The sequence below is a fragment of the Vipera berus genome (assembly GCF_964194415.1).
Source record: "Vipera berus genome assembly, chromosome: 2".
Taxonomy (NCBI): domain Eukaryota; kingdom Metazoa; phylum Chordata; class Lepidosauria; order Squamata; family Viperidae; genus Vipera; species Vipera berus.
In genome coordinates, this window is record NC_138203.1 from 161,167,554 (window position 1) to 161,219,839 (window position 52,286).

At 41.1% G+C, this 52,286-nt stretch overlaps 4 protein-coding genes across 9 annotated transcripts in view; 2 read left to right on the forward strand and 2 right to left on the reverse strand.

Moving 5' to 3' along the window:
- Positions 1 to 832: 832 nt before the first annotated feature.
- CCDC137 (coiled-coil domain containing 137) lies at positions 833 to 11,870 on the reverse strand. Its single transcript, XM_081320931.1, has 6 exons — positions 11,663 to 11,870; positions 9,253 to 9,383; positions 7,970 to 8,165; positions 7,220 to 7,302; positions 2,778 to 2,857; positions 833 to 2,087 (listed from the first exon to the last, which is right to left on the reverse strand). Exons 1-6 carry the CDS (start codon positions 11,731 to 11,733, stop codon positions 1,860 to 1,862), a joined length of 789 nt encoding a protein of 262 aa, XP_081177057.1. The 5' UTR covers positions 11,734 to 11,870; the 3' UTR covers positions 833 to 1,859.
- Positions 11,871 to 11,933: 63 nt separating this feature from the next.
- Positions 11,934 to 26,333, forward strand: PDE6G (phosphodiesterase 6G). Of its 6 annotated transcripts, none has more exons than XM_081320935.1 (4): positions 11,966 to 12,041; positions 22,975 to 23,179; positions 24,399 to 24,439; positions 26,100 to 26,333. In XM_081320935.1, the coding sequence occupies exons 2-4, from the start codon at positions 23,034 to 23,036 to the stop codon at positions 26,174 to 26,176; spliced, it is 264 nt and encodes an 87-aa protein (XP_081177061.1). In that variant the 5' UTR covers positions 11,966 to 12,041; positions 22,975 to 23,033; the 3' UTR covers positions 26,177 to 26,333. The 6 variants fall into 6 exon arrangements, 4 of the variants coding, with proteins under 4 accessions (XP_081177060.1, XP_081177061.1, XP_081177062.1 ...); XM_081320936.1 differs by having other exon boundaries at positions 11,972 to 12,061; XM_081320937.1 differs by lacking the exon at positions 11,966 to 12,041 and adding an exon at positions 19,287 to 19,348.
- A 2,451-nt stretch (positions 26,334 to 28,784) lies between these two features.
- Positions 28,785 to 38,213, reverse strand: TSPAN10 (tetraspanin 10; the record flags this gene model as incomplete). Its single annotated transcript, XM_081318993.1, has 4 exons — positions 28,785 to 29,115; positions 32,274 to 32,869; positions 37,410 to 37,584; positions 38,146 to 38,213. The coding sequence occupies 4 exons, from the start codon at positions 38,211 to 38,213 to the stop codon at positions 28,785 to 28,787; spliced, it is 1,170 nt and encodes a 389-aa protein (XP_081175119.1).
- An 8,994-nt stretch (positions 38,214 to 47,207) lies between these two features.
- NPLOC4 (NPL4 homolog, ubiquitin recognition factor) overlaps positions 47,208 to 52,286 on the forward strand; it is a 63,121-nt gene continuing 58,042 nt past the window's right edge. The window contains exons 1-2 of the mRNA XM_081320923.1: positions 47,208 to 47,318; positions 50,488 to 50,568. Coding sequence (XP_081177049.1) covers positions 47,304 to 47,318; positions 50,488 to 50,568 — 96 coding nt within the window. The 5' untranslated portion in view covers positions 47,208 to 47,303. The remainder of the gene's footprint in view (positions 47,319 to 50,487; positions 50,569 to 52,286) is intronic.

A 52,286-nucleotide genomic window follows, 5' to 3' on the forward strand; every position in this document is an offset into this window, starting at 1 on the left:
TATGGGGGGTGGGGGAGCGGGTGACATGCCAATAGAATCAGGTTAGGCATTTTCTGAATTTTTACATGCCAAGCCCAAAAGCTTTGCCATCACTGACCTATACAATACACCCAGAGACACCAGAAAAGTACAGGCTATGTTTCATTAAAAAAAGGGTTTAGCAAAACATCATCCTGGAAAATCAGAAATTGTGTTAAAACTACAGATAACTGCAGGGGGAATCTGCAGGAAGCATCCACAGTATGTTCTCTGTACCACATTCTTACATTATAAAGACAAAAGGTTGTTCCAGAGAAAGGGATTGTTTAAGGATGGAATTCCTCATTGCGTACAGATCCTGCCATCTACTGACAAATCTGTGCTGCACCATCCAAAGCCCCCACACACCAGCAGTACCTTCGTTAGGACCAACCACCCCTCAAGATTGTGCCCAATACAATATTGATCTTAATGTACTTCTCAACTAAGGTTTTTCAATCCTTTCCCCTCCTCCAATCAACCAACTATTTCTGCTTTTTATGTACTGTTCAAAATTTTGCTACTTCACTTTGCCAGTCACCTTTGCTTTGAGGGCCTCACCCTACAAATACACACTTGATTTCTGTTCTTTTTTAAAAAGTCAGCTTTCACACTGTTTTTTAAAATAATAATAATAATAATAATAATAATAATAATAATAACAACAACAACAACAACAAAAACAACAACAACAACAACAACAACAACAACAACAATAATAATAATAATAATAATTATTATTATTATTATTATTATTATTATTATTATTATTATTATTATTATTATTATTATTATTTTATTTATATACCGCCTTGGCCTGCAGGATTAAGAATACATGGTGACTGTTGCTGGGCATAGGAATGCCGCTTTATTTCCCTATTTAAGTTCTTTCATAGGTTTTTGCCAATACATGTTCTTGTTATTGTACAACAGCACCAGGATTTCAAAGGGAAATAGGGAAGATGGCACAATTCTTTCCATCTGGTTGCTTTCATAAAGTTGGAAAAAGCTCTCTGCAAAATAAGCATGTTGCTTCCTCTCCTTCACCTTAAACCTCTGCCAAAGAAGTGTACCTCCTGCTTTATGATATCTTAAGGACTTCCATCCAATCAAAGTTTTTGCTGGTATTCAATGGCGGATGTCCACACAGTAGCTGCCCCTGGAGTAGCAGTCCCATTTCTCTTCTGCAAGGAAATAATTTCCAACAGGAGAGCCAGCAAAACTTCCAAGAAGATACACTTGTATAGGAACATATTTTAATCCAAATTCATCTGCCTCTGATAACATCTTCTTGGAGCAGATGGTCCTCAGCACATCTCTGACTTTGATTCAGAAACTGGAAACTAAACTCTAAAAGAGGCACTCAGCTTGGATTGTTTTGGTTCTTCAAACTTTTTTGTTTGTAATCCTGGCATGGGGAAAACACACAAAGACTAAAAAAAATCCCAAGAAGACTACAATGTCCAACTGGAGAATAGTTTTCTTCACTATCAGAAGGCGGCTTATGAGAATCATCAAAAGAGATGGGTGCCTGAAAACTAGCTCTGATTCTTGTAGCCAATCCGAATTATCAATCCTTTTGGAAGTAACAAACGGGCGTGCATTTTTCATGTTACAGATTCAATAAACTGGGATACAAGAATCACCTTTTAAAGAATTTGGTCTGCTCACAGAAGTGAAGTGTGTAAACGTGTATTGCTCAACTGTTAATCTGCCTGTCGGTGTGGCTGGTTACTCTCATTCAAAGTGGAAAGGAAAAAAGACAGTAGACCTGGCTGTCGTTCTACCACTGGTTTGTAATGACACTGTGTTTTTCGGAATGATAGAATTGTTCTGTTAACTCAGGCTGGTTTCTTTAGTTTGTCTACAACAAGAAAGCTTTTGTTCAACTGCTGCTGTTGCTGCTGCTGTTTCCTTTTCTTTATATCCCGATAAGCTTGCACAACCCTTTCTCTTTCCTCTTGAACGATCCTTTGGCGAGCGAGAGAGGCATGGGCTGATTTTTTAACAGTGGCTTTTCTGCCAGAGCCCAAAAGAGAGGTTAGCAGAAGTTGCTGCCTCTGGTCAGCCTGGAAGAAAAGAAAAATTAGCTGGAGAATCTTGAAGAGGAAAAGTGGATATGGACTGAATCTGAGAGCAATCATGAAGAGAACCAGCTTGAAGAAGAGGATGTCTACAACATAAAACCCTATGAACATAAATACATAGCTTAACATAACCTTATGTACGTAATACATAAAAGGTAAAGGTAAAGGTTCCCCCGCACATGCGTGCTAGTCGTTTCCGACTCTAGGGGCCGGTGCTCATCTCCGTTTCAAAGCCAAAGAGCCAGCGCTTGTCCGAGGACGTCTCCGTGGTCATGTGGCCGGCATGACTAGACGCCAAAGGCGCACGGAACGCTGTTACCTTCCCACCGTAGTGGTCCCTATTTTTCTACTTGCATTTTTACGTGCTTTCGAACTGCCAGGTTGGCAGAAGCTGGGACGAGTAACAGGCGCTCACTCTGTTACGCGGCACTCGGGATTCAACCCGCCAAACTGCCGACCATCTGATCGACAAGCTCAGCATCCTAACCCACTGAGCCATCGCGTCCCTACGTAATACATAGCTTAACATAATACAGTTAAATGCCTGTCAGTGAACATTGCTGCTGATCAGTAACCTATTCTAAGCACTGCTGCTTCCCCAGCAAAAGTAGAGGCTGGCAATGTCACTGGCACCATTAGGAAAGAGAAGTAGAACTCAATAAAATGACGTACTTTGTCTTTGATAACACTCTTCCTGGGTTTCGCTGTTAGTGTGGGGGGCTGTAGAGCAACTTCTCCAAATTTTACTGAGTCTAAAAGGGAACAGAAAGAAGGCAGTTCCAAATCTGATAATTGCAAAGACAACTCCAAAATAATTCAACATGCATCTTTCATTGTTTCTCACAAACAAGCAAATTTAAGCCTGAAATCTATTCTAGCCATATCCACCTGACAAAAGGATTGTATTTATTTCAAACTCTTCTATGGCCACCCATGTTCTACAATAACCACAGGCAGCTAATAACTTCTTTGAGTGAGGGTAGTTTTCCCGCCGCCCTGAAAGAGGCGGTGGTGAGACCTCTCCTCAAGAAGCCTGCCTTGGATCCGGCTGTTTTGAATAACTTTCGTCCGGTCTCCAACCTTCGCTTCCTTGCGAAGGTTGTTGAGAGTGTGGTGGCGCACCAGCTCCCTCTGGTCCTGGATGAAGCGGATTATCTAGACCCGTACCAATCGGGCTTCAGGCCTGGGTACAGCACGGAGACGGCATTGGTCGCGCTGGTGAATGATCTCTGGAGGGCTCGGGACAGAGGATACTCCTCTGTTCTAGTCCTATTAGACCTCTCAGCGGCTTTCGATACCATCGACCATGGTATCTTGCTGCGGCGTCTCAGGGGATTGGGAGTGGGAGGCACGGTTCTTCAGTGGTTCTCCTCCTATCTCCTGGGACGCTCGCAGTCGGTGTTGACAGGGGGGCAGAGGTCGACCGCGAGGCCTCTCGCTTGTGGAGTCCCTCAGGGGTCGGTCCTCTCGCCCCTTCTGTTCAACATCTATATGAAACCGCTGGGCGAGATCATTCGTGGTTTTGGAGTTGGGTACCATCAGTATGCTGATGATACCCAACTTTTCATTTCGACCCCAAACCACCCCAGTGATGCCCTCGACGTGATGTCCCGGTGCCTGGAGGCGGTCCGGGTCTGGATGGGGAGGAACAGGCTTCGTCTCAACCCTGACAAGACGGAGTAGCTGTGCGTACCGGCATCTCGGGATATTCAGGATATCCCACCCCTCATTATGGGGGGTGAGTCATTATCTCCTGTAGATAGGGCTCGCAACTTGGGAGTCCTCCTAGATTCACAGCTCTCTTTAGAAGACCATATTGTAGCTGTAACTAGGGGGGCGTTCGCCCAGGTTCGCCTGGTGCGCCAGTTGCGGCCCTATCTAGACCGGGATGCCTTGCGCACGGTCACTCATGCGCTCGTGACCTCTCGTCTTGATTACTGCAACGCTCTCTACATGGGGCTACCCTTGAAGACCACTCGGAGGCTCCAACTGGTACAGAATGCAGCCGCGAGAGTTGTATCGGGGGTCTCCCGATACTCCCGTGTTACACCTTTGCTCCGCGAGCTGCATTGGTTGCCAGTTGTCTTCCGGGTGAGGTTCAAGGTGTTGGTAATGACCTACAAAGCCCTCCATGGCATGGGTCCAGAATACCTTGGGGAGCACCTGCAGCCGGCGTCATCTTCCCTCCGCCCAGTACGCTCCCACAGAGAGGGCCTCCTCAGGGTGCCGCCAGTCAAAGAATGCCGACTGGTGACCCCCAGGGGGAGAGCGTTCTCTGTGGGTGCACCGGATTTATGGAACCATCTTCTGGTAGAGCTCCGGATGGCGCCCGATCTCGCTCCTTCCGGCGCGACCTTAAAACCCATCTCTTTAACGAAGCGGGCCTGGCCTGATGGGACGGGGTGGGATTGTTACTATGATTTTAATTTTAAATTTGTATTATTATGGGCACTGTTTAATCATGTTTTAATAATTTTAATTTTTTTGTACCTGTTTTTATGTATTGCCCTGTTAACCGCCCTGAGTCTCTTGAGAGAAGGGCGGTATATAAATTAAATAAATAAATAAATAAATAAATAAATAATTTAAACAAAAAAAAGCTAAAGCTAAAGCAATACTGCCACGTTACTGATTGATTGAACAAATTTATATAGCCACCCAACTCACAAACGGTGATTCTGGGCAGTGTACAACATTAAATATCCAGTTTAATAAAATCCACATTATAGCCCCTCCCCCACATCTGAAAATCAGACTTCATGAAATGTGTGTTATGACATCACACTGCCTGCCCTTTTGCACTTGGGCCACACATTGTTTTGTTATGTGCTTTGTTCTCAGAGATTCTACCCATGATTCCCAGTGACCAACATGTGACTCTATTATCCACTGTAAGATCTGTCTTTCATATTGTGCTTTGGAACAAAAGTTGAGCCGGTCTGCAGACTGATCACTCTTTGAAACAAAGAGAAACGAGAAGGAATCAAGCAGTCCCATGCCTCCCATATCACTACTCTATTCAGCAATAAGCCAGGTCTACCAAGCTCCAATACCGATGCAACCATCTCTTATCTCAGAAATCAGCTAAACATAAATCTCTCTCCTAGAAGGAACTTGGTTTCTTCGTAACAAAGTGTCAAAATCCATAGCACTAATTTTGAAAGTGATGCGGAAGCAAGCATGTTCCATAAGAGTGGTACTCTGGCAAGATTAGGCTGCTAAAACTACCTGAAGCACACTTTTTGTTGTTAGTTGCGAAGTCATGTCCAACCCATCGCGACCCTATGGACAACGTTCCTCCAGGCTTTCCTGTCCTCTACCATCTTCTGGAGTCCATTTAAGCTCACGTCTACTGCTTCAGTGACTCCATCCACCTCATTCTGTCGTCCCCTTCTTCTCTTGCCCTCGATCTTTCCCAGCATTAGGCTTTTCTCCAGTGAGTCCTTCCTTCTCATTAGGTGGCCAAAGTATTTGAGTTTTAGCTTCAAGATCTGGCCTTCTAAAGAGCAGTCAAGGTTGATCTCCTCTACACTAGTGGTTTATTAAAAGGTTTATTCCCCTTTCAGACAGATTGCAAGAAGGGGTTTGCTACATAGGCTGCTTCTGCTCTTCCAGCCGTACGCAGTGCCTATGATGTGCAGCGATAGTAGCTCCCTTGAGAAAAGTTTCTGCAAAAACTTTTGTTGGAACAGACTTTGATTCAGCTGTCCCATTTTTTGAGGGAGACAAAAGCAAAAGGGTGCAGACTCTTAGAAAAGAATCAAATTAATCTTATTGTCTAATGCTATGGACTTGTACTAAGCACAATGGCCCTGGTTTTTTTCTGGCTTGCTTTATTGTGTAACACTAGACACCGTAATTTATAAATCATGGCTTTTAGTTTAGCATGCTGGGCAGACTCAATCAATGGCTGTTTATTCAACATGCCATTCAAACTAACCAAAGCTTACTGCAATTTGCAAAGCTAGTATTTTATTTTATTTGTTTATTTACTGCCTTTATTTTTATAAATAACTCAAAAGCAGGAAACACACACAATATTCCTTCCTTCTCCTACTTTCTCCACAACAATAACCCTGTGGGGTGAATTGGGCTGAGAGAAAGTGACTGGCCCAAAGTCACCCAGTCAGGCTTCTTGCCTAAGTGGGGAACCACGATCTTCTATTTTCTAGCCTGGTGCCTTAACCATTAATCCAAACTGACTTCAGAATATACCAAAATTCTGACAGACTTTGCCATATGCAGCCATGTAACATACAGCATTTCCTCAGAAACAACCCCAGCTCCACATCTGCTTGTCACGATTAAAGTTACCACATTGAAGGCTTTAAATGCTTTGTGACCCAAGCTCTTGAAGTAACATCATGACCATGCATTTCAACTTTATTTTCTTTTTGATCAAATGCTCCATGTTTCTGTTTCTTGGTTGGCTGAATCATTATGGAGCTTCTTTACTTTGTTATTAATCTTTCTTTAAATCTTTGTATGCGGTTGCCACACTAGGGTTGCTTATGGATGTGGAATAGTAAACAGATATTTAATAAATTATATTACTACATCATATTGATAAAATAAATATAACCCCATCTTTTGCTATCAGCCTTCCCCTCTATATGGAAGTCAGATAATCTATGTCATTGGGTTGTTGTTAAACAAGTTCAGGGGCTTATCTAATTCTATATGAAGTGCTACCCAAAACGTACAGAAAATCTTGGTAGCCAGATGGGGAATTTGTTGAACGGGCTTGGTATGGATGTCTAAATTCTAAGGGGTTTTTTTCTTGTTGTTTTGGTTTTGCCTCTCTTTTCTTGCGAACCTAGCTCCTTACCCAAACTTTTGGAAGGGTAGCTGATGCCCTTTTGAGTTGTATATGTGTGTTTTCATTGTTGCCTGGCTTGTTTTGTTCCTTTGTTCTTATTGTTATAGGGTTTAACTGTACTTTTTTACTTCAAGGACTGCCCAAAATTGCTGGCGTTTGGGCTTTGTAATAAATTAGCAAACACATTGAAAGAGAGGTGTTTTTTTTAAAAAAAAATCCATGCAACAGCATTCACAAATATGCAAAAATATTACAAGGTGGTGGTAATTATTTTCTGGGCAAATTATTACCTTACCTTTGAGAAGGTCCTTCTCGAGCATTGTTATTTTTTTCTCTGCTTTTTGCTTACGGATTTTTTCCAGCCTCTTCTTCTGAAATCTAGAGAAACAGGCTTTGTTAGGAAAAAGGATACAGAAATTTCATGTCCATGAGCATGTCAAGAAAGAACCAGAGTCAGACTTGGAAATAAAGATGCCACAAAACTCTCTATACAGGGACAAGAACCAATGTATCATCTAACCAGTAAAGGATGTTGTGCTAGCATGTAAACTTGGAGCCACTTTTATGCTCCATTGCAATTTATAGGGAGTGGTACTGTCTTAACTGACACAGAATCAAGTTGAAAAATAAGATTCCAGGAAGAAACTAATTGCTACTATTAACCAAAAGAACAGGACTGAGTTAAGGCACAGAAGAGGAAAAAGGTATATTATTATTAATAACTAATTCATTTCCTCCTGTCCTAAATGGAACATCCTTCAAGAGTTCCTGAAGGATGGAATACTTATACATTAGTTCTGTGGTTAATTCTACATTTGGTGAGCAGAGGCTGGTAATAACTTTTGAAGCCTAATGGCTAAAGAGATTGATAGTGGCTTGGGAAAATCCTCTATTTAGTCAACACATGCTAGCCAAAAAGTTAACTTTATGGAATTGTTGTGAGGGTGAAATAAGAAAACTGGGTTTTCAATGAAATTCGTCTCAAGAATTAGGCTTTCAGACTATAGCACCACCCTAATTCAAGGGCTGCAAATTCAAACTTAACTCTTTTTTCCTCTGCGACTTTTCTTGGACCTGCATCTTTTTCTCAGGCTCACGCTGTGTCTGGTTTTCAGTGAGAAAGCGCACATGCTCAATTTCCCGGTCCATACGTCTATTGTATGAGGTTTCTGTCTCCCCTCGCCGTCTCTTGAACTTTGGTACTGGTATATCACCCTCTGATTGAGGCCTCTGCCTATTTGCTGGGGCAAAAACACAGACATTATAATCTGCCCAATAACTTTCAAGGAGCTTATAGGAAACAGATAGAGCCCAAACCTATTCACTCTGCAAAATACTGATCCCTAGCTGAGCAAATAAGAATTATCTTACAATGAACTAACCTGACATACTGCTTAAAATCAATTTTCTAGGATCTGTAGGAAAAAGGTATTCTGCTATTAATAAGCCACCTTGGATTTCTCTAGCCGTAGAGCATCATGATTTTATGGCCAATGTGCAGTATTAGAGACCAACCAAATATAATATTGAACTTTTTAGATATGGTGCCTACTTGCATTGTACTATTGGTTACTAGAGAGCCACATACAGCAAACACTTGGGAGATCCCCAGCCATAAGTGCATATCTGAAATGTTGGCCACAAAAGAAAATGTATTTACAAAAGTATTGTTTGCATTTACTCTGTGACCTTTATCCCTCCAGGTAAGCTTAAAAGAGTTACAGCTCTGTACAAATATAGCAGCTTTGTATGCATGTAATACTACTATAAAACAGGGGTGGGTTTATTTATCTAATTTATTAGGTTTAGGTTTTGATGATAAGCAGCCTCTTTATTATTTATTCAGAGGGCTGATGGCTGCAAGGGAAGCTCTGAGGCAAACTGGATAGGCTAAACCAGACGTGTGGTTTGAGTCAATATTTTTGCTTAAATTACTCAGTGTTCTTTCTCTGCAGGAAATTTGTTTATTTAAAACATTTATATAAACGTCCATCTTCCAACCAATCCAAAATGGGGATTTTGTTTTAAACCTGCTTTCAGTTACGTTAGAGCATACCCAAGAGGTTTCCTATATTTTCTTTTCCAAAGCATTGAGAAATTAAGTGCCATAACAGAAAGCTTAGGGGGAAGAAGCAAAAAAAGATCATGAGGATCCTGTGCAGATCTGAAGTCCCAGAGTCTTCCATCCTTCTGATAAAAGAGCCCCATATCAGCAGACTGCCTCAAACTAGTACCATCCAGGAGAGTGGTCAAGATGACACTTTGCAAGAATTTCTGACTAGTTGCTGAAACATATACTGAATATCGAATCATAACGCTGCTTTTTACCAGCTTTCTTCTTCTTCCTGCGGGTGGGGTTTTTCAGTTCATCTCGGCTCCTCATGATTTCCCGCAACCGATATGGAATTTCTTGCTCATTCAAGCAATCTGGTTTTGAATTTGTCTTTTTCTTCATATGGCTAAAATTAAAACAAGAGAGAAATGTTGGTAAGGCTAACGTCATCATCATCATCATCATCATTAGCAACTATAAATTTATACAACCTAAGCTAGGGGAGTTGAAAGAACCTCTTTATGACAGAAGCAAGCATTTGTCTCACATTTTTGTATCTTGCTCTGTAATGGAATTTCAACATCATTCAGTAGAATGAATGAGAACTTGCTGGAAGCACCTATATTAGTCTGAATTAGCCAGCCCTATATTTAAAGTGGCCTTTCAGTGTTCATCATTCTTCATGCATCTCCCTCCCCATCTTTAAAAAAATGTTGATTTTTTTTCCAGAGAAGAAGGAATATGTCATAAATATAGTATCTTGTTCTTGTTGCTTATAATCTAATTTGGTACTCTCCATTTTCACCATGGGTCTATCGCAGGAACTCAAAGGCATGTGGTGGCACACCTCTTTGATTTCTGGGTTGGACTAGATGACCTCCAAGGTCCCTTCCAACTTATTATTATTATTATTATTATTATTATTATTATTATTATTATTATTATTATTATTATTATTATTATTATTATTATTATTATTATTATTATTATATAGTAACATAATGTACCATACTCCAAATTAAATCCCCCCAGCATAAAACTGGGGCAGTGAAATCTATAAGCATTTCCATTGTTATAACACATAACATATAGCAATCTTAATACTGCTAGCCAATAAGTAGAATAAATTATAGCAATCTTTCACAGATTATGATGGAGTAGACTTCAGTTCCCAGAATTCTCAGGCATTATGGCCATTGGAAAGATGAAAAATACTAGTAAGGAAGAGGTTTTATTATTATGGTTGGCTGCATAGTCAGCCAGATGTTTAGATGGGATTTGGCAGTTTTATCCATCTATCGAGTCCTTCCAAAGGATGTGGGATAGGCAGATATCATTGCTTGATAGTGTTAAAGAAATCATTCCAGGATATAGGCTGTTCCAAGTAAAGCTGCCTTTTGAAATTGACTGATGGGGATTTTGTCAACGCCAATGGTATTCCAGGGGTGCTCCATATGTTTTGGGATTGCATCTAAGGCACCTATTACTATTTGTACTATCTTTTCTTTCTTTTGCCACAGTCATTCCACTTCTATTTGCAGGTCTTGTTTTGTGATTTTTCTCCAGTTGCTTCCTTTCTGCTGTCTCTACTGCAACACGTACTACCCAGACCTTTTTGTCTTTCTTATTGACAATTATTGAGTCTGGGTTGTTATGTTGCAAGTTTTTATCTATGCACATTTTGAACTTCCAGAGCACTTTAGTTTCTTCATTTTCTTTTACTTTGCCTGTTTTGGGTTCTCTCCAGTTCTTCCATACAGGCAAAGGGTATTTTTTGCAGATATCATTATTACATTTTCATCCAACTTTTATTTTTATTTTATTTATTTATTTATTTTATTGGATTTATATACCGCCCTTTCCCGAAGGACTCAGGGCGGTTTACGGGGTATTTAAAACAAAAAACAATACAAAAGTTAAAAACAATTAAAAAAAGATTAAATCAATCCCTGACAAAAAATTAAAAACCCCAATTAAAATTAAAATTCTCAGCCTGGGCCAGAGAGCTCGAAGAGCCAGGTCTTCAGGTCCCGGAGAAATGAACGGAGGTCAGGGGCAGTCCTAAGCTCCACAGGCAGCTGGTTCCAGAGGGCAGGCGCACCCACTGAGAAGGCCCTACCCCTGGGTGTTATCCGCCGGCAGGGCAGCACCCTGAGAAGACCCTCCCTGCGGGAGCGCACTAGACGAAGGGAACTTGATGCTGGCAGCAGGTGTTCCCTCAAATATCCCGGACATCACTTATCTAATATTCCTGCCTCCAATTTTCCTAACAACAACTCTGTGAGGTGGATTGGGCCAAGAGAGAGTGGAGCCGCAGCAAAGAATACATGTGCGGAATCAAGCAGTAGCCAGTCAAAATCCCAATTAGTTCTACATCAGGGGTCTTCAAACTCGGCCCTTTTATGACTCATAGACTTCAACTCCCAGAATTCCTCAGCCAGCATGCCTGGCTGAGAAATTCTGGGAGTTGAAGTCCATGAGTCATAAAAGGGCCGAGTTTGAAGACCTCTGTTCTACATTCACTAGGCAGCCTTAAACAAGCTGCTGTTACGATTGAGTGATAACTGAGTGAAGATGGTAATAAAACTGGTCAACCCTACAGGATTGTTTTATCTGTCACTGACACAGAGTAAGCAAAGCGCTTTAAACTGCACACAAAAAACCCCTCACTGGATAGATACAGACCTACCACGGAGGAGAAGCCCTTTCCGCGGAGCAGCAGAAGCCACAGCAACTTTCTTCTCTCTTTTGCCCATCGCTTCTTCCTGACAAATACACCCACGTGCTGCAGTAGCTTCCCAGTTCAGTCTTCCATTGCGTACGCACTCTATTCCCCGCCTACTTCCAGTGGGGTGCCCGGCTAATTTCCCTGTCCATCAGCGCTCTCCGATTGGTGGAGCTCGCAACTCCTATCGGAAGTTAGGGCAGAATCGTGATTGCTATTGGGCAAGGGAGACGTCACTCCCGGCAGGCGGAGAAAGAGACGTAGTTGCCTAAAGGCGTCCGGAGAAGATGTTGCATTCGGGTGTTTTTTGCTGCCGTCGCGGGTTAGCGGGTACTTTTGGTACGTCAGAAGTGGGTCAGGTGAGAACTTTAGCCGGGAGATTTAGGGGGTAAAATCACAGTTTAGCAACGTTCACACAAAACGCTAAGCGCGGGTTGCTTGTTTACCAAATAAGCCCCCAATGGTACATTTTCAATTAAACAAGCTCATTAGTTTTCTTCTGTTTCGACCACTATTATGATTTAAATGTCTGATCTTGACTATGTTTATTTGGAAAGGAGTCGAGTTGTCTTCAGCTTACCAGCCCGAGGATCAAAAAGTGCTGTAAAGCAGCCCTAATGTTGAAGGATTATCCCGCCTCAAACTCTCCTTTAAATTCTTGTTTAAAAATCATTTCTAAGGTCCTTTGAAGTTAGCATCTTCATTAGAATTCAGTAGAGTACTAAAATAATGATCACGTTTCCAAGTTCTTCCAAGATTCTTTATCAGTGCTGGATGTTCAGCAAAGAGGAATTATCTTGGTATCATAACCACAAAGAGTGCCAAAAACAAGCTACTTCCTGGCTCCCTTCTGGAATAGGATTAGGCAACCAGATGCCTTCCTAATGTATTGGATGTTAATTCTTGTCAGTCTCAGCCAACTCAGGCAGTAGTAAGGGATTTGTACTCTAATCACTTGAGCTATCTGGACACATCAGATTGGAAGCTACATGCTATCATAGTTACAGGATTGAGAAAGAAATGTTCAGTATTCAGTAAGCGATTTTATGAAACTGCAAAGCTGGCAATTATTTCATAGGTGCCTTCTTAGACAACAGAAATAAGGAGAAATGGGACTTTAATATAAACTAAGATTAATTTTAGGGTATATATTAATTTAAATGCTGGTGATGACCTATAAAGCCCTGAATGGCTTGGGTCCGGGATATCTGAGGGAACACCTGCTGCCAGCATCAAGCTCCCTTCGTCCAGTGCGCTCCCACAGGGAGGGTCTTCTCAGGGTGCCGCCGATAAAAGACTGTCGGCGGATAACACCCAGGGGAAGGGCCTTCTCTGTGGGTGCGCCGGCCCTCTGGAACCAGCTACCCGTGGAGCTTAGGACTGCCCCCGACCTTCGCACATTTCACCGGGACCTGAAGACCTGGCTCTTTGAGCTCTCCGGCCCAGGCTGAGAATTTTTAACTGGGGTTTTTAATTTTAGGGATGATTTAATCTTTTTTAATTTGTTTTTAACTTTTGTACTGGTTGTTTTAAATACCCTGTAAACCGCCCTGAGTCCTTCGGGAAAGGGCGGTATATAAATCTAATAAAATAAATAAATAAATAAATAACAATTGCATTGGTGCATAAGAAAAAAATCCCAAATCCACACACAGAGAGACAATATTACGACAAACCAAAACATTAGGCAAATTATTTTGGCATCCTTGACTTATTTTCTTTTGGGTTTTGATTTTTCAGTGCTTAAGACTTTGGTAGTAATAACAACTATATGAATTGGTTCCATTCCCTATCTCTCTTTAGATATGCCCTTAATTTAATTATTTGTTATATATACTTACATGAAATTTTCTGCCACAGGATGTGGTGAACTGCCAGTTTAATTCACATCTGAAGAGGGTTGGGCAAGTTTGTGGAAGATACAGATATCACTGGGTGTTACTAGTTAGAATGACTGTTTACTATCTCTAGGATCAGAATGGGAAGCTGTTAAGTACCATATACCAGGAGCCAGGAGAGGGACAACAGTTTTGCCTTCCAGATAAAATAAAATAAAATAAAATAAATTTGGCCTTTGTAGAGAAAAAAATACTGGATTAAGGTACCAATAGTATTGTCTCAGCTGCATCCACCAGCCCAATTTATTTGTTTTATTTATATCCCACATTTATTATGTTTATAAATAACTCAAGGTGGCCATCATATCCAACACATCTCCTTCTTCCTGTTTTCCCCACAACAACAACCCTGTGAGGTGGGTTGGGCTGGGAGAAAGTGATTGGCACATAAAATGAGGCCATAAGAGCTTTTTCTGAACTAGACTTTAATATGCATTAAAATCCATATTGAAGAAAATACTACTCAGAATATATTCTGGAATAAATACTAGCATTCTCGATACTATACATTGCTTATCGTATCCATTTAACAATTCATTCCAAAGTCAACTTTATCATACCAGGTCAAAATGTTTTCAAATCTGAATCTACTTAAATGCATAGTTTTCAGCCTTCTGTGTAAAAAGTCACCCATCAGAAAGAAGAGTCTGGATCTCACCAGAACCTGGTTGATTTTTGTTTTCAGAGCATCGTCAAGAGAGTGAAATGCTGAAGCTTACGTACTGAATCACAACTCACAGGTGGAACGTAATCCAGTTCTTGTAGGCATGACATATTGTCTGGATAAATAAGTGAAATCCTGTAGGTCGCAGCTTTGGTTTGATTTTCGAAGATGGGTTGGATGTCCTGGAAATAAGAGGGAAAAGGGATATAGACGTATGGGGGTTTAATTTTGTTTTTGTTCTTACCAGAAATGTATAAATCTGTTTTGGGGCCCTGAGGCTAGTGATACAACAACGCTGGTCCTGCTGAAAAGATACTGCCATGGGAGGTTAGTAAATATAGGGTGGCGCTCTGCAGCACTACTAAGCAGTGGACAGCGTCGCTTCTGTGCAGATGCAGAGAGCAGCAGTGGCACCCAAAAGGCTGCTTCCCTGGAAGATAAGTCTTGCTCCAAGAAGGAAACTGCTTCTTCGGGGAACTGTTTTACCACTCCGCTAACACTTCTCCCTCCCACAACGTGTTGTATGAGTGGATGCCACAATTGTGTCTGGATTGCTTATGCAGAAGAACTTCTGAAATACTACAAGGATAGTGGCGAGCAGGCCTTGGCTGCTGTGGAGAAACATATAGAGGATGAAAATATTAAAATGTTCCTGAAGATGGAAATTAAGTTCCGTATGAAGAAAGATTGATATCTTTGACCTGATGCACATTCATTATATGGTTTCAGACTATACAAGACTTTGAAGAGCAAAAAGCTAATTATTTATGGTTCCTTCTGCAAGAGATGATGTGTTTTATTTTATATAAAGAGTTCTAATGATCGCACGTCTATTATTGTATTACTGACTTCTTTTAACATTTAATCTCCTTGAACCAGAGGGATATTATTTGGTATGACCTGCTATTTTCATAAACTGGGTTTGTGCTTCACATGTTTTCAGAATGTCATACTGATCTCATGGTTGGCATTGCAGCAAAGGAGTTCTGATTTAAATGGACAGCTAGGAACAAATAGATCCCTTCTGTGTCACATAAATATGTGCCAAATTTCAATAGCAACATCTTTTAGTAGAAAACTAGGATCACTCTCCGCAGTGAACCAGTATCCTTTTCAGTGTGGTTGCTGAACAAGCTATAATGTGTTCATAGATAACCATAAGCCTTAAAGGTTGATTTCATACATTATGCTAAGCTAAAAATAAACAGGCCCCATTATGGTCTTGCATCATGTCTAAACCAGACATACAAGATGTTCCCGGAGATTTATTTATATATTGACCAGACCTACTTTTACGTTTGTTAGTGTAGCTTTGCCTTCAGATTACGGCCCTGGATAGCTCCTTTAGGATCCATTAATCTCCTTTCCCCATCAGCTTGCTGAAATGCAAAAGCTCCTGGGCTAACTCTTAAGTCACTCCGAATAGCTATAAAATGCTTACATTGCTACTCTGTGGTAAAAAGAAATATCTGCTCCATCTGCCAGCAGGTATGATACTGTAGAACTGAAGGAAACTATAGTCTGAACTTTGCAATTTACCATGACTCTAAATACCATTGTAGAGCTGTACCTCTACCTCGCAGGAAGACTACCACAGCCAGCTGGTTGATTGGCCAGTGAGGAGCCAATCTGGCCTCATCTATCATCTAGAGCAGGGGTGTTCAAATTTGGCCCTTTTATGACTTGTGGACTTCAACTCCCAGAATTCCTCAGCCAGCGTGCCTGGCTGAGGAATTCCGGGAGTTGAAGTCCACAAAGTCATAAAAGGGCCAAGTGTGAAGACCCCTGATCTAGGGAAGAATTTATTATCCCATTCTCTTTCCCCTTTTCCATCATTTCTATTAGAGGCAGAAAACAGGAGTAGGCTTGTTTTTCATATCTTCATAGCACTTAGAATGTTACGAATATTTTAGGTGAGTAATAATGATCATGTACACTATATCTATGAATCAATTTAGTATAGGAATTAAAGCACCAGGCTAGAAACCAGGAGGCTGTGAATTCTAACCCTGCCTTGGGCACAAAGCTAGCAGGATGACCATGGTCCAGCCAGTATTTCTCTTAGCCTTAGGAAGGAGGCTTTGGCAAACCAGTTTTGAAAATCCTTGCCAAGAAAAATGCAGGGACTACTCCAGGCAATCACGAAGAACTCAATACTGATTCACAAGTGCACACATTATAGACTACTTCCAGATGGCCTGCTGTCATGTCTGAATGCAGATATCCTCTGTATACTTTTACTTAGGGACACACTGTACAGAATTCCATCATCTGCACACGACTCTCCTTAATAAACCTTGATTTTCATTTTAATGTATTAATGCAATGGTGCTTTATAGAGCAATTTCCTGTACATGGTGCCTTTTCTCCAAGTTAATAAGACCTCCACACTGTATATAGACAAAGTTTGTACATCCACATTAAGTGATAATGTGGTATCTGGTTTTTGCTAAGTACAGTTTGTGGATCCAGCACACTTTGTTGTATGCCACTTTTGGTGAGATGGAAAGCTATGATTGAATAGACAGTAGAGTAGAGTAGCATATTGGCCAAGTGTGATTGGACATACAAGGAATTTGTCTCTGGTACATAAGCTTTCAGTGTATATATAAACAAAGTAATATAATCACCTATATAGACAGACAGACAGACAGAGTCTTAAGCATTTAGCATATTTCATCCATTTAATCAGTAAATCGTGATTAAACACACTGGTGAATCACAAACGTAGTTATGTTGGGAAGATTAGTCTGAGAGTAATTAAATTAAGCTCATCTGGTGAGCTTAGCAGCTGAACATGGAACTGAACTGAAGTGACTGCAGAACTATGAATTAATGTACACTACACTCTAAATTTGTTTTTATCTAGTGCTTTTGTTTTCTTTCCCCTGTAGTATTTATAATAAGATCGTGTTACAGGATTGCTGTGTCATCCGGTGCAGGATAGCAGGGACATACTATATTCATGGTTACTGCCTGATTAGCCACAGTCAGGCAGTCATGACTTTTATTTATGAAGTCCTTACGCCCATTCTATTGTCAGTATTAGTCATGGGTGAAAGAATTGAATGGTTTACATTGTCCTCTACATTTTTCCAAAAAGGGTCATCAGTGGAAAATAACTTTGGAAGATCTTAGCTGTCAACTACCTTTGCTATAATTTTCAAGACAACTTGTTTCTTGCTTTTCAGAAGGACTAGAAGAAGATCTTGTTATGGGATGGATCTGAACACATCCATTGGTAGATCATGACTTATATCCAAATTGCTGTAGGAGTCTAATCAATGGTGATTGACTCCGTACACCCTGGTTAAGCCAAGCATACCATACTGTTTTGAATGAGTAAGTTACAGACAGGGCATCTGTTGGCTTTTTATAGACAGAGAAAGAACAAAACCCAAAGCTCGTGTCCTTGATTGTAAAGCAAAGGAGGGAGATGAGTTCTTGCTATCAATGGTTATCACTTGCTCTAACCAAAAAAATAAATAAATAATCCCCCAGATTTCTGCCTTGAAGGCTTTAAAGAGTAATAGTCAGATAAAAATAAAAATTAGCAGAAAATTAACTTCACCTGTTTCAATTTGTTCAAAAGATCAATTTGATAAGCTGGCAATCTTAGCAATGATAATGGTTCCTTCTAACCAGAATAATTTGTCAAGGTCAAACTAACTATTCTCATTTGCAAAATCTCTGAGCCCCCTTTCAGAATATAGTTGAATGGCTGGAATTTAGGCATTTTTAATTGGTTTGTCTTACCTGCTGTTCATGTGTAGAGAAACAAGCTGTCCTTGCAGTTTTCTCTGTTTGCCAGAATAACAGTAACTCTGTTATCTCCCTTCCTAGCTGCTTTCTCTGAAATCTTCAGGCTACAGAAAAAATGGCCATGGATTCATTTATGGTGCTAGAAAATGAAAGCGGGTCAGGCAGCTTTTGTCTCTAAACTCAATAGAGGCGGATGTTTAAAACCTGTCCTTGTAATATCATTTACCGTATTTTCCGGCGTATAAGATGACTTTTGAACCCCTGAAAATCTTCTCAAAAGTTGGGGGGTCGTCTTATACGCCAGGTCATCTTATACGCCGGGAAAAAAAAACAAATCAGTCGAGCGTACTTTCTTGCAAAGCCGGCGCGGCTCCGGGACACGGCTGGGCGGGAGCGTCGGGCGGCTCTCCCCACGCGAAGCTTTGCAGGTAACTCGCGGGCTAGGGAGCGGCGCCCTCTGCATGCCCGCGGACCCGGAGCTGCGGCGGAGAGGTGCTTTTTCCCTTTCCCTTCATGGGGGGGTGGTGTGCGCCTCTCCAGGGACTGCTGGGTGGGCCACGTGAAGCCGAGCGGCGCTTCCCACGCGAGTGGCTCGGCAGAGGCGCTGGGAGAGGCCGGGGAGCGAGGCGGGCTGGCGGACAAAGGCGAGAGGGGCGTGCCTGTGCTGAAGGTTCTCCCGGAGCCTGGCCTGGGGCGGGGGCTAGGGAGCGGCGCCCTCTGCACGCCCGCGGACCCGGAGCCGGGGGTGGGTGGGTGGTGTGCCTCTAAAATTTAGGAAAGAGTGGGGAGAAAGAGCTGTGCCTATCTCCCCAGAACCATCTCCCCAGATGGATCAAAGAAGTCCATTGTGGGGGCAGGGGGGGGTTGAATGTGAGTAGAATTCTAACATTCCTACAGCAGTTACAAGCACCCAAAGGAGGAATTCAACAACGATTATAGAGATCTCTCCAAGAGGGAAGAGAGCAACATTAACCCCTCCCTCCCTCTCCCCTCGGACGCGCGACTACTCTTCCCCCGCTAGCAAAGAAAGCGCTCCTGCTCAAGTAAGCCCGCCGGCAGTTGGAAAGGGAAGAGTCAGAGGGGCGTCGAAGGCAAACGCGCGTGCAGGCTCTGATTGGTGACTTCTCGCGCAGGCGCCCGAAGGCCGGAGCCAAGTAGGCCGCGGGGCTTTTTGTCAAGGAAACGCCTCTGTTTACAGTTGTTGCGTTCTTCTCTGCTTCCACCGCAACCGCCTTCTTTTCTCTCCCCTTAGAAGACTTGCACGTTTTCGCTGTCCACGTCTAGTTCCAGGCAGGCGAAGAGTCATGCCTGTACGCTGGAAGGTGAGAGGGCGCTGCCGTCGTGTCCTCGGCGAGAGGCTCTCCCCTCTTTTCCTAAGAAGCTTTAAGCTCTAGACAAACGCTCGGCTTCCATTTTTTATCTCTCCTCTCCTCTCCTCCCCCCGCGCATACTTGGTATTGGCCGTTGTATTATGGTCGTTTCAAGAGAAACGCCCATTGTTGCCGCTTCGGGGGTTTGTTCTGTCTTCATCAGGAAATAATTCGGGTCGGCAGCTGCTGGTTGTCTCGCAAACCCTCGCAGGACTTCCCTGCCAGCTCCCGTCCGACGCTTTTCCCTCTTGAGGCAGCATCCACGAGGACTCCTTAGGAGCCAGGGAGCGATGCTGCCTCAAGAGGGAAGGGCGTCTGGCGGGAGCCGGCAGGGCAGTCCTGCACACGCGCGCACTCCCCAGCTGCTAAGGAGCAGCCGGGGAGTGCGCGCGTGCGCAGGACTGCCCTGCCGGCTCCCGCCAGCCTGCCCTGCGATTTTCCGGCGTATAAGACGAAAAGTCTTTAAAATCACCTCAAAAGTTGGGGGGGTCGTCTTATACGCCGAGTCGTCTTATACGCCGGAAAATACGGTAAAATATTTTAAAATATTTAATGTAATATTTAAATAAATCAAAATTAATAGAATTATACAATGTTATACAAAATATGCAAGTCATCCTCGACCTACAACCATTTGCTTAAGGACTGTTTAACGACCATGCTAAAAGGGGCTCATAACTGGTCCTCACACGTACAAATGTCGCAGCATCACTGGGGGTCAAGTGCTTAAAATTTTGGTGCTTGGCAACGGGTATGTATTTATGATAGTTGCCGCAAGTGGTGGGTCACAGGATTGTCACTTACCTCCTTCCCAGGAAGCTTCAATGGGGGAAGCTGCATTCACTTAACAACCCATGGCAAAACGGTCATAAAGTTGTGTGCAACTCACTTAACCACGGTATCATTTACTGACAGAAGTTCCAGTTCCATTTGTGTTTGTAAGTCAGTGACCATTTGTAGGATTAATTCCTCTCCCTGACCTAAGCATACAAGCTGTAAACAATGTATCTATAAACGAAGGATGATAACTGGATTAAAAACAAGAGTCATAAACCTATTATGAGGAATATAATACATTGTAACACCTCAGAAGCCTCCAGAACAAGCTTTAACCAACTACAGTTAGATATTATAAAGGCTGAGTCATATAGACTGGCTATCATTAAGACTTGCGACAGGGATTTGAGTGGGTGCATCTTTCACATCTGGTAAGTAACAGAAAGTTTGTATCAGTTTTTAGAAACCAGTCAATTTATTCCACCCACTTTCCAGCTGTTATGTTCATCTGGAGCTAGTTGTGGCTGTATTCCTGGAAAGTGATATCCATCTGCAAGGAAGAGACGCATGGGGGTGGTTTTTAAACAACGCCGGTTTGGGTAACTCACCATTTTAATCTAATTTTTCTCCTAGGATAATGAGCATGAATGTGTTATGCATATTTAAATGAGAATAAATGCAAGTCTAAATGCAAATGAGACTGAAGTTCCATGGAAGAATTGGAGTTCAGCTATCAAATCTTCTACAGCTTTTGGTAGCATGAGAACAGCATCTTGGTATCCACAAAGGATAATTAAAATAGTGGACATTGGTTATATTCATGAGAAAAACAGCTAGGTTTGAAAAATGTTACAAAGTTTCCAAGAAAAAAGTGAAAATGTCAGCTTTTGCAAAGGTTGTGCATTGCAGGTAGATTGCATTGCAGGTATATATATTCCATGGACTAAGAACACACACACACACACACACACACACACACACACACACACACACACACACACGAGTGTGTGTGTGTGTGTGTGTGTGTGTGTGTGTTCTTAGTCCATGGAAAATGTCCTGGGGAGGAGGGAGTGGAAGGCAAATTCTTCTGAATTTAATTGCCAGACGAATTGTGGAATCCATGTGGAATCCATAGCATTTACTCTCAAAAGGTAGCATTGCTCTTGCAGGGCTAAATTTATCAAGATGGGTGATAGAGCAGCTCTGAGAAAATGAATACAGAGAAGAGCAACAAAGATGATTAGGGGACTGGAGGCTAAAACATATAAGGAACAGTTGCTTGAATTGGGTATGTCTTCATTAGAGAAGGGTGAGGGGTGACATGATAGCAGTCTTCCAATATCTCAGGGGCTGCCACAAAGAAGAGGGAGTCAAGCTATTCTCAAAAGCCCCTGAAGGCAAGACAAGAAGCAAGGGATGAAAACTAACCAAAGAAAGAAGCAACTTAGAACTAAGGAGAAATTTCCTGACAGTTGGAACAATTAATCAGTGGAACAACCTGCCTCCAGAAGCTGTGAATGCTCCAACACTGAAAATTTTTAAGAAGAGATTGGACAGCCATTTGTCTGAAATGGTACAGGGTTTCCTGCTTGAGCAGGGGTTGGACTAGATGACCTCCAAGGTCCCTTACAACAACAACTGATGAAACAAATGAAGAAAGTCCTTTTCCATCCAGGGAACGAGCCTAAAACTACTTTGTGGGTGGAGCACTCTAATCAGATTAGCATCTTTTCAGGGATTTGAATGTGAACCTGAGAAGTGTCACCCTGGATGAGATTAATGTTGTTTTATCCCATTGTTCTATCTGGATGGTAGCCAATATAACCTGTGCAGAATTGCACAAAGTCAGACCAGTGGATCTGTTGTGGATGTGTCTCTGCACCAAAGCCAATGCAAGGGTTCATTAAATCCAGTCTTCCTCCAGAATGATGCCCAATAGCCCTCACCACCACTACTGCTGTATTGTGCCTGACAAGTGGACTGTCTGCACAACAATTATAGGCAACAAGTTTAGCATAGGACTCTGGTGAAATATTCTTCTAGTATCTTATCATGTTGTTCCCCTCACACTCATTTCCAGTGATGGATATGGAAACAGAAAGCATTAGGTGATCACGCAACAGGAAAACGTTCGAGCAAACCAGGTCTTAGCAGTGTCAAGAAAAGAAACCAGATATTTTCTTTATCCCAGCTTGTGTTTTTTTAAAATTGGCTCTGAAATTTAGTGTTTTCAGAAGAAACAGTACTTCAGCATCAGGGTTGCATACATAGACCCCAACCCAAGAATGTACAGTGAACCTTCCTAGTCACATAATTAAAGCAAAGGACAGTCAGTAAATCACCTGTAATCGCCTCTCACAGGGACAGATCCAATGGAGTGGGGAGGATGAGGAGAGTTTATGCAATCAATCGTTATTTCATTACGTAACCTTAGTGCATGGCTGGGTTCACACATATGGTATGCTGTTGATTTCCATTGTCCAGGTCTTCAGAATCATAGACCTGCAAGGGTCCATTGAGGTCCCTGAGTCTAACTCTCTGATTAGCACAGGAATCCAATTTAAAACATTCCCGATGGATAGTTGCTTAGCTTGTCCTTCAACACATTTAATGGATGAATGAATGACATCCATCACCTCTCAGTTGACTTGCTCTCACTGTTCAGAAACATTTTCTAATGCTCAAGTGGATTTGCCTTCTAACAATATGTTCCTTGAAGAGACGCAAACAGAGGCGACATATTTCAACTGCATGTAACGATAGACTCTAATTTTTTTTCATGTTTCTTTTCTATCTAACAGATTAAGCCACCCGAATCAGGAGGGCTTCTGTTAAAAATAGACATTCTTCCATCCCTGCCATGAGCCGTGAAGTTCCAAAACCAGAATTCAGATCTGCTACCAGGGTGACTGGGGGGCCTGTCACTCCCAGGAAAGGCCCTCCCAAATTCAAACAGAGGCAAACCAGGCAGTTCAAGAGCAAGCCACCAAAGAAAGGTGTTCAAGGGTGAGATACAAAGTGTTATTTTGCAAAAAGAAGGGAGTTCACTTTCTCAGGGATAGGCAACCTTGGCTCTTTTAAGAGCCAGATGGGGCTGGAACTCAGGTTGGGCAGCTTTGACCACAGGGGTAGGCAACCTTGGCTCTTGGAGCCCTTTCCATCAGCTAATCTCTTTCTTTACTTGTGGCCATTAAGCAAGACCTACCTGTATTTGGTTGGCTTCTCTTGTCATATCCAATTTGATCCTTTTCTGTTTCATTTCCAAAGAGTTATCCTGCTAATGGACAGAATTTTAAATTCTTTCATGTAATTTCTTTCCAAAATTCCATTGGGCTGGAAACAACATAGCAGGGGAAGCCTGCAGGACATGGCTTCTGGAATTCTTTTCAAATCCCTCCATCAATATTGGCCATAGGAGGTATCTTGGTCTGTATAGTAGACAGGTAGTCTCAACTTACAACCATTCATTTAGTGACCATTGGAAGTTACAACAGCACTGAAAAAAAATGACACGACCATTTTTCACATGACCGTTGCAGCATCCCCATGATCACGTGATCAAATTTCAGACGCTTGGTAGCTGACTCTTATTTATAACAGTTGCAGTGTCCCAGGTCATGTGATCACTTTTTGAGACCTTCTGACAAGCAAAGTGAATGGGGAAGCCAGATTCACTTAATAACCATATTATTGTCAAGAGCTAGGGAAATCAGGAGATTCAGACAGTTCAAATGAGTATAAACATTTATTGCAACCTTAAGCTCTCTACAAGAATCTGACTAACTAATGGTCAAGGGAAATGAGCGTGAGATAAGAAAGGTATTCAAGGTGGGCTGGACTTAGATCTCATGCGGGTGTGCAGTGACTCATGACTTATGATGTGTTTAACCCCTACCTTGGCCTTGGCCTGTTCATCTCCTACAGTTATTAACTTAACAACTTCAGTGATCCACTTAACAAATGTGGCAAGAAAATTGTAGTTGTAATTTAAGGACTACCTGTACATATTGGTTAGATATTTGTGTGAGTGTGTCCCTAATCAGCCTGGCTGCAGACCAATTCCTGAACTTCCTTACATTATTTCTATCATTTTCTTCTGTCAAAAACAAACACTTTTCTTAATCACCCAACCTACGTGCAACTGAATAAAGAGGTAATAGTCCCACAAAGTGATCATGCATGGAAGCCATTTTTTTAGGAAAACAAGTTTCTTTTTCTTTTGCAGGTTTGGTGATGACATTCCTGGTATGGAAGGCTTGGGAACAGGTATGAAGGATCGATGGATTACATTAACTGAAGTGCTGATTTGAGAAAATCAGGCTTCTGCAGGTTCCTTGCAATTTATCCTTCTTGGCTCTGCTATGGGCAGGTCCAGCTGTTTTAGCCACAGATGGGATATTTTGGGCAATGTCACAATTCATATTGAAACATTTCTACTGTTAGAGGCTTGCTTCCTTTGCCTAAATTTCATCAGCCTCCTGGATAGTTTACCACACCTTCAGTAAACTGTGAATTCCTTGTTCCTATAATTTTAATCTCTGACTATATTTTTGAAATTATATTTCTGTTCTTTTTTTTTATAACAAGCATTCTCTGGACAGGTTGCATAAAAAGAATATAATCCACAATAGATATTTACCTATTTGTCTTAGGAAGTATCAACTCTAAAACATGCTCCAAAAAACAGGGAATCACTACCTAGTAGGCAGTTCTGGGCACAGCCGACACCATTCCACCAACTCCTCTTAGCTGATTTATATGATTATTGGTAGCATTTCCAGACCAGCAGGTGCAAAAAGGACAGTTACAGCCAGATTGCTTTCATGGGTGTCCTCATATTTTCCCTTCAGGATTTTTTTTTCATGCAGGATTGCAACAGGAGCATCATATTTATCCAACTGCAAGTGGTTCTTGCACAGCATTTGGCTTCTGGGGGGACATTAGGGAAGAATCACCCTACAGGGAAGTAAACAGCTTCAGAGGCAGCAATTCAAAAAGTATCTGAGATGCTTTTACTCTTGGTTATCAGACAGCCGTGAGTCTTGGCAGAGAGGATGTATGCACCTAGCACAGAAGATCCAGCTGGATGAAGCCTAGCAGCACTAAGCTGCATGTGCCACATCTTTTCTTTTTATCCAACTTTTTATCTGTATCAGTGTAAAGGGGCCAAACATCATGCTGAAGTATGATTTGTATTTTGCAGCAACAGGTAGAGACAAACAGTACACCAAAAGCTATTTTAGCCTGTGTGAAAATGTGAAAGTAGCACCTCTCTGAGCACCTTGTCGCAAGTGCTGTGTTTGTGCTTTTGCATGCTTAAGTATCTTTTGGAGGCTGGATCCAAAGCATTGTATAGACCTAGGAATATTTTAAGCATCTCCATGGCTATCATCCTATTCCAAAAATACCTCTGTTATTGTTTTCCTCTCATAAATGCCTATAAAAGCACTTTGTTTGCAGTTGGTTTTATGCTACCCAATAAGCAATGTGTCACTTAAGCACTGTTAGTAAATGAACCAAAATTCAATGGATTCACACAACCCATGAGCCACGATTACACATTAAGCTTCAATGCACATGAACAAAATCTGTGTCTTCAAGAGGTCCAGATTAGTCTGTCTGCTTTCTAAAATGTCCTTATTTATTTGGCTGGCGATAACTGCTGTAACCCATTTGATCCTCTATCCTTCTGAATATGGAATATGGAAGTAATGAATTGCCATACGTATGTAATATCTGCACTGATATTTAGGTCAGATGGCAATGACTGTAGCTCTCAATACCATTCCAAAGGACCCAAAGACTGATTATGATTCCATTCCATTGTCTGATTTTTCAAACACTTGACAAGCTTTCAAACATCAGAATGCTAATGCTGGCAAGAAGCAATAAGGGTTGAATTGATGTGGCCTCTCCTCTCTTTCAGATATCACTGTGATCTGTCCCTGGGAAGCTTTCAGCCACCTGGAGCTCCATGAACTGGCACAGTATGGTATCATTTGAAGATGTAGAAGCCAGAAACAGGCCGGATATATGCCTTTCATTCAGCAAAGCAAGAACAGTTCATGAGTATTCCCATTATCCATATTCCTAGCCCTGAATATTTACTCTCCCAGTGGTAGCCTGTTGGGGCCCATCGTAATTGCTCACTAAAATAAAATCCAAGTGAATAAGTCTTAGACTTGGTTTCATATTATTGTCCCTGCGATGATTTCCTCCCTCCAATTAAACATTTGCAAAAAAAAGTCATAATGAACCAGAGAAATGACTTCATTTTATACGCAGTAAGTCCCAAATTTTGCAAGTCCATCATTTTCTTCTAATTTTTTTTTTATAATCCTCGTGGTTTTTTCCCCACATGTGCAGGGTCCCCCACCCCCTTTTATTCTAGATCAGGGGTCCTCAAGCTTGGCTACTTTAAGACTTATGGACTTCAACTCCCAGAATTCCTCAGACAGCTTTGCTGGCTTAAAGTGGGCAAGGCAAAGCTGGCTGAGGAATTCTGGGAGTTGACGTCCACAAGTCTTAAAGTGGCCGAGGTTGAGGACCACTGTTCTAGATCATCTGAGTGTCCATTGGTTGCAACAGGAACTGACTGTTTGTTGCCTGAGCCTGACATAATGGGTTAAAAGTGACTGATCCAAAATCACCCAGTTGGCTTTCATGCCTAAAATGGGACTAGAACTCAGAGTTTCCTAATTTCTAGCTTGGTGTCTTAACCACTAAACCAACCAGTCCTCTTTCCTTCTAATCCAGGGGTGTCAAACTCACAACATCACGCAACGTGTCGCGACATATCGTGACTTTTTCTCCAGTGCTGGCAATGGGGTGGGGGTGGGGTTTTGGCATGATGCATCCGGGCCCGTGGGGTGGCAGTTTGACACCCCTGTTCTAATGTGTCCCTTGGATTATAAAAACATCAAGCAGAAGTTGACCTTACTAAAAACTACTGTAATATTCCTTGCTAAGATGCCAGTAACTGAAGGTCCAGGAGATGGACTGCAGTGGTGAACCTTTAAGATTTAAAAGAAATCTGAATAATTACAGTTTTACAATTACAGAAAATAAAAATATTGAAAATTTTAATGTGCTGCTCCTATATATATTGGAGAGGAAACTCTCAAATGAAAAACAAAGAATAACCATAAGAAAGTGTTTTGGACAATTTGGATATTTATTTAAATGAAACTCTAGTAACTCTTCAGTGGAAGGGACATACTTTCAATGAATTCAATAGTGTTTACTTCTAGATAAATGAATACAGGATTCCAGCCTCAATTTCTCCACTACACATAAAGCCATTAGGTTTTAGAAGGGATGTCTGTACTGTTGCTATGTAACAATTGATGCATTTAATTCTGTGGGCCAAAAGCAATTGATTATAGACATTAAAATATGACACAGAATATATTTAAGAAGGAAAGCATTATATATAAAATTAATGAAGAAACAAAAATATTTACAGCCAGGACTGAATGAAGCATATGAGTAAAGTATTATATTAAGGCAAAATAAGTGTCTTTGTGAAGCTCAACTTTGGTGAGATCACACTTGGAATACTGCACCCAATTTTGGTCATCACGATATGAAAAAAAAAGATGTTGAGACTCTGGAATGAGTGCAGAGAAGAGCAACAAAGATGATTAGGGAGATGGAAGCTAAAACATATGATGAACGGTTGCAGGAACTAAATATGTCTAATCTAATGAACAGAAAGACCAGGGGTGGCATGATAGCAGTCTTCCAAAATTTGATGGGCTGCCAAAAAAGAAGAGAAGCTCAACTTATTCTCCAAAGCACCTGAAAGCAGAACAAGATTCTACTGATGGAAACTTATCAAGGAGAGAGCCAAACTAGAGATAAGGAGAAATTTCCAAACAGTGAGAACAATCAGTGGAAAGTCTTGCCTCCATAAGTTGTGGGTGCTCCCACGCTGGAGGTTTTAAGACGAGATTGGACAGCCATTTGTCCAGAATGGCATAGGGGCTCCTGCGTGAGCAGGGGGTTGGACTAGAAGACCTCCAAGGTCTCTTTCAACTCTGTTTTTCTGTAAGTGAGCATATGGCAAAAGTACTGACATTTGTGCCCTTTGCATTTGGCCCCTCCGTATCTTCTCAGTGGTGATCTGCTACAATATGCAACTCTGAATTGCTGCACTTTCACTTCACAAACGTGAGAGAAAGAGTCAGAAAGGACAAAGTGTCTTTGCTGCTTCTTATTTTGGGAACCTGTACTTGAATTGGAAGTGGTTCCATGTCAAAATCAGAAACGACTGGCTTTGAGAAATGACTGTGAATAATTAGTTGCTAGACTTATAGGGGAGTGGCCTGGGTGTAAAGGTCTTCTGCTACATTATTCCTCTTTTTCTGACCATGTTTACAAGTATAGCAGGTGAGTGTGCAGAGTGAAGAGGTGGCAGGGATGAACAGGCAAGGGAGAGAACTAGGAGAATGAGCGAGATAAATACATGTGAAAAGCAGCTTTTGTTTCCCCCCCCCCCAATCCATTTTATCCTGGGTTTAATTAACTAGCATAAAAGGAATTATATAATACCTTAGATTTACATTCCTAAAAAGAGGATGAAAAGCGTCCATCTCTCGCAATAGGAAAGCTAATGCATGCCCTTCCTTCCATGATAATGCTGAGCCCGAGCAGAAGCAATGCCTGCCAGGAGCTTAATGGCCAGAAACAAGCTACCTACTTCCATCACAATCAGAACTAGAGCAGAGAAGCCTATTGTTCCTGCGTGACTATTGAGCCATCTGCTTAACTGTGGAACACACCCTCCAAGATAGATGGTGCTTTGAACTGCAAATTCCTCCATGCCCAGGGTGCCAAAGCCACACTGAGAATTCAGGATGGTACCATTTTCCAGTGGATTCAAACAGCACGATGCAGGAACACTGCAGGCTTGCACACCTGGAGAAGAGCAGTTAAAATACCTGTAAGTTGAAAAAAGGAAGAAAGGTTTCATTTTTAAGTTCATCACAAGGCACATCTCCCAGGCTTTTTCAGTGTCTACTTCATCCTCCCAATGTAAGCCAGATCCCATGGCCAATCTTATCTGTGCATTCATTGGATCAAGATCTATATATGCAACAACAAGAACACACACACACACACACACACACACACACACACACTGCTACTGGAATCCAGAGGCTCTAGCACAAATCATGCAGGATTCTATCCATATCTATCTTCCATCCTGAAGACCTGGCTCTTTGAGCTCTCTGGCCCAGGCTGAGAATTTTAATTTTAATTTTAATTTTAACTGGGGTTTTATTTGTTCAGGGACGGATATAATTTTTTTTAATCTGTTTTTAACTTTTGTATTTTTTGTTTTAATCACCCTGTAAACTGCCCTGAGTCCTTCGGGAAAGGGCGGTATATAAATATAATAAAATAAATAAATAAATAAATAAATATCTCGGTTTACCTTTTTTCCTCTTCATCTAATGGATAGTTCATAAAATCAGCTGTTAGACTGCTTGCTAGGACTCAAGCCTGCTGCAGTTACTCAAGAAACAATAAGTACAACTGTAATCTCTCCTAAGGAATCAGCTTGGGTCAAAAGTCCTAATTATAAAAAAATTGTATTAACCAAGGAAGTCTTTAAACAAAGATTGTTCAAAGTTTTTTTGATAATGTTCCTTGCGATATCTACTTATATTTGGTTTCCAAACTGACAAGAGCCAGTTCTGATAACACAACTTGAGTTTTTGAGATAGTGAAGTAGACTGAATTTAATCTCCACCCTCCTGTGATGAATAGGCACCTGATATTATTAAAGATGACTGGGCCAAGAATGTGTTCACAGATCTTATGTAAAGCTGCTTCACAATGAAAACTGCTTATTTCTACAATTACTGTAAGCGGAGATAATAAATTAATCAAATGGATTAGGAATTATCTAGCGTATCTAACAAGTAAAGATGAAAACATATCACAGTGACTCCACAGTAAACAAAGATACTAATATTTAAACAGCACGTATGGCATACTAAAAAACTGATCCAAAACATTAAAAAATGTATATTGGGGAAACAAAACAACCACTCCATAAACACATGACACAACATAGGAGAACAAACCCATCAGGACAAGATTTAGCAGTTCATCTGCATTTAACAAAGGCCATTCTTCTGAAGACAGCAAAGTCCACATTTTGGATAGAGAGGACCACTGGTTTGAAAGAAGGGTCAAAGAGGACATCTATATCGAAACTGAACAGCCCTGTCTCAACGGAGTGGGAGGGATATGATATCTTCTATCTCCACTCTACAACAGTCCTTTCAACAGTTCCAAGAAGGCTCCACACCCATATCCACCACTCAGGTGACCTTGAGGACACAGATAAACCTCCAAGTGGCCTCAACAACTCTCTGAAAGAATGCAGATGACCAGCTGTCTGCCAGGAGTATAAATCTTCCCATTCCCCACCATCCAGTCAGAGCTGAAGAAGCTTCTTGGATGAGAAATGAAACGTGTTCAAAGGAAAAACAAGCAAATCCAGTTGCCTACTGAAAAAGCTTCTTTGGGACAACTATGACCTGGATGACTGAGAATCTCCATAGACAACTAAACGCAAAAATTCTAGGAAAGCTTGATGAACCATTCTACTCCAAGAAAAAATGAAGTCAACACTGCTGAAACAAAAGAGCCAGTCATTATTATCACACTGTTCTTTATCAGGATTATTTTAAGCACCTCAGTAAGAAAGAATGTCAAGCAAGGCAACAGGAGAGATAAATGGGCATACGTTTATGTATAATGAAAACAAAGATTGTTCATAGCACAATAGCACAGGCTCCCGACCTTCGCTCCTTCCGACGCGACCTAAAAACCTATCTGTTTGAGCAATCCGGTCTGGTCTGACGGGTTCTGTTGTAATTATTATTTTAAGGTAACTTATCTTCTGATTTGGGCATTAGGGTTTAATTTGTTTTCAATATCTGTAATTGTACATTTTGATATTTATGTCACTGTTCACCGCCCTGAGTCCTTAGGGAGAAGGGCGGTATACAAATCAAATAAATAAATAAATAAATTTAACTGGAAGGCAATTAACAATTTGTTAGCTAGTGCTTTTATATGAGCTGGTATTTTATATGAAGGGGCAAAAAAGAGATTCCTGTCTCAATCTAACCAAACTAAGAATGAGGTGACTAACCTGCAAACCTACCAAAATTGTATAGGATTCCAGTTCTTGTGGGCATCATCAGAGAGGATGCACAACATAATTCAGCACATGTGGGGAACTACCATGCCTATTGTTGGAGACTAAGACTGTTGTGGGAGATACTGACTGTTATGTACTGGGCTTTTGGGTACCACACCACCTGCGTTGCTGGAGAGCTAACGGCTCTCCAGCGACCCAGACAGGCTGTCTCCGGGTCTGCAATTGGTCAGCCTCAGGCAGCAAGCACGGGTTCAATCTTATTGGCTGCTACCATAGGGCTTGGCTATATATTGGGGCTGGGAGCAGCCCAAGCCCAAGTACAGTTCCATCAAAGAAATAAAGAATGAGTTCTCTGTGCTCAGCCTTGTGTCTTCATTCCTGCTCACCAGAACCCACGACATAACACTGACTTTTCACCATAATGCGCAGTGCTGCTTATTATAATTCTACAGGAATGCTCCTTTATATTTCTAACTAAAACAATAAAATGCCTTGCATTGTTTCTAGATGGAAATATATAGAAGCATTCCTGAAATCAAACAGCAAACAGAACCATCCATTCACTCACATTAATTATACAAAGCTTTCTTTGGCGCAAGACAATCCCCTGGCAGCAAAATTCCACTGACATTACACTGAACAATGTTAAAATGGAAAATGTTAAATTTTCTGGATCTCAGAGCTACAAATCTATCTATCTATCTATCTATCTATCTATCTATCTATCTATCTATCTATCTATCTATCTATCTATCTATCTATCTATCTATCTATCTATCTATCTATCATCTCCATCATCCATCCATCCAATCATATTTCTAGACTGCCACATTCTCCAAGGATTAAAGTTATACTCTACTCCTTTGACATGCCTATCTTTCCTGGAAACTGATAGAATAGGCCAAAAATTATACTCACAAATTTGCTTTCCAGTCCAGATAAGACTTTACTCCACAGCACTGGAGGCCTGCTTGAATTTCATCCATAATGAACTGGAGATCTAGGTCGTCCTGGTACTGTAACATTGCCACCGTAAGAAAATTTTGCAAGGAAGCCTTGATGTGTTGTCTCAGAGAAAAGACAACAATTCCACTCAAAACTTCCAAAATCACAAAAGTTATTATTCCTCCAGTGAAAAGCTTCAGAAGAAAGATGCTTTCAAAGAGGGCTCCAGTACAGCCCAAAAGGGATATAGACGTAGCTACTAGCCCTACTAATACAAAAAAAAGCATTGGGTCGCTGCCCAGATATATTACTCGTTCACTTTCCAGAGATTCCTTCTCCGAAAGCCCCCAAATTCCTATGGCCAAAATAAATAATCCTATAATGGAGAAAACTGTGTTCCAAACAAAGGTCAAGCATTTAGCACAATGGCTAAATGAATCCAGAGGAAGATGGGAAGACTGATGAAGGAAGTGCCATTGTCTTGTCTGGTTCCAAGAATAACCACTTTCTTGTCCGTCGAGGCTCATAGGAGTACCTTGTGCATTATATGAATAATACTTGTGATCATTCTAATCAATATAAAAGAGAATCAGAGAATGGAAATTTTATATCAGAAATAGGAAACAAAATAAGGTAGAACATGCATTTTTCCTATAGTATTTGAAAGGCGATGTATAACTGAAAAACTCTGAAATAAACATTTTTTGTGTCAGTTTTTAAAATTTAACATTTTTACAATATGACTATTAAAAAAACTATTAAAAAAACCCAACAAGATTCATTCCCCTATGCCCCTAGATTATAGCATGCAAGATGTTTAGGACCTCATGAGGATTTATAAAGGTAAAGGTAAAGGTTCACCCGCACATGCGTGCTAGTCGTTTCCGACTCTAGGAGCCGGTGCTCATCTCCATTTCAAAGCCGAAGAGCCAGCGCTTGTCCAAGGACATCTCCGTGGTCATGTGGCTGGCATGACTAGATGCCAAAGGCGCACGGAACGCTGTTACCTTCCCACCGTAGTGGTCCCTATTTTTCTACTTGCATTTTTATGTGCTTTCGAACTGCTAGGTTGGCAGAAGCTGGGACGAGTAACAGGCACTCACTGTTATGCGACACTCAGAATTCGACCCGCCAAACTGCCGACCATCTGATCGACAAGCTCAGCGTCCTAACCCACTGAGCCACCAAGTCCCTTAGAGGATTTATACCGCTCAATAAATCTGGAATCTATGGCATGGATGAGGAACCTATGGCCATCCACTGACTTGAGTGTGGCTTTAACCCTAACTACTGTGGCCAAAGCTGAGTGTAGCTAGTCTTATAATTCAACATACAGGTAGTCCTCAACTTACAACACTTCATTTAGTGGCTCTTCAAAGCTACAACAGTACTGAAAAAAGGATTTTTCACACTTATGACTGTTGCAGCATCCCCTGGGTCATGTGATCGTAATTCAGACACTTAGCAACTGTCTCATATTTATGACCACTGCAATGTCTCAGGGTCATGTGGATCGCCTTTTGAGATCTTCTGAGAAGCAAAGTCAATGGGGAAGCCAGATTCACTTAACAACCATGTTACTAACTTAACAACCACAGTGATTCACTTAACAAGTGTGGCAAGAAAGGTCATAAAATGAGGCAACACTCACTTAACAAATGTCTGAGCCCTGCAGAAAATTTGGGCTCAATTGTGATTGTAGGTTGAGGACTACCTGTATACTGAAGACAATGGGTTTTTTTTTCCCACTTGTGCCCTACTGTTCCACAGGAGAGGAATGGGAAAACTATAGGCCTTCTGTGTATATGGATTTCTGATTTCCAGTGTTACTTATTTATGCACTTTGGACGCTCCCTGCTCTAAGGACTCTAGATGGAATATGGTACAACCTTAAGAAAAAAAAATCTGGGAAAGAATATAACAATTTTAATAAGGTACTTGTAATACGTCCCTCAACCATGTTTTCTGAAATCGTTTACATAAAAAAGAATTTTCTGGCATTTTGCATATTAAAAAATGGGCATATATCTTTATGGATGTCAACCTATTATCTGACAGAGAGAGGAGCCTAAATACATCAGTGTTTGAAGGTACCGGCAATGCTAATTTGTTAATCAAGAGTGACCACTTGTAGAATGTGAAAGATTCTTGCCCTGATGAGATTAACTACAGTTTGATAGTGGGGGTGAGCTATTAACCCCTGTAGATAGGGCGCGCAACTTGGGGGTCCTTCTAGATTCACAGCTCTCTTTAGAAGAGCATATTGGAGCTGTGACTAGGGGGGCCTTTGCCCAGGTTCGCCTGGTGCGCCAGTTGCGACCCTATCTAGACCGGGATGCCTTGCATACAGTCACTCATGCGCTCGTGACTTCTCGTCTAGACTACTGTAATGCTCTCTACATGGGGCTGCCCTTGAAGTCCACTCGGAGACTTCAACTGGTGCAGAATGCAGCCGCACGAGTTGTGCTGGGGGTTTCCCAATACTCCCATGTTACACCTTTGCTCCGCGAGCTGCATTGGCTGCCGGTTGCTCTCCGGGTGAGGTTCAAGGTGTTAGTGATGACTTACAAAGCCCTACATGGCATGGGTCCGGATTACCTACGGCAACACCTGCGGCCGGCGTCAACTTCCCTCCGTCCAGTGCGCTCCCACAGAGAGGGCCTCCTCAGGGTGCCTCCGATCAAAGAATGTCGATTGGTGGCCCCCAGGGGGAGAGCGTCCTCTGTGGGCGCGCCAGACCTATGGAACCGCTTGCCGGTTGAGCTCTGGACGGCCCCCGACCTTCGCTCCTTCCGGCGCGATCTCAAAACCTTCCTTTTTGAACAAGCTGGCCTGGTCTGATGGGATGGGGTTGGGTTTTATAAATCGGTTTTAACTTTTAATATGTACTAATTTATTTACAGGCATTGCTGTTTAATTACTTTTTAATTTTTGTATTCTGTTTTTTATTATGTATTGCCCTGTTCACCGCCCTGAGTCCTTCGGGAGAAGGGCGGTATACAAATTAAATTATTAAATATTAAATTAAATTAAATTAAATTAAATTTATTTATTTATTTATTTATTTATTTATTTATTTGACTTATATACCGCCCTGTTCCCATAGGACTCAGGGCGGTTTACAGGGCAATTAAAACCATACAATACAAAAGTTAAAATTAATTTAAAACAATTAATTAAATTTAAGCCCCAAAGTTAAAATGTTAAAACCCAATTAAAAACCCCTCAGTCTAGGCCAGACTGATTCCATGCAATCCATGGAAAAGAGAACCGAATCTCTCTATAATGAGAAAACAGTCTTTGTCTCATTATATCAGTCTGTCCCACCTGGTTAGGTAGGGAACTTACATTGCAGACCCCATTAGGTAAAGAACTCCGACTGGTGGGGTCCAGAAAGAGAGCCTTCTTTGCCGTTGACCCTGCCTTGTGGAACATTTTCTCCGCAGAATCGAGGTGGACCCCCACCCTCCTGGCCTTCCAGAGAAGTGTGAAAACATGGCTCTGAGGGCTTGCTTGGGGCGCACAGAGGATGATGCAGCTGTGGGGACGGTTAGTACCCAGAAAGCCCCCCCTTCACCTTTTAATTCATTTTTCACATTGTTTTCATCCTTGCCTCTTTTTAAACTTATATAGATTGTTGTTATGTGTTAATATTTTATTCTCTACTGCCCAGACTTCCTCCGTAAGGGAGATGGGCAGTTGTAGAATGTGATGAATAAAATACATAATGGCCATTGTAATACACAAGAATTAAAAAGGTGAGTATTATCAAGAAACAGTGAGAAAGAATTCAAGAAAAGGGAGAGCATGCTGTCATTTATAAACAAAATGCAAAGATTTGAAATGAGAAAAAATGACTATCAGTGACATATTATTGTACATAAAATTGTTTTAAGACATCACTTCCCACTTCTGAGAAGTGGGAGGGGAAGGCGTTGAGAGGTATGGAATCGGGGTGTTGCATCTCAGCCGCATGGTAGGTAATGTATTCTGGGAAAACCTTCTGGCATAGATAAAATTGGCCCTTCTCCTTGACAGCTTTCAGGAGGATGTTAAAGATCAAATTGTTCTGAAGTACATTCTAATTAAGTGAAATCCACCATTTTTTATTTTACTATTTTATTTATATTGTCTTGTCTCATTTAATTTTTATGATGCATTTTTCCATTTAATTTAAATTTACCATAGTTTTTTTCATACCAAATTAGCTGCAAAAGTCATCAAATTATCACAGAATATAAATAATAAATAAATATAGCAAATACTTTGGAAGGCTTCTATTTTTGGTGTCCCCATGTAATTATCTACCCATAAATGGTGAAAAGAGAGAAGAGTGGAGTGGTTATAACTGAAAAGTCTCTATTTTAGATATTTATTCTCCTGGCTCTATTTCTGGAGGTCAAAAGACAATAATCCCTAACTCCAATCTAATTTTGAACAACAAAAAACAAAACAAAACAAAACAAAGGGAACTAATTCTGGTTAATGTGCTTTTCCTGAACTATAATGATTTGGGTGTAATAGTAAATATTGCCATGGTTTATGAATCAGAATTATTCAGAATTGCTGCTTTAGGATAAATATTTGAAAATCCTGAAAAAATATTGATAAAAATCTTAAAATCACCTGAAATTGTTTAACTGAAAAAGTTATGTACATATTTGATTTTAGCTTTGATTAGTATTGTATTTCCTCTGGCTGTCTGATTTCATTCAGCAAAGAACCATTTTTAATTTAAAAAGTCACTAAAACAATCATAGCAAAAAAAATTATCTTGATCATTTTCTAGGGACACTTGTGAGATAGCTAAGGTGAATCAGCATATTTATCTGGGAAAAGTGGGATTTTACATTTAGTAAAATATACTTGCTTACAGTATTATTATTTCTTATTGTACATTGCTGCAGGATAGATTAGAAAATTTACACCTCTGAAGTATTACTGTCACACTTTCTTACACCTGCTTCTTAGGCCAAAAAAGAATAAATAATCTACCAGTTAAAAAACAAACACAACTGAAAAGTAGCACCATGTGCCACGAACAAAGACTCAAGATCTCCATGGACAAAAGCTGAAACAAGGCCAACATGTAGCACAAATCCTTATTACCTTTGATAACAAAGCTTTTATTTCATCTTCTCCCATCTTGGTGCTCGGAAAGTGAAGATTCTTCAAGAAAGAATTCACAATTATAATTGATTTCTTCATATTTAATGTATAGCATGAAATTGATTTGAAATGATTCCGCAGCTCTTTGGAGTAGCCAGATAACAGTCCAACATTCCTGTATGAGGAGAATTTTTGAGTAGACCTACCACAGTCATACTTGCATCATGTGAGAAATCACATTTTTCAGCTTAAAGAGACTTGCTTTGTCTCACTTGCTATAAATATATCATTAAACAGTATATCATTATGCCTGTCAGCTGAGTGCATAGTACTGTATAACTATTAAATCTGTGAAACACATTCAGATGAGATAGTTAAGGTTTACAATGCATAGGAGTACAAATAAAACACCTTTCTTTCAATCTTTAAAGCAGCTGTTGTCATGGTTCCAACAGACAGAGACAAATAAAGAACTCCAAGGCTTGGAAATTTATCAAACAACATGTTTATTAGTTACAAAGTATTGGCACGTCAAAAGTGAAACAAAGTCTAAAGACACACTTAACAATTCTCCAATACAAAGTTAAGAAATCCCACCCCTAAGGCTTTGCAAGCAACTACTTTCCCCAATACATCTTCTTGGCAGGCTTTTCACAAAACGCCCAGCCTGCAGTCTCGGGTGCAGCCGATGACCTTGGTTCCCACGGGACAAAGATTATTTTGATTAGCAAAGTACCTGGCAATCCCCCCTCCCTTCTTCCAATGTGTCAACGGAAAATGAATAAGGAAGATGGCCGTAGCCATGCTCATTTTCAAAATTGACAGCTGTATCTTTTGCAAAGCTCCTAAGCCTAAGTTATTTGAAAAGGTGTTCCCAACTATCATACATTTCAATACTTTGCACAACCTTTATAATTATACACTCAGAGATGTACCAAAATGTGGGATTGCTGTTGGATCAAGGCCTTCTGTAACAGATATCAAGATAAAAAGCTAATTTACATTATATATGAATCTGCTTTAATACATAATGTTCTGGTGATCTAGTACAAGTGTATTGTGAACAAGAGTACATTTAATACCAAAAGGAAATGTGTACAGAATGTAGAGTATCTGGCCTGAATCCACTGAATAAAATATGGATGTACATGTAAGTTTCCAAAGTTGTAATTTTCTGCATGGCTGAAAACTCATTCTCTCTCAGCCTTGCTTTCCTATTGCTAAATAATACTCGTGTTTATTAAGATATATATTATATAAAACATGGTTTTTAAAAACCTTACAATTACAGTAATTTTAAACTGAATATTGGACAAAATATGTACAAGGCTATGCAGTACCAGCAAGAACCAAGATACCCTTCCCCATACCTAGTGCTTTTTTTGTAAAAGAAAAAGGTGCCGGAACTCATACGTCATACAACCCGCTTTGCCTACCCTACAAGGTTCCATCCAAAAAAGGTGCCAGAACTCTGTTCTGAGTGTTCTATGACAAAAAAGCCCTGCCCATACCTATACAATCCAGGAGACTGTGGTGTGCAATGCATACAATACATTGTGATTGGCTACTATTGACATGTACATTAAAAACAAATGATAGACTTCCGGTTTGTCACGCAGTCGCTATGGACGGCTGGGAGACTTGCTCTCTCTCCCCCGTCCAGTATTGCATCATTGGGCGGCTTGTTCTGTACCAGCCTGCTACCGGCCCTGCAGCAAAAGCAGGGACGACCCCTTTACAAACGGCAAGAGGCTGGAATAAAGCCTGCCAAATTTATTCACATAAAACAAGAGCAAGACAAGACACCAACCATAAAACACGAGCTAAGAAGCAGGAACAATCCAAGCGGTTGCCTTCAGCAAACCAGCCCTCCCACACATTCCCCTTAAATACAGTTCAGGGTGTGGCCTCTCTGTGCCTCCTTCCGAGGTGCCCCATTGCCTTCCTCTGTTTACTCCTGACTGACTGCCTCCTGCGTCGGGCGTCCTTGAACAGGGCCAGCTGTGGGTCATCTTCATCCACGCTGTCAGGCTCACACAGCTGGGTCTGCATCGTGACCAGATGAGAGGGGCCTTGTTGGGGGCTCTCATCAAGCTGTCCAATCCCCTCAGCAAGCTCTTCAACACCCCCCTCCTCCTCCTCTGAGTCGTCCGACCCAACTCCCGAACCCACAGGCTGATCCTGAATCACAACACGGCTCTGAAAAGGGCTGAAAGTCGCCCTGAAGAGGCGACCAGCAATGAGGGGTGCTCGCTGGATCATGGGAGAGCCACAACTCTCCCGTTGGACCTGGCGATCCCTCCAAACCGGCGGACGAAAAGACCGGCCATTATGGCTCGTCCCTAGGCTGTGAACAGCTGAAGTCACATTTTCCACTAGGCAACTCTTAAAGCAGCATGGAAGAGACTGGATGAGATCTACCTCTTTTACACCCTAATTACTTTCTGTACCTCCTTAAGCTGCTAAGCATTTTCCCCCTGCGATCAGGGAAGGGGGATTTCAGCCCTCCCTCCAAAAAGAGCAGCGACTAAATAGCCAGGGGCGTTTTAAACATTAAAAAAGTAACTGAATCCCAATTGGAACTTTATTTCTCAAACCATGTGGATTGAAATATTTTTTTCCTATTGTTCATTGTCTACTTCTGTTGGAAATCTGGATTCTTTCTTATGAAAAAAAGAAAGAAAAACTGAAAAGATTAAGACAACTTTGGGACTCAAAGGGAAACTTTAAAAGGGGCCTGGCTGACTGCCCGGGGAAATAGATAAGATACATAACCTTGAGAACTTTGAAACAACAGCTGTGAAAGGCTTTGTGTTCCCTATCTAGAAAAAAAAATCTTTGTTTTGGATTTTCTAAGTGTAAAGCCTTTAGTTTAAAATACCAACATGAAGACCAGGAACAAAATTTATTTATAGATGAAGATCAACAAACTCTTGCTTTGTTAAAAACACTAATCCAAATTCTTACAATAATCAATGAAATACTAAGAGGCTATATGAAGGAACAAGAAGACAGCCCAGATATGAAAGCCCAAACTCTGACCACAATTAAAGAACCATCTATACAAAATACAATAGAAAAAATGAAACATTCAAGTACCATGACAGAAGAATCTACTATTAAACAAATATTGATATTTGAAAATCCAGAAGACATTGACAACCTGGAAAAAGGAAAAGGTTTCTTATACAACTCAGAAGGAACTAGAGGATCTAGAAAAAGAACAGTTGGATGAGAAGACAAACAATTCAGAACAACTACATCGATATGGAAAAATAAAGAGACGATCCACTAGACCTACAAGTCCTCTCAAAAAAATGGCGATCCAATGGTTTTGCCAATATCAATTAATATACATGATATTACAAGGAGATTGGTTCGATGACCCAAAAACAAGGACATGGAAGATGTTTTGGCAAAGGAAAAAAGCTAGAATAAGATTCAAGAAAAATGGAGTTTCGACCATCGTATTGAAATCTGAAACAGAATGTACTTAAATAGATAAGATGTGTATGTTGAACACAAGACATTGTTATGAACTGAGATAAAGAAAAAAAAATTTGGTCATTAAAATTTAGCAGTATAAATACTAATTGAATACTGATTTGTGCATAAAGGTCATGTAAAGGTGAATAATGTAGATAAGCTAAAAACACTGTTGTAATAAATAGGTCTATATGGAATGTTAAAAATGAAAATTATCAGTTTAAGCAAGAGATAGCAGATATAAAGAGGAAGAGAGGAAGCATTAAATATTGAAATAAAAAGAAATTTTGATTACTACTTAAAAAAACAACTGAAAAATAGCAAAAAGGAAGGATATCATATTGTATCCTTAACATTGACATAGAGGGTGAGAAGTTAAGTAAACGGGATGTGTATTTTGAATATTAGATTTTGTGAGGAATGGTGTTGGGAGTATACTAAAAATCTTGGGAATGATAAATATCAAACATTGTCTAAATGTTAGTGGAAATTAAAATTGAAAAATCTATTAGGTCATTGTCTAAAAGATTGTATGTTAAAACAATTAGATTCTGTGTAAACTAAAAACAATGGATATATGTAGTAAAGTTATTTTCTATGTGATGGATAGATTAAAACTTGTCTTTTAAGTTACAAATAGACAGTATATATGAAGGGAAAAAGAGAGGAAATACTGTATTTATGGTAGCAATTTGAAATCTGTACTAATGATTTTTGTTGTTAGCTGCGAAGTCGTGTCCGACTCATCGCGACCCTATGGACAACATTCCTCCAGGCCTTCCTGTCTTCTACCATCTTCTGGAGTCCATTTAAGCTCACGCCTACTGCTTCAGTGACTCCATCCAGCCACCTCATTCTCTGTCGTCCCCTTCTTCTAATGCCCTCGATCTTTCCCAGCATTAGGCTCTTCTCCAGTGAGTCCTTCCTTCTCATTAGGTGGCCAAAGTATTTGAGTTTTAGCTTCAGGATCTGGCCTTCTAAAGAGCAGTCAGGATTGATCTCCTCTAGGACTGACTGGTTTGATCGCCTTGCAGTCCAAGGGACTCGCAGGAGTCTTCTCCAGCACCATGGTTCAAAGGCCTCAATTCTTTGGCGCTCAGCCTTTCTTATGGTCCAACTTTCACTGCCATACATTGCAACTGGGAAGACCATAGCCTTGACTATACGCACTTTTGTTGACAGGGTGATGTCTCTGCTTTTTAGTGTGCTGTCTAGATTTGCCATGGCTTTCCTTCCCAGGAGCAAGCGCCTTTTAATTTCTTGGCTACAGTCCCCATCTGCAGTGATCTTGGAGCCCAGGAAAACAAAATCTGTCACTACCTCCATTTCTTCCCCATCTATTTGCCAGGAATTGAGAGGGCCAGATGCCATGATCTTGGTTTTCTTAATGTTAAGTTTCAACCCAAGTTTTGCACTCTCCTTCTTCACCCGCAACAAGAGGCTCTTTAGTTCTTCTTCACTTTCTGCCATTAGAGTGGTATCATCTGCGTATCTTAGGTTATTGATATTTCTTCCAGCAATCTTAATTCCAATTTTTGATTCATCTAGCCCTGCCTTTCTCATGATGTGCTCTGCATATAAGTTAAATAGGCAGGGCGACAGTATACAGCCTTGCCGGACTCCTTTCCCAATTTTGAACCAATCAGTGGTTCCGTGTCCAGTTCTCACTGTTGCTTCTTGACCCGCATATAGGTTTCTCAAGAGACAAATAAGATGGTCTGGTACTCCCATCTCTTTAAGAACTTGCCACAGTTTGTTATGATCCACACAATCAAAGGCTTTAGCATAGTCAATGAAGCAGAAGTAGATGCTTTTCTGGAACTCCCTAGCTTTCTCCATGATCCAGCGTATGTTGGCAATTTGATCTCTAGTTCCTCTGCCTCTTCGAAATCCTGCCTGTACTTCTGGTAGTTCTCGATCCACATACTGCTGAAGTCTAGCTTGTAGGATTTTAAGCATGACTTTACTAGCATGAGAAATGAGTGCAATGGTGCGATAGTTTGAACATTCTTTGGCACTGCCTTTCTTTGGAATTGGAATGTAAACTGATCTTTTCCAATCCTGTGGCCACTGTTGAGTTTTCCAAATTTGCTGGCAAATTGAGTGTAGCACTTTTACTGCACTGTCTTTTAAGATTTTGAATAGCTCAGCTGGAATACTGTCACCTCCACTAGCTTTGTTGTTGCTCAGCTTTTCTAAGGCCCACTTCACTTCACATTCTAGGATGTCTGGCTCGAGGTCAGTGACCACCTCATTGTGATTATCTGGGACGTTAAGCTCATTCTTGTATAGTTCTTCTGTGTAATTTTGCCACCTCTTCTTAATCTCTTCTGCCTCTGTTAGGTCCCTGCCATTTTGGTCCTTTATCATGCCCATTTTTGCATGGAATGTTCCCTTCATCTCTCCAATTTTCTTGAAAAGATCTCTGGTCCTCCCTATTCTATTGTTTTCTTCTATTTCTTTCCACTGTTCATTTAAGAAGGCATTCTTATCTCTTCTAGCTATTCTCTGGAATTCTGCATTCAATTGGGCATATCTATGTTTTTCTCCCTTGCCTTTCGCTTCCCTCCTTTCCTCAGCTATTTGCAAAGCTTCCTCAGAAAGCCATTTTGCTTTCTTGCATTTCTTTTTCTTTGGGATGGTTTTGGTTGCTACCTGTTGTACAATGTCGCGAACCTCTGTCCATAGTTCTTCAGGCACTCTGTCTATCAGATCTAATTCCTTAAATCTATTTGTCACCTCTACTGTATATTCAACAGGGATATGATTTAATTCATACCTGAGTGGCCTAGTGCTTTTCCCTACTTTCTTCAGTTTAAGCCTAAACTTTGCAAGGAGAAGCTCATGGTCTGAGCCACAGTCAGCTCCTGGTCTTGTTTTTACCGACTGTATATTTTTATTTTATTTATTTTATTACATTTATATCCCGCCCTTCTCCGAAGACTCAGGGTGGCTTACAAGCTTAGCAGTAGCCTTCATTCTATGTATATGCCTGCTTATTAGGGCTTTCATACACACCCCAAGCAGCATTATTACAAAGTCAGCTTATTGCCCCCAACAATCTGGGTCCTCATTTTACCTACCTCGGAAGGATGGAAGGCTGAGTCAACCTTGAGCCTGGCGGGATGCGAACCTGCACTAATTGCAGGCAGCTGGTGTTACTTAAGGAGGCATCAGCCCACTGCTCCACCAAGGCTCTTTATAGAGCTTCTCCATCTTTGGCTGCAGAGCATATAGTCAATCTGATTTCTGTGTTGACCGTCTGGTGATGTCCATGTGTAGAGCCGTCTCTTGGGTTGTTGGAAAAGAGTGTTTGCTATGACCATCGTATTCTCTTGACAAAATTCTATCAGCCTGTGCCCTGCTTCATTTTGTACTCCAAGGCCAAACTTGCCTGTTATTCCAGTTATCTTTTGGCTTCCTACTTTAGCATTCCAATCCCCCATGATGATAAGGACATCATTTTTTGGTGTTACTTCTATAAGGTGCTGTAGGGCTTCATAGAACTGGTCAATTTCATCCTCCTCAGCACTGGTGGTTGGGGCATAGACTTGGACTACTGTGATATTGAATGGTTTCCCTTGGATTCGAACTGAGATCATTCTGTCATTTTGAGGATTGTATCCCAGTATTGATTTTCCTACTTTTATTGACTATGAAGGCTACTCCATTTCTTCTGAGGGATTCTTGCCCGCAGTAGTATACCTGATGGTCATCTGAATTAAATTCACCCATTCCTGTCCATTTTAGTTCGCTGATACCTAAGATGTCGATGTTCAGTCTTGTCATCTCTTGTTTGACCACGTCCAGCTTGCCTTGATTCATGGATCTTACATTCCAGGTTCCTATGGAGAAAAAATCTTTACAGCATCGGACTTTCCTTTCACCACCAGACACATCCACAGCTGAGCGTCCTTTCGGCTTTGGCCCAGTCGCTTCATTCTTTCTGGCGCTACTAGTACTAGCCCTCTGCTCTTCCCCAGTAGCATATTGGACGCCTTCCGACCTGAGGGGCTCATCTTCCAGCGTCATATCGTTTTGCCTTTTGGTACTGTCCATAGGGTTTTCATGGCAAAGATACTGGAGTGGGTTGCCATTTCCTTCTCCAGTGGATCACGTTTTGTCAGAACTCTCAGCTATGACCTGTCCGTCTTGGGTGGCCCTGCACGGCATAGCTCATAGCTTCATTGAATTACGCAAGCCCCTTCGCCACAACAAGGCAGTAATCCATGAAGGGGATACTAATGATATCTGTATGTAATTGAATTACTACTACCCAGCCACCATGTTGCTTTTCAAATATGTGAATGTAATATCAGAAAATCAATAAAATTTGTATAAAAAAAATAAAACAAATGATAACTTTTGGGTTATTTACAAGAGAGCTTACATAGCTTACAGGTGTGTAAAGAAACACAATCCTGAATCTGCTAAACTTTTCCTGAAAGGAACCAATACAAATGGATAATTTAAGCACATTTACCTTTACCTAGATCAGTTTGATTAGTCTGCAAATACATTTGCAATATATGAGTTGCCTATATTATATACTAATTGTTGTAAAATTGCTTAGAGAAATTGTATTAGATTTTATGATTCAGTTACAATGTATTACTGTACATCATGTTAATATTCCAAAGAACAGTTTGAAAAATGGTTTGGGTCAACACTCAATTGTCAGATAGTGTGTTCCAAATCCATGCTTTGATCCCAATAGTTATTAGCATTCACCTATCACATGTGGGTGTTTTTCATGCAATGTGAATCCAACCATAGTGACATGCAAACAATGGCTTATGATGCTTATTTGTGTTTTATACAACGATTCTGATTAAACATACTATGGCTTACCTAAATACGTATAGCAGTAAAAGGTAAAGGTTCCCCCGCACGTGCGTGCTAGTCGTTTCCAACTCTAGGGGCCGGTGCTCATCTCCGTTTCAAAGCCGAAGAGCCAGCGCTCGTCCGAGGACGTCTCCGTGGTCATGACTAGATGCCAAAGGGGCACGGAACGCTGTTACCTTCCCACCGTAGTGGTCCCTATTTTTCTACTTGCATTTTTACGTGCTTTCGAACTGCTAGGTTGGCAGAAGCTAGGACGAGTAGCAGGTGCTCACTCTGCTACGCGGCACTCGGGATTCAACCCGCCAAACTGCCGACCTTCTGATCGACAAGCTCAGCGTCCTAACCCACTGAGCCACCGCGTCCCTTAAATACGTATAGCAAGCCATACACAAATAAAAAGTAATGTTGACTACATAACTATATTTCTCTTATTAATTCAGCAGCTCCACTCTTACACACGGACAGAAAACAATCTAAAGTTTAAATAATTGTATCTAGATAGACATAACTTCATTTTCAAAGGTTGCTAAAAGTATCCAGGAGATCTGAAATTAAAAGTAGCCAGGCTCATGCATCACATTAACCTTGTTTTAATCATATTTTGTGGACATACTAGGTATTAGCTAGGTTCACACTACATCCTGAATCATAAACATGAGTCATAAACCAGTCACAAGCTACAAAGGCTAAATTCATTCATCACAACAGAGTAAAAATATGACTTAGTAAAATAACTAATTCTGACAATCTTAAGAGGAAGGATTGATCTCCGCAATATGACAAAACATGGTTTGTCTTGCTTGTGGCTTATTCAACAAACCACGTCAAAGTAAAAAAAAAGAGTTTAATCCGATATTCAAATTATAATTATTCCGAAGTAAGATCACTTCTCCGTATACAGAGAATGCGTTCTGAATAGAAAGCAGCTTTCCTCAAGACACCCTTTTGCAGCAATTTTGTGGAGACTAAAAGTTTGGGAAGTGCGAGATTTGGTTTTCTTAACCGCAGGCTAAGACTAAGGCTTTTTTGGGCCGTTAAGAGGTAGGCTGCTCCCTTCCCAATCCTTTCGCGCAGACACGCGCCTCCGGCCCTGACCCCACGGGAGAAATAAAATAAAATAAAATAAAATCTCTCGGGCAACCAGAAGCCACTAGGCCAGGGGTAGGCAACCTCGGCTCTTTTATGACTCATGGACTTCAACTCCCAAGCTGGCTCAGGAATTCTGGGAGTTGAAGTCCATGAGTCATAAAAGAGCCGAGGTTGCCTACCCCTGCACTAGGCGGAGCCAGGGAATGGGAATGAGTGAGAGAGAGAGAGAGAGAGAGAGAGAGAGAGAGAGAGAGAGAGAGAGAGAGAGAGAGAGAGAGAGAGAGAGAGAGAGTGAAGGTTTGCGTCCTCTTCGGGGCGGACCTTTTCTACCCGGAACCTTGTTGCTTCTCCTGCGCTACCAGGCGGGAACGGTGACGCGGCAGTATTGGCGGCGCACGAAGCAGCAGCGAGGGCGGGTAAGGGGCGGAGCTGCCGGAGCCGGGGCAGGACGAGGGTCGGAACGGCGGCAAGGATATGGCGGAGACCATTGTAAGTTCGGCTTGCCGGGGGCGGTACGTTGAGGGGACGAGGCCGGGGAGGGAAGGAGAGGATCTCCCTCCTCTCTTCCCTCAGCCCGAGGGTCCCTTCCCTCCGGTCTTTTGTCATTGTGAGGCGGGGGGGGGGCCGCCGCGCTCAGAGCTCCCCCTTGGCTTCCCCAGCGCCTCCGCCGGGCTTGGGGGCTGACAGCTCTGGGCTTTCCTGTGGAGTGGGAAGCACCAGCCCTCGGCGGGGTTTATTTTTCCTGTCCCGTCTCCTTGCCAGGTTTGAGGCAGAGCAAGGGGATCGCGGCGACCTCCCTGAAAGGGGGGGGGGTGCTGCAACTCCCAAGGCAGGGCCCCCACCTTCATTGAGGGTTAAAATGTAGGGTTTCTTTCCAGAGGGAAGAACTCAGCACATCAGAGCTCTGAGCCAGTTTCGTAATAATTTTTTTCTTCCTCCCCCCCCCAAAAGTAGTGTGACTGGGCAAGATAGACCAGAAATGAACAATTTCCAAAAGCAAACAACCCCCCTCCCCCATGTTAATACATGTCTGGTAGCATGGATATGCCCAGTAAATTGACTTAACATTTGTGCTCTCTCTTTAGGGCAGGATATGCCAAGAGTTCAAAAATTAAAAGCTGATGATTTGATACAAAGGCAGGATACATAAAATAAGAATCGATCTCTAAAGATTTTTGTCTTGAAATACTGGACTATTTCTATAATCCCAAGATGTTACATCCATAGGAGTTGTAGTCTTACACATCTAGAAGGCAACAACAACTTGGAAAAGCTAACAAAGTTTCTGTAACTCTACCTGAATTTTTTCTTTCTTTCAATCCCTAATTATTTTGGATCTAGGCTCAATATTATTACTTGCAATAACTTAACGATAGCTACAGCCATAGGATATACGACCACATTCCCTTAATTATTGTATTAGTTTGCATGCCAGACACGATTATCTAAATTGTGTGTATCGCTGTGGATCACTTGTTTTGGGTTTTAGACAATAGGAAACTACTGGGTAAATAAGTAAAGCTTTGACTATGCTAGAAATACTTCAAAACTTGCTTTATATTAACAGCATTCAAGAAGTATCTACAATGTTTTCCTTATTTGAATTGGCAGAGGTGAAAAACTCTTCCCTGATAAGTGAGAAAGTTTAGTTAAGACTTACTGAAGAGTAAGGTCCTACCACTGTTAAAGCATGTTACACTTCCATCTTCTCTTTCTATCAGATTTTATTTTAATAAAGAAATAGAAAAAATATGTTATGAATAGCAGAACTAATTTTGGCAGCTAAGTTTACATGATACTTCATAAAATTGGACAGCACAAGTTTTAATAAAGTTAGGTCAATTTGCATTGTTTTACATTAATGGCTTGTCAGTATCTTTGGTATTAGCATTGGCTACATTGTATTTGGTCACATGATAAAATTAGTTATATATAGCAAATTGCAGGCAACTTGAGCAATTTTGGCAGGTAGCCTTCCATATCAGAAGCTGGACTATAATATGAATCAGCTCGATTTCAAATCTACTTTTAAGTTTAATCTGTGTTGATATACTGTAGTGCTTTATAGAATGTTTAGTTTGCTTTTAAAATAGGGTTCCATGTGGTATACCCTAAGCCACCTATACATTAATTCAAATTATATCTGATTTCTTTATTACCCAAGTTTATACTAAAATTTCAATTTTATTTAATAAAATTTATTTTAAAATGCCATAAATGTGTAACGGACTATTACGCATTTCAAAATAGAGCTACAGGAGATAATACAGTTTTTAACTAAATGCTATTTGCTATTTGTCTCCCAATTTTAAGAAAAAAATTAATTTTACTGCTTACCACAGTTCCAAAATATCACTGTTGCAAAATTCAAGTTTAAAAATGACATTTGTCAGGTTTCATGGTTAGCAGTATCTAACCATGGAATATTTCCTAAGGCACCAGTTGGTAATTATCTGCACATCCACATCTGGAAATGGCAGCCTATCAGCTTTTCTTTAAAGTTTTTTTAATTATTACCCCAAACTTTTAAATGTTCCTATTTTTAAAAATACAGCTTCCTCTTGAAATTTGTACCCAATAGAAAATAGGTGTGTGCATGTGTGTGCACATACATTATCTAGTTTTAAAGAGATTTGAAGATTTGGACATTGTTCAAGAAGATAATTAATGGTTTGGCATGGTTCTAGGATTAGTCATTTAGCTGTGTCTCCAGGTGGAATCCTAGGTGGAATTATGGAATCAGGACTTTAAGGGAAAGGAGTTGAGCTGAACAAAAGAACATCTTTACTTTTTAAAAACAGAATTCCTTCACAATGGTGCTGTGTAGTTAGATTCAATTCATATTCAGTCTGAAATTACCTGTGCTTACTGTAATAGAATTATCAAGAAAGCCAATATAGAATTGCTTCTTTGCATTATTGCATTTTTCTGGAAGCAAGTATTGGAAAACTACTATGTTAAAAAGTGCTTCAAACATTTTATAGGACATTAGTATGCGTAAATTTCCACCATGTTTAATTCTTACATTGCTATGAAATTAGCACCAATTAATCTGTTAAATCTCCCCTTACATTACATCATCTTTCAAGTACAGATTTGAACCCTGAGCAGCGGCATATCAAATAATATAGGGACATGAACATTAATGCAGCTTGTCTATCTTTTTAAAGTCCACAAAATGATATAGTGTTTAGTGTTAAACAGAAAAACAAGTTAGCCTCTTATCACAGCCTGACTTTTCATTTTAATGAAGATGGATGACGATTTTCCTTTAAAATGAAGTGCTAGCAACTAATGATGCAACATGCTGTAATTTTTTTTAACATGAAAAGTTGATGAATTTTCTTTATAGGCCTGAATTAAACCTGCAATTTGAAACTTAAAAACTTAAAGTTCATTCTATGTTTTTCTAATATTATTTATTGCTAAGTGAAAATGGATTTTACTTTACTGTTCATTTCATTACTTCTGCTAACTATGCATTTTTGACATACTAATTTTTATATGTTAAAAATAAAATTGATGAAATGTTACATCTCACATATTCTAGAGTCAAACTTTAGATATCATCTTTTTTTGCCTTAGTCATGAACATTTCATGAATATTTTAAAGTGCTAATATTTTAATCTTTTCCCAAATCTCTAAAATTCCTTTTAGATAATCCGTGTCCAGTCACCAGAAGGAGTGAAACGTATTACTGCAACAAAACGAGAAACTGCTGCAACATTTCTGAAAAAGGTATTCTGTTTTGGCATATTCTTTGAGTTTTCCTAAGATAGTAATAGAAGTTCATCTCACATTGGTTGAATAAGCCAGCCCATGCATCCATACTGTTTAGTTTTTACACATAAACTTTTGGTAATACAGAATTAACATCAATGTTTGTATTTTCACTGAAGCTTTAGCTGAATTCAAAGAGAGCAAAGGAATTCCAGAGTCTCTATTGACACTGCCTTTTTTAGGCCAAATCAGGTTCACCAACTAGTGTGTATCTCCTCTCAATAACTTCATCAGATAAAATTGCAAAAACAATAGGTTGGGAGGGGCCACCTTATAGAGCCTACATCTGGATTCAGTGTTAAATTGTAGTATGAAATCTAGAGAATATGGTGTTAGGCTCTACTTTGAACTTGTCCTGGGATATCGCAATATATTCCTGTGAAAGGATTGTTTTAAAATGTTTGATGGGAAAAGATCTGGTGTGATGAATCACAACATCTGCCTCTCAAATGTTGCAGAGCAAACATTTAGTTAGTCTCCATGTTGAGACCAGTAGGATTAGTACAGTTAAGTGAGCAGAAGGAGAAAGAATTATTGCAGTTCAGAATTGCCATGTTGTCATGCAAAACCCCCATCTGCACTCAGAAGCATATATAGTAGGAATAGGATTATATTACATTCTTCAGAATGTAATTCCTAATTCTGAGGAATGTACAGATAGACCTACCGGGTTTCCCCAAAATTAAGACCCGGTCTTATATTTTTTTTGCCTCCAAAAGAGGCACTAGGTCTTAATTTCAGAGAATGTCTTACCTTAGGACTACCGCAGCCAGGCCTCCCATGCCCTGACACCTGTTGCGCCACTGCTTGACTTCTGCGGCTGCTTGCTGCCACCTGTAGCCGGACGCCATGTGGCAAATGGCACCGTTGCCACTCCTCCTGGCAGGATGCCACATGACACTTTGCCACATGCCACCTCCTCTCCTTGTGCAGCGCTTTGGGCCGCTTCTGTTGCTCGTGTGCTTTGGGCCATTTCAGCTGCTTGTGCAGCACTTCGGGCCGCTTCAGCTACTTGTGCAGCACTTTGGGCCGCTTTGTTGCTTGCGGCAGGAAGCCACGTGGCGGTTTGGGCTGTAAATGGCCCAAAGAGCCATGTGGCCTCCTGCCGCTGCACAATCAGGTGAAGCGGTCCAAAGCGCTGCGCATGCAGCTGAACCATCCCGAAGTGTTGCGCGAGCAGTGGAAGTGGCCTGAAGCACGTGAGCAGCGAAAGCAGCCCGAAGCACCATGTGGCGTCCTGCCAGGAATGGCAGTGGAACAATGCGCCACATGGCGGCCAACCACAAGTGGCAGCAAGCAGCCGTGGAAGAAGTCAAGTAGCAGCGTGACAGGTGTTGGGGCATAGAAGGCCTGGCTGCGGTGGTCCTACCAGTAAAGTAAGCGGGTGCGGGGCGTGTGAGGCAGCTTCACCCCCCCGTGCCGTAGCTTGAATTTTAGGGGTGTGCCTCACCCCAAAACTACGGCTTAGTTTTGGAGTAGGGCTTACCGTATTTTCCGGCGTATAAGACGACTTTTTAACGCATGAAAATCTTCTCAAAACCTGGGGGTCGTCTTATACGCCCAGTCGCCTTATACACCGGAAAATAGTAAATCCTCGGGAGCAAAGACGTTAGTGGAAACGGACAAATCCAGCGCTCGAGAATGGCGAAAGACGGCCTCCTCTTAAATAAACTGCC

Excerpts from the sequence above, each read along its gene's own strand:
- CCDC137 (XM_081320931.1), bottom strand. The coding sequence starts at position 11,733 with ATGGGCAAAAGAGAGAAGAAAGTTGCTGTGGCTTCTGCTGCTCCGCGG. Across the intron at positions 7,303-7,969 it reads AAGTCGCAGAGGAAAAAAGA|ATTTCAGAAGAAGAGGCTGG; the intron begins GTTAAGTTTGAA and ends CTGTTTCTCTAG. Across the intron at positions 2,858-7,219 it reads CGAGAAGGACCTTCTCAAAG|ACTCAGTAAAATTTGGAGAA; the intron begins GTAAGGTAATAA and ends GTTCCCTTTTAG.
- PDE6G (XM_081320934.1), top strand. The coding sequence starts at position 11,990 with ATGTTGCATTCGGGTGTTTTTTGCTGCCGTCGCGGGTTAGCGGGTACT. Across the intron at positions 12,062-14,511 it reads GTACGTCAGAAGTGGGTCAG|AAATGTATAAATCTGTTTTG; the intron begins GTGAGAACTTTA and ends TGTTCTTACCAG.